Source organism: Brachyhypopomus gauderio, chromosome 5 (genome assembly GCF_052324685.1).
Source record: "Brachyhypopomus gauderio isolate BG-103 chromosome 5, BGAUD_0.2, whole genome shotgun sequence".
Lineage (NCBI taxonomy): Eukaryota > Metazoa > Chordata > Actinopteri > Gymnotiformes > Hypopomidae > Brachyhypopomus > Brachyhypopomus gauderio.
The window spans coordinates 18,551,776-18,623,864 of NC_135215.1; the positions used below are offsets into that span (position 1 = coordinate 18,551,776).

A 72,089-nucleotide genomic window follows, 5' to 3' on the forward strand; every position below is an offset into this window, starting at 1 on the left:
TCGCTATTTAAATATTTGGTTTTAACTGTAAAAACTGGGGGGACCAAAACCGGCTTTTGAAAAAGTGGACATGTGTCCCCCCCCCAAATTACGTCCGTGCTACACCATGATGGACAATACTAGATCTTTTCCTTTTCTTTATTTCTTTATTTCTGTCTAAATTGTTGTTGTTGTCATGGTGACCGGTGTCGGCCAGAGGAGGATGGGTTCCCCCCCTGAGTCTTGGTTCCTCTCAAGGTTTCTTCCTTGTGCAAAAAAACTAGGGAGTTTTTCCTTGCCACTGTCGCCCATGGCTTGCTCACTGGGGGCTAGGACTCGGCACTTGTAAAGCTGCTTTGTGACAACAACTGTTGTAAAAAGCGCTATATAAATAAAATTTGATTGATTGATGTTGTTTTGAGAATGTCATCAACAGAACCTGAGGAGCAACTAGGAACTATGACAGAGACTCAGACACAGAGATGAAAGTGTAGTGTTCACACACTACATGATATCCAGGGGTCATCAGTACCTACATGAGCTCAGATATGTCATGACTCATTTAGTGTTGAAACACCATGACTGAGTGTGAAAGTGACTGTAACACATTAGTGGGGGTTACTGAGAGCTCTAAGAGGAGAGATCTGATCATTTATCTGATAAAGACACACAGTAGTTTTCTGTGGTAAATGACAGTTGTGGTGTTTGCATATGTGAGCTGCTTCAGTGCTCCACATACTTTAAGAGCTGTAGTGCTGATCAGAGAGTGTTCAGTCCTTACACACACTGACAGCACAATGATGAGGTCACTGGTTCTACTGCTGGGAACACTGGTACTCCTCATTCAGGGTGAGACAAACCGGAATAAGTTTAATTTAATGTTTACTATGTTTTGGGTTTGTTTATTATTTTCCTACAAAATCATTTGCACTGTTTTTTTTCAATGTTCAGTGTTTTTCATCCAAATATTATTTTATTTATGTACATTTTTCCTTACATAAAAGTTGTTTTGTGATTGTTTATTTTTTAGACTCCTATGGAGACATAATCATGACTCAGACTCCAGGATCTCTGTCTGTTACACCAGGACAGTCTGTTACTCTTAGCTGCAGGTCCAGTCAGGGCATTAGTTCCAGTTACCTCCACTGGTACCTGCAGAAACCTGGGGAAGCTCCTAAACTCTTGATCTATAGTGCATCAACCCGTCAGTCTGGGGTTCCAGATCGTTTCAGTGGTAGTGGATCTGGTACAGAATTTACTCTAAAAATCACTGGAGTCCTGACTGGAGATGCAGGAGATTATTACTGTCAGCAGAGTGCAAGCTGGCCGCTCACACAGTGTTAGAGCACCGTACAAAAACCTCCCTCAGCTGTAGAGGAACTGCTCTGTTTCTGCCTCATCAGCACAGACTGATCTGAGATCAGAGTTCCATTTACAATACCTAAATATTATAAATATAATTATGTATAATTATATTAAAATTGTATAATTAGTTCTACATTTATTTAAAATGCTGATTGATTTTGAGCATTTTTTTTGTCTTTGAGATTTTCTGAGTCAGAACTGATTCTGAATTGAAAACGTTTTGATTTGATTTCTAAATGACACCCATGTGCCAGTAGATGCTTTGCTGTTGTAATTTGTGTGATGCGTTTTTGTTTTACACTCCGCTCAAATTAATTCTTTATTAGTAATTAGCAATTCATTCATAAATAATGTATAAACCCTTTACAATAATGTTCCCTTTTGACACATTGTAACACCGGGGTGTCAGGGAGCGAATATAAACAAATATATAAACACGTGGCTACATAAACAATCACTCATGACAGGTGGGGGCGGGGCTAATCATGACACACAAGTATTTGTGACTCATTAATAAATGGTGAAGCATTTCACATTTTACTATACGGCTCCGTTTGGAAGTCATAATTGTTAGTAAGTCACTACAAAATGATACAGCTCAGCTTTAAAGCATTGATTGAATATTTCACTTGACATGTTGTCCTACAGAAGATGTTCCTCATCCTCAAAGATCACAGTAGTTCACCTTCAGGTCCAGGGCTCATTCATCCTGTCACACCCTCTTCTACTTCCTCATCTGGGGAGGAGCTGCACAACTACATCCCCCGGAATGCCTGACCAAGCTCTAGGACCAATCACAGAACATTCCACCGTTCTCCATCACTATTGACCACAGCTGTGTTCCATTACTAGACACCTATATACTGTCTCTCCTGTACTTCACTTCTTTGCCTCTCTCAGTTTGTGCATCAAGTATTTTCTTCTCCTGATCATTCTGTTAACTGTTTTGTGTATCATTACTCTTTTGTCTGTATTTATGGATTTGTTTGCCTGGCCATTTCTTTACCTGGTTTTGACTTATACTTCCATTTTACTGTCATATTATTCCTGTTAAAATATAGTTTAATGCTGGTTTTCTCCTTCGCCTGTTTATTGTCTGACTACAGATTGGATTTGTCTAATAAATCTGCAAGTGTCTAACTTGTTGAAATCTGTTACAGATCTCTGGCAGGAATATATCAACACCTGTGAGAGTCATGAGGAAAATGTCAGAGAGCCTGCTGGAAATGTCCAGGAGAGAATGCTGAGAATGTGAATGTGGTCACATTCATTAAGGTGCACTGTGTTGTGTGGTGGGGTGGGAATGGGGTGCTGTACCGTGACAGACCGACCGCCAGTGGCGTGCACACATAGACATCAGGTGGTGCTAAAGCACCACCAACTCTGCCCTTTATCAACGAAAGTGCCCTTTTGAAACTTCGTTTTTTTTTTTTTTATTATTATCATTTTACTGAGGTCGGTTTGAAATGATCTTTTGAAAACCTGAGGGATTAAAAACAATGCCCTGAAATGAGCCACCACCTCACACACACCCGACCTCTCTCTTCCTTTAACACCAGATGCGCTGCAGCAGCAGTTCAGTTCAGCGAGTGGAAGGAAGCGTCTTCAGCACAGCACACACGCTCACAGATAGACTTCTTCTCCCGTCCCCACCAGCCAGGTCACATACACATCAAGTCAAATCGTACCGTTTGCCCTCTAAGCCCAACGTGAAATCATTTTCTTGTGTTGTAAAATGTCTTATACAGCACTAAACTACTAAGCATTTTTAGCCGACTGGTCACCTGATAAACTAGTCGCACTAGCCCAAATCAATGATAGATAACGTGAGGACGACCACATACAAATAATTACGGTAGAGTTTGCAAATCTATGTGTTAAGCTGAACGTCTTCAGTTGTATAGGTTTTGGTAGGCAACATAAATTACATTCATTTGTGAAAGAAGAAACAGGAAGTTCCCCATTACCTGTGAAAAATGTCCATCTGCATTCATGTAATGACAACACTCAGTAGCCTATAACTCCTTCTCCTACTTTACGGTCTTTTACTGTCTTAATTGTAGGCCTATATTGATTTACTAATTGCAAAATATATGCAACAAGGCCTGCAGACAGTGGAGGGTAAACAGAAGTTACCTGACATGACTGTATATTGGATATGAATTATATCAGTTGGATGCGTGACTTTTTCTCCATTGAAAACTCACATTTAGAGAATGTGACAAATAAAAGTCAAATTTCATTCAACATGTGCTTGTGAATGAATGAATGAATTTTTTTTATAATGAAGTGTTCCACGTGCGCTAAAAAGTGCCCTTCACTCCCCCCCCCCCCCCCCCCCCCCCCTCCCGAGCACTTGCCCCCAAAATGTCTGTGCACGCCACTCCCGACCGCTATAAGGGGAGGCAGAGAGTATCACTGCTCTCCTGTCCTGGACTCCAACCTCAGGGTCCAGATGGAGGATCCCAGGATGCCCAGCCTTCCAGACCCAGGAAGATCCCCCTGGAATTTTGGGGGGTCCCAAGCAGGGACCTTCCACATAGCCAAAGCCATCAGTGGAGTGAACCTGCTGGGAGTGCAGACGTGTTCCTCCGCCATTCTCGGGCTGGGGTTAGGAGGAGGCTGCTGACTGGTTTGATTGGTCACCGTAGCACTAGCACAGGAGAGCTTTTGTGTTAAATGTTGGGACCTGACCTTCTGCCGCTGGTCACAGCTGCACCTGAAGCTGCCCCAGATCTGCTGTAGCGGATTATCATAGATCATCTGGACTTGACTGCTAAGTGTCCCAAGGGTCAGGGGTCAAGGCTCTCTTTAGGCACCCTGCTGGACCATGAGCCTGGGGTGAACTGGTCCTTCAAGGGGCGTCAGGAGCCCCTTTACTGTAACGGTATGGCACTGGAAGTGCACTGAGGAGTTTGAAAATCCTTTTAGCTGAATTTCTGGATCATGGCAGGTGATGGGACAGACTGGGTGTAGAATTGCTAGGAATTTCCCCCATGGACACATTCAGGTTCAGTACTGAGAGACATAATAATCATATTCCAGAACCACAACAACCACACAGCAATCAAGCTGATCTACATGCATCACACACTCCAATACAACAGCAGACAGGAAGTCCCTCCTCCTTAAGCATCCCCACATCAGGAAGTCCCTCCTCCTAAAGCGTCCCCACATCAGGAAGTCCCTCCTCCTAAAGTGTCCCCGTACTCATGTGCTTCCACACAGCCAGTGATAGAAATTCCCATTACAGAACAGAGAGAGGAGGACTGATTCTGAACTGTACTGACTACACCTGCACCTCCACACTGAGGTACTCAAGATTACCAGCATTTACAATTAAACTTCGTTTTAAGGTATAAAATTGGGAACTTTAACTGACATTAATGCAGTTGACCTGGAGGTGAAAAGCATGATGAACTGATGTGTGTGAAATCCAATAATGTTCCACAAACTCTCACTGAAATGGAGAAGTAATTAATATGAATCTGATTATATGGATTTTCATTCATCCATTTGATTAAAACATTTTAAATTTATCTAATCTAATAATATTTGGTTAGCAACTTAATTTTGACACAATCTCCTAAATGTTTTATTGGTAATTCGTCACTTGCTTGTGCAAATACTGATCATATTAAAATGAAGAAGTGAAACCACCAGTATGCAAATAAGTCTAATTAAATACAGCTACTTCAGGAAGAACAACAGAGAGAAGAGAGAGAGAGAGAGAGAGAGAGAGAACGCAGTGGGGTGTAACAGATTTGCATTTCCAGCCCTGAGTAACCTGCTTCTTCCCAGATGTTCAACTTTCAGCAGATGTTGAACATTTATTAACAAAACTCTCTCAATCACAACTCACTCCAGTTCAACTGGAACAGCTCACTCCAGTACAACTCACTATAGTGTCCAGATGTTCAGTGTCTCCAGGAGGACAGAGTGACTTACAGCAGGTCACTTTAGTTTCAGTAACACATCAAATCAAATATATTTGTATAGCGCTTTTCACAACATATGTTGTCACAAAGCGCTTTACAGGATTTACAAGGTTAACAATACTATGGGTCCAAATCCCTAATGAGCAAGCCAAAGGCAACAGTGGCAAGGAAAAACTACCTAGATGGTGGGGAATAGGAAGAAACCTTGGGAGGACCAAGACTCAAAAGGGAACCCATCCTCCATTGGGCGGCCCGTTAACACACAAATTACACAAAAACAAATGATACAGACGAATGCACAAGTTACAAACAAATCACACAATCAGGCTAAGTATAAGGTAACTAGAATGAAAGTTCTGGGTGTTGATATTGTCAATGTAAATGTCTTATGATGAACGCCAAGTTTTCATTACATGTCGGAGCGATCATACTGCTATTGTAGGCTCCAACTGCAGTGAACCTCGGAGAAGAAAGATATGTGATGTGGTAAATATGTAACAGACTATTCAAAGGCCAAACTAAACAGATAAGTCTTTAGTTGAGTTTTAAACATTGAGACTGTGTCTGAGTCCCGAATAAAGGCAGGAAGATTATTCCACAGTTGTGGAGCTTTAAAAGGAAAGGCTCTTCCACCTGCTGTGATCTTTTTGATCTTTTTAATAAGCCTGCGTCCTGTGAACGAAGTGAACGTGCTGGGTTGTAATGATCAATAAGTTCACTAAGATACTCTGGAGCTAAGCCATGCAGTGTTTTATATGTTAATGAAAGTATTTTATAGTCAATACGGAATCTAACTGGCAGCCAATGTAATGACGATAGTACAGGACTAATGTGATAAATGTTTTTAGTTTTTGTTAAAACTCGTGCTGCTGCGTTCTGAACCAGCTGGAGTTTGTTTATCGATTTACCAGAACATCCAGCTAGAAGACTATTGCAATAATCTAGGCGAGAGGATATGAATGCATGGATTAGTTTTTCCGCATCACTAGTATTTAATATATTTCTAATTTTAGCAATGTTGCGTAAGTGAAAGAACGCTACCCTAGTTATATTATTAATGTGTGAATCGAACAAGAGATCTGGGTCTATTGTAACACCTAAGTTCTTTACCTCTGCGCTGGGGGTTATAGTAAAGGAATGTAGATTCAATGCTACATTACGTATCTTGTCTCTAGCTGCCCTAGACCCAACTATTATTAGCTTTGTTTTATCTGGATTTAGTGCTAGAAAGTTACACGCCATCCAATGTTTTATCTCTTCTACACACTTCTCGATTTTACTGTTTACACCTAAATCATCGAGTTTAGCCGATAAATATAGTTGGGTGTCGTCTGCGTAGGAGTGGAAACTGATGTCGTGCTTATGCATAATCTCGCCTATGGGTAACATGTAAAGTGTAAATAGAAGTGGTCCTAGGACTGTCCCTTGTGGGACACCATATTTAACCTGAACAGATTTAGATGTTTTATTATTAACACTTACACATTGGAAGCGGTCGGTCAGATATGATCTAAACCAGGAGAGTGCAACTCCTTTAATACCAACCGTGTTTTCTAGTCGATCCAGCAAAATGTTGTGGTCTACAGTATCAAAAACTGCGCTAAGATCTAACAGTATAAGGAACGAGATGAGCCCATTATCTGACGATATTAGTAAATCATTCACTACCCTGAGTAAAGCTGTTTCAGTGCTGTGGTTCAGTCTAAATCCTGATTGGAACTTTTCATGGATACTATTTGATTGGAGATAATGGTTTAACTGACTGTAAACTGCTTTTTCTAGAATTTTAGAGATAAATGAGTGATTAGAAATTGGTCTATAGTTTTTTTTTTTTATAGGCGCATTTTAATTGTTTGGGCACATATCCTAGGGGCCCTGCAATAGCTGGGAGTAGGTCTTTGTATAGACGGGTTGGAACTGGGTCGAATATACATGATGTAGGCTTAGACGAATGAATTAGTGTTGTGAGCTCTTTTTCCGATATAGGATCGAAGCCATTTAGCTCAGTAATATTTTTCGGATGCGTAGTTACTAATACCTATACTATTGGGGTTGGATTGGAGGTTAGGCTGTGATGTATTATGACTCTGTAGTCGGATAATATCTATTTTCTTACTAAAAAAGTTTAAAAATTCATCACTAGTGTGTGTAAGTGCCGTATTAGAACTAGTGTCATTGATATTTCTTGTTAGTTTTGATACAGTCGCGAAGAGAAATCTAGGGTTAACTGGAGCTACACTGTCTAAGGCAGTGGTTCCCAAAGTGGGGGGCGCGCCACCTAGGTGGGCCGCGGAGCTATTGCAGGGGGGGCGTGGAGCTTGAAAGTAAAACGTGCACATGTGTCAATATTAGGGATGCACCGATCCAATATTAATATCTGAAAAAAATCTAGATCGGGTATCGGAGACAATGTGACCGATCCATAAAAACAGATCTATTCAGTCTAATTCTATGCTTGTATTGCTTGCTTTTCGGAGTTAGTTCAACCTTAATACCCGCGCTGGTGGTATTCCACTTAGTCGTTTATTTGCTGGTTGACCAAAATAAACCTGGGCTCCAGTAATACTTCACTGTTCATACCAAGGTTATAATCGTTAACGAAAACGAACGAAAAAATGAAAACTAATATTGAAAAAACATTTTCGTTAACTGAAATAAATAATAACGGTAATTAAAAGAAAAAAACGATAACTAACTATAACTATACCTCTCCTTCCTACACCACACTGCAATATTGTTATAATTGAATGTGAACTAGAGTAAAGACCACATTCAATTTTAGGAATATTTCCTTTAAAATGACAGTGTTGCATGTTAAGTGTTATAATCACCGTTTTTTTACAGTTTATGTATGTTTTTTAATTTACAGTACTTATCTGTTTTTTTACATAAACTGTAAAAAAACGGTAATTTTCTGGAAACGGGGGCGCCAGAAAATTGCCGTTTTTTTACAGTTTATGTATGTTTTTAAATTTACAGTACTTATCTGTTTTTTTACAGTAATTTTCTGGCGCCCCCATTTCCAGAAAATTACCGTTTTTTTACACTTTTTTTTTTTACAGTGTATATTACTTGTTTAGAAAACTAACTAAAACGTACTGAAATTATTAGAGGTGTATTCAACTAAGGATTTTCATAGTCGAATCTGATTCGTCTGCTTTTCCCTTTAGTCGACTAATAGTCGAATCGGGTTTATTTATTTATTTATTTTTAGAGCACCTTAAACGGGATCCCGTTCTCATTCAGGACTTTTTTCCTCTTCAAAGTAAAAACCTAAAACACTCAGATAAATGAATAAACACGGTAGGTATGCTTTATTCAGCTTTTATTTATTTACTTATTTATTTTTTTATGAAACGTTAGAGAACATTAACCGTCAGTGCGCATTGCGCATATCGAACTGTCAGACAGGCACTGTGCAAAATGTCAAAAATATTTTAAATAAAATATGCCTGCCTGAAAATATAAAAAATTGCCACACAACAGCAAAAAAATACAAGGAAAGGTTCAAGTAACGGGGTTTAAAAGCAAACAACAACAAAAAATTTAGACGAGACGACACGACTGAAACGACAAACGTTTTTTTCGCCTTACGCGTTTTACTTTGGACTTTTTGAATCCTGCACCTGACAAATAACCCAAAGTATAAAAAAAACTAAAACTAATACTAGAACTAATGAAAACTAAACTAAAACTAAGATTTAAAAAAATTATTAAAACTAATAAAAACTAGCAAACATGCTCTAAAAACTAATTAAAACTAACTGAATTAGAAAAAAGTCACAATGACATAAAAACTAAACTATAATGAAAAATCCAAAACTATTATAACCTTGGTTCATACATGAACTGGTGAGTTGTCCAAAGCTCATTTAATGCGTTACTTACAGAAATAAATTAAAGAGCAGTGGTCTGACTCGGTCTACGGCAGAAAGCTAAAAAAACAATATTCCATACGCGCACTCAACTCGCTCCCTTAAAGAGACAGTACACTTATTTCTGGCCGTTACATGCTTTGTGCTCTGCGTGATGTCTGCGCTTGCAAACTAGCCGCATATGTATTGCTGTTTCTCTTATTTCATCTCCTTCATCTCCGACGATGCCCGCCCACCTGCCTCTGCCCCCAGCGACAACTCCTCTGCATCCTCGGGCCCCAGACTTCCGGGGGCCTCCTCGATGCCTCTGCCCCCTGTGTCCGCAGCCCGGAGGAAGTCGCTGCCTGTTCCCGTTGCCTGCCAGCGGGCCCCGCCTGTTCCCGCTGCCCGCCAGCGGGCCCCGCCTGCTCCCGCTACCCGCCAGCGGACCCTGCCTGCTCCCGCTGCCCGCCAGCGGGCCCCGCCTGCTCCCGCTACCCGCCAGCGGACCTCGCCTGCTCTCGCTACCCGCCAGCGAACCCCGCCTGCTCCCGCTACCCGCCAGTGGACCCCGCCTGTTCCCGCTGCCGGCCAGGGGGCCCCGCCTGCTCCCGCTGCCCGCCAGCGGGCCCCGCCTGTTCCCGCTGCCCGTCGACCGGTCCCTGCGGCCCGTCGCCTGGCCTCTCGGGTCCCTGCAACCCCTCCTCCAGACTCCCCGGTCTCCGCTGTCCCTCAGTCTGACTTACCCGTTCACCTGGACCCTCCTTCGGCTTCGTCGGCGCCCCTGGACGATCCTCTGTCCATGAGTGCCCCCGCAGAGACTGCCTTACCCGCCTTCGGGTCTGGGGGTGACCCCTTGCCGAACTGTTTGGACGTTGACCCTCGTACTGTTCCTGTTTTACATCTACCTATGTTCCCTTTGTTGCCCTGTCCCCTTCCTGGCTTCCTTTTGGTCCCCGTTCCTGTGTGCGTCTCTGTCCGCGTGCCTGTCCCTGTTTCCGTCCGTGGTGGTGTCCCCCATATCCCTGTGCCTGTTTCTGTTCCGCAGATCGTCGCCCACTTTGTTCCCGTCCCTGTCTCTGTCGTCCTCCGCCTGTTTGCCTCTGTGTCTCAGTCCTCCCTGGTGTCCGGTCCTGTGCCCTTGACCCCGTCTTGTCCAGCCCCCTTGGTCCCGCCTCCTGTGTCGACCCCCTGTCCTATGCCGTCTGGCCCCGTTCCCACGTCACCGCCCATTCCTTGTCCCGGTCCTCCCATACGTCCGGAGTCCGGGCCGTTGTATCCGTCCTGCCCCGTGTCTGTTGTCCCTGCCCCGGCCTCACCCGCTCGTCTCCCTCTGTGTCGTGGTGTCTCTGTCCCCAGCGTCTGTCCGGCCCTCCCTGGTTGGCGTGCCCCGGAGTTGCACGCCTTGAGGGGGGGTTATGTCATGTCCAGCCCCTCCCTCCTCCCTGGTCCCGCCTAGCTCCCCGCTCCCATTCATTCCTCCCTCTGTCTGTCACGCCCTCATCATCAGTCTCGTACACCTGAGTCTTGTTCCACCATCGTGTTTCCGTGTATAAAAACCCCCTCGTATTTTTCATTAAACATTTGTACATGCGGTGGTCTTTTTTGGGTAGTAACTCCTACCTGACCCCATAATTCCTTGGGTATTCTGAAAGGTCCTATATAAACCAAAATTATTATTATTATTATTGTCTCAGGCCAGTATTTTATGGAAATGGCCCAGCTTGTACTAAGATTGACGTACAGTATGATGAGTTGAATTATAACATGATGGGACACAGATTTCCTAAAAATAATAATGTTATGGTTTATGGAGAGAATGATAAATGGTTAATCCTCCAGTCCATGATGTTCTAAACACACACTGACTTCCTCTTGCTGCTGTTTCTACTGACTGAAATGTGCTGAACCATCATATTTCCTGGCTGCTAAACTCTCTTTACCATGAGTAATAAAATGACATTATCAAAGTTTATTCATACAGCTCATTACATATTTAATGTGATAAAGTGTCAACATTTAGGGCTTTAAATTCTTTTACTGTGATGTGTAATGTTGGAAAAAAAACCTTTAAGAGTCTATACTGTTGTTTATTCAATGTTTTATTTCATTTTGATCAATTAACAGAGCAATATTTGAGTAACAATCAGACAGCACAGCACATTCTAGAGTGAGAGTTCACTCCAGTACACATGTGTGAGTTCACTCCTCAGGACACTCCTCTCTGCTCAGTGTCTGTGTGACAGGAGACTGGGAGTCCTTGGTGGCCTCACAGGTCACTGTCTTCTTTAGCCACTCCTCCTTCTGGAGGGTCAGGGTGCTGCTCCAGCTGTAGAAGCCGTCCTTCTGCAGAAGAACGGGGCTCTGGCTCACCCCCGAGCTCCAGCTGTTACCACCCACCTTCCAGTTCAGCTTCCAGTCTGAGGGGAAGCCCCTGTTGGCCAGACACACCAGTGTAACCTTCTCCTGCTGCAGCTGCGCACTGGAGGGGGGCAGGACCGTCAGGGTGGGCGGGGCGTCACCTAGGAGACACAACACAGTCTACTGCTCAGATACAGGAACCGTTAGCAGTAAAATCAGTTGTGTATTTCACTTCCTCATTTTGGTTCTTTGGTTAGAGTGGAACTGAAGTCAGAAATGTTTCATCCAAACAACCTATTTGGCCTGGACAATCAAACCATAGATATTTATGAAATATGAAATGCATGAAATATTCAAATCAATATAATTAAGAGCTGCACATCATATATCACATCATATTAAAACTTAAAATGTAAATATTTATAACAATCGGTGATCCTTCAGTATTACGGCTCAAGTGCATAGATGATCTCCAGTTAAGGAGACACTTATGAGAATAAACACACTAGGCAGAATAAAGGCTTGTAGAGGGATATTGATGAAACATTTATGCTTCTACTAAAAACCGATAAAACGATTTACACTATGCTCTCGAAAGAACACTGCTCAAAACCTTCGCCTTTATCTAAAACGATTACATTCTATAAAATATGTATTGAAACCATTTAAATTTTAATTACATACATTATTTTAAAATCCGTCATGTATACTGGTGCGATGTTATTAAAATTGTGATTTACTCCGAATACAAAGTTCCATTCTCCAGTGTCATCTAATAAGTTTGACTGAAGTTATAAACCTGCTGTAAACACACTGCCGTACAAACTCTTTACATCGCACTAGTTCAGCTTCATTAGTGCACGAGAGAACACAAACGTCTTTTATTTATGATCCTGTACTTACATGTTATTAAATGTTCTATTAGAAATAAGATAAATAAAGACAGAAAAGTCAAGACAGAAACAAATCTACTTTGAATAAGGAGTGAATGTTACGCTCAATTTGTTTTATGCCGCAAGAAGTGTGTGTGTGTGTGTGTGTGTGTGGGGGGGGGGGGGTGCCTGTGTTTCAGAGAACTGAATTCTGTGCTCCGTTTAAACTATACGGTAATCGTTATGCGTTAGATAGAGTCTATAGAATCACATTTTGGTTACACAAATGTTTTAGAGACAACCTTCACATTTCTGGACACTAAAAATGACAACATTAATGCGCCAACAAGCAATTCATATCTTGGTTGTTGTTTTTTCTAAAGACCTACAGAAATTTAAATGTGGCTTAGATAGCCTATATAAAATATGAATTCGAGGATTTTTAACATACTATACGAGAATTACGGTGAGTGAGTTGCACCGATAAACTACAGTCATATAGCGATATTACTGCTTTTAAAATTAACCCAGCAGACAGATGAAGACTTGTTGAGAGACTGATCAAACCTGTATATTTTTACTAATGAGCGACATTTGACAAACACTAAATGAAACACATCAGACATGATGTAGGAAGATAAAAGTCACAAAAACTATAAACGAATACGTTTATAAAAGTTTACAAAACCATCGTGCATTGACGCGATGCTACCTAATGTGTAAATGTGAAGGAAATTTGAAAGTCTACTTACGTCCAACTGATAGTTTAGTGCCGCCACCGAAAGTCCACCACAGTGATACAATCTCGTTTACCGTCCGTACAAAAACCTATTGCTCGAAATATGCCGCCCTCTCCACTATTTACCGCGACGTGTAGCTTCGAAATTAACGTTTTAACACCGACACAGAAGCTTTTTTTTTTAGATTTTTCTATAATAAAATATAAAACCCATATATATATATATTCCATTATTAGAGAAATTACATTGCAATAGCTGTCGCTCCGTCTACAACCCTGCATAATTATCAGACATTAAACACATCGATTGTGATTTCAGAAAATACATTTGGAATGCAACTTTTGGATAAATAGTGAAAGTTACTTACGTCCAACTGAGAGTTTCGTTCCGCCACCAAAAGTGAACCACAGTGATACAAACTCGTTCAGTGGTCGTACAAAAACCTGCTCTGAAGAAGTTGATCTCTCTGCGCTTTAGAAAGCGTCCATTTCAGAACAGCGACAAGTTGCTACTGTATTTTTTAAACAGACAGGAAAATATGAACTATATCAAAAATAAATGAACTCATATTTTTAATGCCGTCTTTGTTTAATTTTCACAATTTTCGAATGTTGTTTATTTACTTATATAAACATGTTAATTAAAATGTCAAAAATATTTAAATGAAAAATACGTTTTTTTCAGTTTATGGACGTGTCAATATCAGTAACAAAATAAGTTAACATTATTGAAAAAGTGCGCATACTAAGTTATAACCTCGTTTGAATTATCCTATTAGTTTTACTGTGAAATCCTGATATAACAAATGAATGTTTGTTATTTATTTATTTTTCTTTGTCTAGCTCATTAATACAAACATTTTTTAACGAATCATGAGCTGTCTAGTGTGTCACACTTAAAAATATTAAATAAATAAAAATAAGCCTTGAACAATGTGAGGCAACCTTGAGACAAGACTACACTACATTCCTGTCTCTCCACTGCACACTGCTGGTATCTACATTCTTGTCTCTCCTCTCCACACTGCTGGTATCTAAATTCCTCTCTCTCCACTCCACACTGCTGGTATCTACATTCCTGTCTCTCCTCTCCACACTGCTAGTATGCTGCTTCTATGAACATCCTGGGTTGTATATGTGAATGGGTAAACATATTGTCCATGTCCACAAACTGATTCAGGATCAGGCTGTCTGCTTTCTGTCCACTGAGACCGTCCAGCAACCACTGAGCTTTGAATCTCCTCATACAGCTTCATTTCCTCTGTTTCATCAACAAGGAACTCAAGGTGCTTCAGGACCCTAGACAGCACCCAGAACAGAGCCAATGAGGCCCAGGTGACACTCATCATAAACACACTCCTGAACTCAGCCAAACCACTGATCTCCAATCAGCCACATGAAGATCCACAAGAGAGTCAACACACAAGAAGCATGTAGGCGCTGTACTGAAAGTCAAAGGTGCTTGCAAAATATTTTTTTACTAACATTACACACATTATCAATATACATCTTACTTAATAAAAAGCTTATTTCTGCAGCCAGACAGTGTTAACAACAGTCCCAGAGATGAGACTGAAAACCACCACAACTTTCTGTACTAGGACGCCTGATCACTAGTCCCAACATAGGAGACATCTCGGGGACGCACACTGACATCACCAAGAGAATTTCAAATAGATAATAATAAATTTTATGCATAATCTGACAATTAGGATTTAAATGTCTAATATCTTTTCCATATCTCTGTAAACTAGAACAACTTTGTTTTGTATTATCATGTCAGTTAAAAATGAAAATATTCAGCAGAGACCTTTCCTCATAGAGAGAGCAGTTCCAGCTGTAGTGTTCAGTAGTGTAGTGTTCAGTAGTGTAGTGCTGGGTGGAAGGGGAGAGGACACTTTGCATGGGCAGCACATGCTTCAGTGCTCTGGGAGTGTTTATAGTCCTGTGAGTTTAACACTTCATGACTGAGAGCTGCCTGCACCAGCAACTTCACCCACAGCAACCATGACTCTGATCCCCATCTTCATCTGCACACTGGTCCTCTGGACTCAAGGTAACACACTGATGTACCTCTGTGGTGTCCTGTCCATGTCACACAGGTCTAATACTCTTATTAAAATGCTCTATTCACAGCAGAGCCGGAGTGGCTAATCGGGAGATTCGGGAGGATTCCCGATGGGCCGGCTCATGTCAGTCTCTAGTTTGGGCCGATTGGGAGGGAAAAATAATTTTGGGCCGGATTTGGACATGAAACTCCCGGGCTGAAAATGTGTCCCACTCCGGCCCTGATTCACAGTGTTAGTGTTACTAAATAAAAGTATCTGTACAGGTAAATGTTAAATATTCTGTGTTTTGTACTCATATCTTCCCCAGGATCCAGAGGTCAGGTAACAGTGACTCAGGATTCAGTGAAATCTGCTCTTTCAGGAAACACAGTCACCATCAACTGTAGAACCAACCCTGCAGTGTATGGTAATGACCGACTAGCCTGGTACCTGCAGAAACCTGGAGAAGCTCCTAAACTCCTGATCTACTATGCTACTAGCTTACAGTCAGGAACTCCAACTCGTTTCAGTGGTAGTGGATCTGGATCTGACTTCACTCTTACCATCAGTGGAGTCCAGACTGAAGATGCAGGAGATTATTACTGTCAGAGTTACCATTATATCAGTAGTACAGATCTGTTCACACAGTGTTGGAGAGCCGTACAAAAACTTCTCTCAGTCAGACTGCACTGCTGCAGCTGGGACCTACTACAGGTGCTGAGGGGGAGGATGTGATACAGCACAATGACACACTCTGCAGGAGAGGAAACAACACACTCACTCACAAATAAACAAACATAATAGTAACACAAACGTAATGCACATCTGTGAAGTACAATAAAGACACAATACAGACAACATTACTCCATGTGTGTGGGGGGAGTGGACTTGTAAATCCACACATCATTGTAGTCCAGTTGTTTGTAGAATAGCTTGAACATCAGTGTGGTTAATCCATAACAGGTGGATGTTCAGACTTTATACATGTGTATATGCATAATTATGCATACCTGACAACAGAAATAATCCAACCTTTAGTGCTGGTTAGCACTCCCCTGCAACACATTTATTCTGAGGTCTGGGCTACAGGAGAAGCTGCAACACAACGTGATGAATAATGTACCAAAGTGAAGCGAAAAAGAAAACGAATGTACACACGAGTACACACGAGCAGCACCAGACAGAGCCAATCATCGCTTTAATGATGCTTTTAAGGCACATCTGTGAAGTACCATAAAGACACAATACAGATGTAAATGTGCCATATTTTGTCAATTGTGATTTTTCACCACAATCGAAGTTTGTCCTCTGCTGTTTACCCATCAGTGCAGTTAGAACACACACACACACACACTAGTGATCACTAGGGGGCTGTGGTGCACACATGCACAGAGCGGTGGGCAGCCCTTTCCCGGTGCCCCAGGGAGCAGTTGGGGTTAGGAGCCTTGCTCAAGGGCACCTCAGTCATGGCCTCAGGTCTGGGAATCGAACCCACGTCCCTCCGGTCACAAGACCAGCTCCCTACCACCAGGCCATGACTGCCATGACTGTCTATTCTGCCGCTAATATCCCAGAGTCCCAGAGGACTGTGCAGCGATGATGTCAAGTAGTGCCAAAACTCCCTTTTAGCAGGAATTTCATATAAACCATGTTCTTTTAACCCGTTACACTTGAAGCATCAGATCCCCTGACCGTTTAAACCAATATTAACCAACCCAAAAGCTAGATGATTAAAGTAAATGAAAATAGAGGAAAATGCCTTATGGTTGAAACTATTAACTGGAAGATACTGGCGTGTTCTACATCTATGCTGAAATTAGATGAAAGCTAGGTCTGATATGCAAGCAAAGAACTTGCTAAAATGTAAGTATCACGCTGCTTTGGCCGGAATAGACAATCCTATTGGAATGCACTGTATTTGAATTTGAATTTTATTTTTGCACAATATAAAACACACAAAATGTAAATAACATAACATACAGTGCAGGTAGAAACACAAACCTTATATAAAGCCTCTACCATAAATCGAAATCATATTATAACAAACATAACTGCAACATGAGAATATCCAATTCCATCAATATAACATAAAGGCAAACCAATGAATGTGTATGCATACCAAAAAAAGCAATTACAATAAACATCTTTTGTAATGTTTTATAGAAGAGCATTTTTTTGCCAAATGGTTAAAATAATTCCACAATTTTGTCCCTCTAAATCTCATTGATAACTGACCTCTGCAAGAGAGAAATTTAGGAAAATGAAAATGTAGTCCTTCGTAGCATAGATTCAAGGTACTGGATTGTGCATGAAAATCCGAGTAGATCAGCAGTTTCTGAAATATTCAGACCAGCCTGTCTGGCACCAACAACCATGCTCAATGTCACTTAAATCACCTTTCTTCCCCATTCTGATGCTCGGTTTGAACTGCACTATATCGTCTTGGCCATGTCTACATGCCTAAATGCATTGAGTTGCTGCCATGTGATTGACTGATTCGACATGAGCAGGTGGACAGGAACGTCTCAATGTGCAAGAATGATTACAGTACTGTATATGTTCCAGTTCTGTTCTAATATGTACTGCAATATTGTTTACAGTTGTGCACAGCTCTACCCAAAGGTTGTTTATTATGTTTGTTGTAAATATGTCTGTACTTTGAATTTGAGCAATGCTGTGAACAAATTAGAATTGCGAAGAGCATATGCAGTAAAAATATGAAACATGCATATTGCATGGTAGTCGTGTATCTCATTAATAAATACATAATCAATAAAATACAATAAATACTCATAAATACAGTAGGCCTAATGTGTAACTAAACTGCCTTTGTCATTGGAAATCAGAGTGAACCAGGGTTGCCAACTTTTGAAGATGGCTTGGAGTGAGATTTGAACCTGGAGGAGGTGGCGAGCACGGACGTAATTTTGGGGGGGACGGGGGGGACATGTCCCCCCCACTTTTTCAAAAGCCAGTTTTGGTCCTCCCCAGTTTTTACGGTTAAAACCAAATATTTAAATAGCGACGAATCCATGTCCCCCCCCACTTTTTATTACAAAATTACGTCCATGGTGGCGAGTGTAAATTGTTGACGGGGGGGGGGGGTGGCGAACGTAAGTTGTCGGACACAAATTAAGTATTATATCGCGATCGATCGATCGCCAGTGGTTGGCGCCAGAGCGAACTAGTAACTCATAGATGTAGATCAGAGGTAAATAAACTAGATTTTTTTTCTTCGGCGTGAGAGCGTGTGAAAACGGTCAAATCAATTGGCAACCCTGTTGAACTGATATGATATGTCCTTACACACACTGCTGAATAAGGACGTGCATACATTTCATTTAAAATCTGTGCAATATGGATCAAAACTACAAAGACTAGCACTGTAAGCTTTAAGGGCTGCAGTGTTTCAGGGCAGTTCTCATGCATTTGGGTTCCACTGTCAGTTAATGGCCACTAGGTGGCAGGATCTGCATATCAATCAATCTTCCTGCTGCATCAGAGGAATCAAACTCCTAAAACAATTTACATTTACGGCATTTAGCAGACGCTCTTATCCAGAGTGACTTACAAAAGTGATACGTGTTTAGTCAGAATATGCACCTCTATCTAGTATAAACAGTTTTAAGTCCAAACTACTCGAGTTCTAGCACTGCCATAAACAGTTGCCAGTGCTGATACCTAGAAAGAAGACAACAAAATATAAGATTAGACACAGAGCAATACCTAGCAAGACTGAAATACCTACAAGACTACATGCAGTATGAGTGCAATAATTAGCAAGTGTTCCCAGAGATAAAGTGCAATTACGATTTATACCAATGCTTCAGTAGATTCCCACTGAGCAAAGACACGTCCAAAAGACGTCAATTAAACGTCTTCGTCAGACGTTTAAAAGACGTCCACTGAAAAGCCAGAATGAAAGTTTTTGCGACGTCTTATTTTAGGGCGTACTCACACTAGGCTCTGTGATCCGGGCCCGGGCACGGTTGCCTGCCGAAGCACGGTTCGTTTGGCTAGTGTGAGCGCTCCAACCGTGCCCGGACCCGGATCAGTTAACCGTGCTCGGGCCCGCTTGAAGAGGTGGGCCAGGGCACGATTCATGTGGACTCGGTTCGCTTCTAGTGTGAGCGCTATCCGTGCCCGGGCCCGCTTGGTGCCTCGTCTGATTGGTTCATTTCGCTGGAACTCAAACATGACGTCAGTGATTCGACGCTCACGTTAAACAGTCATAGCGGCAAAGCGATTAGCAGACAATCGTTGTGTTAAATTATCGATAAATCTGTGCTTGCACCGTGTTTCTGCACTCCCAAAACGACTCCAAAAATACAATAAAAAGAGAATCGTGAACTCCATAGTGTTGTGCGAGCGCGCTTTTTTTCCAAATAAAGCGGCGTTGTGATGACGTAAGCTTGCTCGGGCCGGGTTGATAAAGCCAGTGTGAGTGCAGGCCGGAGAGGGAGTGGGGAGGGGGGATAACCGGGCAGTGGCGGTTCTGAGGGGGGGCCAGCAGGGGCCAGTGCCCCCGTAAAAGTGAGTCAGGACCCCCCCGTGGCCCCCCCTCCAAACGAAGATTATACAGTAATTATTAAAATTGTGATATCGCGCCGACGCGAAAGGTGGAACTAATGCGCGTGGCTCAACATTTTAGTCGGATCATTTAGTGCGTTGCACCACTGAATCCGGAACTGGCTTGTAGATTTACCGCGAATAAACGAGCGCGAGTTTTCCATCCACCCAACGAGAAGCAGACGGAAGCAAGAAACGATTACCAGGACAAACTTTGAATTGTTACAAGGTAAGATTTCTGTTCAAGAAATGTTGTTGGCCAGGCGTTAATGTCAGCTTGTGTTGATTGCATGCTTCTAGCTAACGTTAGTTAACATTACCACAACACAAAACCAAGCAAGCCCGCAACAGTAGCCTATTATTATAGTTAAATGTTACTTATATTCTGGGTTGCCGAAGTTTTGTGTGTTCATTACGAAGTGTTGTGTGTTCATTACATTACTCTTCATTACTTTGCTTTTTGTCCATAGTTCAAAATGAAGAGAAAAAAGGGACATTACGTCCTATTTCTGTACCAAAAAGATGAATTACAATGAGGCAGACATTGAGACAGAGCCAGATGGTGTTAGAGCTGAAGAGAAGCAAGTCGAGAGCACCACAGAGAGCGAGCAGGTCTTTGGAGACACCGGTGTTCAGAGAGAGGGCACAGAGCAGGAAAGAGAGACAGATGAAAATCCTGAGAGTGAGGAAGCTGAGAGTGAGATACAAGCAGAGTGTGAGACACAGACAGAGAATATATGTGCATCCACAAGCACTGGACCATCAGGTTTGTGATGCTGAAGAAAACGCTTGCTTAGTGTGATGCATACAAAACGTCTATCTTAAGCTAATTTGCAGTCTTAGTCCCTGGTCAGGCTTTAGAATACAATGAAAGAATGTACTGAGAATGAAAGAATGTACTGTATTGAGTCTAAGAGGGCAAAGGCATTGAGTCTTGACTTGTTTGTTGATCGGTTTGCCAGAAATCACCAAAACCGCAGAATACAGTTGCTATAATAGTAGGGCAGCTAATGTGTATAATTTTGGACTGAGAAACTGAACCGAGGTTGCACCTAACAGTTATTTTCATTGTCATTTCATCTGCTGATTATTTTCTCCAGTCAATACAGTCTGTAAAGTGTTTTTTTGATTTTTTTTTTTTGTCTCAAATGTGATATTTTGAGCCATTCACTTTGGCTACAATTGTTACTGGTTAGTTTTATAAAAATAAACCAAATAAGATTTCGAATCCTTGTCTTTTTTGCCCTGGGTTGAATGTGCCCCTCTGACCAAAGCCCTGGCCCCAGCCAGGCCCCCTCAGTAAAACTGGTCTAGAACCGCCCCTGTAACCGGGCCCCAGCACGGAACCAGCAAACCGTGCCTAGTGTGAGTACGCCCTTAAACGTCTTTTTAAAACGTACCCTAACCCTACGGGCGTACTCACACTAGGCTCTGTTATCCGGGCCCGGGCACGGTTCCCTGCTGAAGCACGGTTTGTTTGGCTAGTGTGAGCGCTCCAACCGTGCTCGGGCCCGCTTGAAGAGGTGGGCCAGGGCACGATTCATGTGGACTCGGGCACGGTTCGCTTCTAGTGTGAGCGCTATCCGTGCCCGGGCCCGCTTGGTGCCTCGTCTGATTGGTTCATTTCGCTGGAACTCAAACATGACATCAGTGATGCGACGCTCACGTTAAACAGTCATAGCGGCAAAGCGATTAGCAGACAATCGTTGTGTTAGGGCGTACTCACACTAGGCACGGTTTGCTCGTTCCGTGCTGGGGCCCGGTTATCCCCCCTCCCCCTCTGGCCTGCACTCACACTGGCTTCAGCAACCCGGCCCGAGCACGCTTACGTCATCACAACGCCGCTTTATTTGGAAAAAAAGCGCGCTCGCACAACACTATGGAGTTCACGATTCTCTTTTTATTGTATTTTTGGAGTCGTTTTGGGAGTGCAGAAACACGGTGCAAGCACAGATTTATCGATAATTTAACACAACGATTGTCTGCTAATCGCTTTGCCGCTATGACTGTTTAACGTGAGCGTCGCATCACTGACGTCATGTTTGAGTTCCAGCGAAATGAACCAATCACACGAGGCACCAAGCGGGCCCGAGCACGGATAGCGCTCACACTAGAAGCGAACCGTGCCCGAGTTCACATGAATCGTGCCCTGGCCCACCTCTTCAAGCGGGCACGAGCACGGTTAACTGATCCGGGCCCGGGCACGGTTGGAGCGCTCACACTAGCCAAACGAACCGTGCTTCGGCAGGCAACCGTGCCCGGGCCCGGATCACAGAGCCTAGTGTGAGTACGCCCTTAAATTATCGATAAATCTGTGCTTGCACCGTGTTTCTGCACTCCCAAAACGACTCCAAAAATACAATAAAAAGAGAATCGTGAACTCCATAGTGTTGTGCGAGCGCGCTTTTTTCCCAAATAAAGTCACGTTGTGGTGACGTAAGCGTGCTCGGGCCGGGTTGATGAAGCCAGTGTGAGTGCAGGCCAGAGGGGGAGTGGGGAGGGGGGATAACCGGGCCCCAGCACGGAACCAGCAAACCGTGCCTAGTGTGAGTACCCCCGTAGTCAGGACAGTCCAGAGTCACGCTGGTGAGACAGAGGCCAGGAGGTGCAGTGAGTGCATGATTACTGAGTGAGAGCTGAAACTAGCCAGTACGAGAATAAAAAAGTGTGTGTGTGTAGGGGGGCATAGAATCGTAAATGATTGAACATTAAATATGCAGTAGTTAGTATATTTATTATATAACAAATAGCTAAATATAATGTGAAAATATTAATCTGGATAGTGAACCCGTTTTGCATGTCCACTGACATTCAATAGAGACCCTACAGGGTACCCGCGGGTCCTTAAAATGTCTTAAATTTAGTTTTCCATATTCAAGGCCTAAAAATGTCTTAAAATGTCTGGAATTTTATGAGGGGAGGCATTAAATTATTATAAGTGTGTGTTGTTCAGTTGCTCTGGCGCGATGTGAACTTTGCCGAATCTAGCGCTAATGCAGAAAATAACCGCTCCAGGGTCCTAGTGCTAGATTCCTAGCGTTGGAGTATACGGCCTCAACAACGTCAACAATTTTCGTTCGCCAAACACCCCCCCCCCCCCCATCAACAATTCTCGTTCGCCACCCCCCCCCACCCCCCCCCCCCCCCCGTCAACGATGTGGAACACACCTGCATCCCCAGTAATAGTATGAGAGGTATTAAAAAGGTCTTAAAAGTCATTGAATTTGAGATTTAAAAATGTGCAGATACCCTGCCCTAGTCAGACATGTGAATAGTGAACCCATTTTGCATGTCCACTGACGTTCAATAGAGACCCTAGTCAGATGAGTGAATAGTGAACCCGTTTTGCATGTCCACTGACATTCAATAGAGACCCTAGTCAGACGTGTGAATAGTGAACCCGTTTTGCATGTCCACTGCCGTTCAATAGAGACCCTAGTCAGACGTGTGAATAGTGAACCCGTTTTGCATGTCCACTGACATTCAATAGAGACCCTAGTCAGATGTGTGAATAGTGAACCCGTTTGCACGTCCACTGATGTTCAAGACCCTAGTCAGACGTGTGAATACTGAACCCTTTTGCACGTCAACTGACATCCAATAAAGGTCCTAGTCAGACGTTCAGATAGAAAACTCGTCATGCACGTCCATAGACGTCTAGCTGAGGTCCTAGTCGGCCTGTCAGATTTTGAAACAGTTTTGAACGTCCACCAGACGTGCAAAAGTGGGTCTGGACTGACCGACGTGATACAGACATGATTTTAACGTCTTTCTGATGTCGCATGTTTGCTGGGTTAGTGCTTATAAGTGCTTTACAATGACATGGGTCTTCAGTCTTCGTTTGAAAACCGCGAGAGAGTTCGCTGTTCGGATAGCCAGTGGAAGTTCATTCCACCATCTGGGAGCCAGGACAGAGAAGCATCTTGTCGTGTGTCTTCCATGAATCTTGAGGGATGGCGGGTCAAGCCGAGCCGTACTTGAAGCGCGAAGGGCTCGAGGTGCGGATCGACTCTTGACCATTGCCATAAGGTATGAAGGAGCTGGTCCATTTTTGGCTTTGTAGGCAAGCATCAGAATTTTAAACTGTATGCGAGCAGCCACGGGATGCCAGTGAAGAGGTGGAATGACATGAGTGACATGAATTTCTTTCCCACTCAGTGCATGTTATTACTACTTATAGACCTTGTTTGCCTAATGCTGTAGTACACTAGTACAGACTGTTTGTATGTTTGGGCGGGTTCCGTCTGGACTCTTGGTCCTCCCAAGGTATCTTTAATAACCCATGCAGGCTTTCCTTGACCCCAACACCCCTTGCTCTTCAGAGTTATGGACCCAAACGTTAATGCTTTGTGACAACACACATTTTCTAAAAGTTAGCTTCACCCCAGGAAGACTCATACAGGCCTCCTTCATTCTCACAGACAGGAGGAGTAAGACAAAGGAGTAAGAAAATGGTGCTACATACATACCTAATTTTTCCATAAAAAGATAAATTGTTTTTATTTGAATTCCTGTTGTTGGTCAAGCAGGTAGACACAGAGCTGTAATTGTGATTGTTGCAGATAAATCGCAGATTTCTTACATGGATCTCAATTAGTTTTCATGCATTTTAAATGTTCGGATGCTCAAAATGTACACGTTCATCAAGATTTTCAAGAGTCATATGAAGGGAACATTATTTGTTATAAAAACAAACTCACAACCAGAGTTAACTGCAACATTTATAGAACAGTGTTTGAGTATAAAATATATTTCATAAGTTTATGTTAAGTTGTGTAGTTACAATGTAGATGTAAAAAAATCTATTTACCAGAATTTACCTAACAATATAACAGTTGTGACGCTGGGCGGCGGCAGACGGACGAGACACAGAGTCCTTGTTCTCACAGACGTCACTTTTATTTTAAGAGAGATTTGCGCAATATAGTACACGAAGAACATATACTGAACACAGCAACGTGTAACATAGACAATGACGAGCACAGGACACTGCGCGAGCACACATTAAATAGACAAACCACACGACATAGGCGCCAGGCTGCGCGCCAGGAGAAGGGCGAGTAGGGGAGAGAGACCGGGAGCTACTGGTGCTACAGGCGCTGCAGTGGGCGGTGTTCCGCTTGCCCCTGCTGCATACCCTCCACCGGGCGCAGCGCGGCTGGCGGACGTGCCCGGTGCAGCGCGGCTGGCGAACTCTGCCCCCAGCTGGTCGTATGGGACGTCCATCTCGCCTCGCGACCGCCCTCCGGAGTCGACTGTGGGCGCGTCCACTTCCATCTCCTCCGCCTCGCTGCCCCGGCTCCAACTCATGGGCTGCTCCGGGCTGCCACCCCGGGAGCAGTCCATGCTCTCTCCTCCGGAGCGACCGGAGGATGAACTCCTCCTCCCCTTTACCGTCCCAACAGAACACTCAGAGGGGGGCGGACTGCCCTCTTCCTCTGAGTACATGTCGCTGTCCGTGCACTCGGAAACGCCCGAGCGCACGGACAGAGGACGATCGTCCTCCTCATACCCCTCCTCCTCCTCCCCGTAATCAGCGGGGTGTGCGGAGCGCTCCGACGGCGGGTAGTCCTCGTCGTCATCCTCCTTCCCCTCCTCTACGACGGAAGAGGGACCTACGGGCAGAGGGAGGTAGTCCTCTGCCTCGGACTCCTCCTCCTCCTCCCCATAGTCAATGGTGGACGCGTCGTCCAGCGAGGGGGGGTAGTCCTCCTCCTCTTCCCCACCGTAGTTTACGGTGGAGGCATCGTACAGCGAAGGAGGGTATGCCTCCTCCTCTTCGTCCTGCTCCTCCTCCTCGGAGTCCCCCTCCCCAAACTCTGCCTCCGGGGTTGAGTCCGCAACGCAGATCTCACCGGGACTTCTCTCCGTCGGCACGAGGGTGCGGGATGGAGGGGAGTGTCGCTCCCTCCAAATCCTGACCGCGCCCTGGCGGAAGAGCTCCGCCAACTCGGGGTTTCTTTCCTCGAGCTTCTGGGCTGAGGTCAGCTGGAGGGCGCATACCGGGTCCGACATTAGCTGTTCCCGAGTCGGCGGGGTTATGCGGCGCGGGGGAGAGGAGGAAGAGCGGTGGTGCCTCTTGCTGGTGCGTAACGCCTTCTTAGGCCGGGTGGTGTACCCTTGCATCTTCGGGTGTCTCAGGTCGGCTCGTCGTTCTGTGACGCTAGGAGGCGGCAGACGGACGAGACACAGAGTCCTTGTTCTCACAGACGTCACTTTTATTTTAACAGAGATTTGCGCAATATAGCGCACGAAGAACATATACTGAACACAGCAACGTGTAACATAGACAAAGACGAGCACAGGACACTGCGCGAGCGCACATTAAATAGACAAACCACATTAGCCCCACGTGATTACGAGACGATTCACAGGTGAGACTTATTAATCACACGACATAACCCTAACCACGGATATCCACTGACGCAGACAAAGCACGTGGACAACGTTGACACACGCCCAAAAGGGAGGGGCAGGGGTTCTCAAAGTGACAACAGTTATCTCCTCAAAACCTTTAATGAATAATGTGTATTTGTGTTTGAGGTAACATGAAAAAATCCATAGATCCTCTGTCTGTGTAAAATCTAATCCTGAGATTAAAACGGAACATAAGGACATGTCTGTCAAACCTAAAAGCCTATAATTACCATTCATTTGATTTTCAGAATTAGATTGGATAAAGAATTGGATTGGCATAGTGGATAAAAATGTATTTCTTGAATACACACATCATAAAACACTGAACAGTTTAACTATGCTATATGGGTTCTGATATGTTGGTTTGATTATTCTTCAGCTTTGCTTCCTGTGTGTTTGTTATTTATGTCAATCACAAAGGACCAGAAGACGCAAGATGGACAAAATGGAGTCTATCACAAACCCCTGCAAGGTTTCTCTTTAATCAAATTTAATCTGTAATTCTAGTACCAAACGTTCAGAATTTCTTGATATATTGGATTAGGTGTTATCTGTCTGGATATAACTGCAGAACTTTAGTATGATGAAAGCCTGAACTTTAAGTGCAGTATTAAAATGACAGATCCAAGCAAAGAAAAAGGAAATTAACATTTTACAGCAAAAAACATGCTCTTCAAAACTGGAAGGTCCATCCTCAACTTCTGGATCAGCATGAAAGACGAGAGCATTAACGTCGACATGACTCATCTGAAAAAGAGTGATAAAAAGATGCAGTTAGCACAGCACTCTGGGCACATGAGAGGTGACTTCAATTACACCGCCTTGTGTTAGTGAGGGTCTGAAAACATTATGACCATCCAGTTCTACCTGAGCTACTGTAGGCAGAATCTGTGAGGACCCTGAGGGGTGTATGACGACAGACTGGTAGTGACCTGTGGTGAACACCTTAGAGGCAGATAAACCTAATAATCTATCTGAGAGGGAGGTGAAAGGTTCTTAATCCATTGGTCTGAGTTGCATAACTGCTTCTAATAGACTAACGTTACAGGCTCTCTCAACCACAGCAGTGTCTTCAACAACAGCTCAATCAACTCAGCTTGTCACGTGTGTACATAATCGTGGTTATTGTGGCCTGGCGTAGCTTCTGAAGAATATAGCCAAGTTTCTGCAGTAATCCAACTCTAATTCCAAAATAGGAGTCCAAACATTAATCCAAGAAGGAGATTTCTAGTTTCTGACTACTTTCATGCATCCTTCTTTGGGATTTATTTTAGCATTGGGCTACACAGTGTTGTCCCTGACTCAGCCTTGAGACTTATAGGGATTTTAATTTCCCGTGCTGAATACTTCTGCATATTAAAAACTAAAACAGGTTTTATTGTATATGTGGCACATACTGTTTAGTGTATTTAAATTCCATAACATGAATAATGTATTTTTCTCATGAAAATTAATAGGAGGAGTTTAATAAGTGCTCTGCCTGTATAGTGTATTATATTGATGGTATCATGAACTGATACATGCTACACTGCTACACACTTTATAATCTCACACCTTCACTATCAGCATCACTGACATGTCAAAGCCACACCAGAGAGCTGCAGCAGATTAAACCATGCGGAGGAGCAGTGTTGAATTTACAGCGCTTGGTAAAACCAGCTCTGAGACTCTGGTAAATCCAGATCTAAGACTCTGGTAAATCCACCTCTGAGTCTCTGGAAAATCCACCTCTGAGACTCTGTTAAATCCACCTCTGAGACTCTGTTAAATCCACCTCTAAAACTCTGTTAAATCCACCTCTGAGACTCTGTTAAATCCACCTCTGGGACTCTGGTAAATCCACCTCTGAGACTCTGGTACAGGCCTGTGCTGTTGTACAAACGCTCACATCAACTGCATGGTGTATCTCAGTTTGCTTGGTTGTTTTATGTGTTTTGGTTTACTGATCTGTTTCTTTGTTTATATATATACATAGAAGAGTGCACTGACCAACTCGGAGTACGCGAGCCGTTCCTGTCCCTGCCCCCAAACTCTTGGAACCATGCACCAGAAACACTCTGCCCTCCTCCTCCTCCTCCTCTTCGTCCTGTCGGTCAGTCTGAGGCTCCGCCCTCACTACCTCATCGCTTCCATGCTCCTCCTCCGCTCCGGGAAGGGAGGCGAGGATGGACGCCTCCGATGGGTACTCACACACACGCTCCAGCTGAGAGTCATCAAAACACACCCTCACCTGGCAGAGAGAGAGAGAGAAAGATAGAGAGGGAGAGAGAGAGAGGGAGAGAGAGAGGGGGAGGGGGGAGAGAGAGAGGGGGAGGGGGGAGAGAGAGAGGGAGGGAGGGGGAGAGAGAGAGAGAGGGAGGGGAGAGAGATAGAGAGAGGGAGAGAGGGAGGGGGAGAGAGGGAGGGAGAGAGAGAGGGAGGGATTGAGGGAGGGGGAGTGAGAGAGGGAGAGAGAGAGGGATGGGGGAGAGAGAGAAAGGGAGGGATTGAGGGAGGGGAGTGAGAGAGGGAGAGAGAGAGGGATGGGGGAGAGAGAAAGGGAGGGAGTCAGTGAGGGAGAGAGAGAGGGAGGGAGGGAGTGAGGGAGAGGGAGGGGGGAGGGAGGGAGTGAGGGAGGGAAAGAGAGAGAGAGAGAGGGGGAGAGATTGAGGGAGGGAGAGTGACAGAGGGAGGGAGGGAAGGAGGCAGAGAGGGAGAGAGAGAGAGAGAGAGAGAGAGAGAGAGAGAGAGAGAGAGAGAGGGAGGGGGAGTGAGGGAGGGAGGGAGGGAAAGAGGGAGAGAGAGAGGGAGAGATTGAGGGAGGGAGAGTGACAGAGGGAGGGAGGGAGGGAGGGAGGGAAGGAGGAAGAGAGGGAGGGAGAGAGAGAGAGAGAGAGAGAGAGAGAGGGAGGGATGGAGAGAGATAGAGAGAGGGAGGAGGAGTGAGAGAGGGAGAAAGAAAAGAGAGAGAGAGAGTGAGGGAGAGAGAGGTAGGGAGAGAGGGAGGGGGAGAGAGAGATGGAGAGAGAGGGAGGGAGGGAGAGAGAAACAAACAAATACATTCATCATTTATTAATATTAAACTGCTTTTGTACTAATTTATCAGCTATTGTCTCCTGTGTTGTAGATATAGCTGATAGATCTCCTGCTGTTATATGCGTGGAACACCATTTCCAACGCATTGGTGATGTGGTGTGAGAATAGAGCTGGTGCAGGTTTTACAGGCACTGAAGTGTGAAATGTCTATTTATACATGTGACAGTCTCACTGCTGGGTTGATAGTGATCTGACTCACTTAAAGATTCAGTGGTATGGTCACTAGAGAAGGACCAACATTGTGGATGGCAGCAAATTGGTGGTAGATATCGTTTGTGGCTGTTCCAGCAATCATCCCAATACAACTTAAGACAAACTACTAGTGCTCTGTGAAATTATCAGCCTTTAAGTACTATTAAAAATCAATAAATTAGTGTTTTAGTTGCACCTCTAATGTGCTCAGATTAAAGGTACAGGATGCATGTAAGACGTGTAAGAGTTGTGTTCATAAACATATATAGTAGTATTATAAAGACACTATTAGCACAAATATGAGGAATTTCTACGAAACTGGATGATGCTGGATGGTGTCTTACGCTACATACATAGAAATCTAAGTCAGAAATGTCTCTTTTGTTTATTTCTGGCCCTAATACCATATCATATATGGATTTGGTACTGTGAACCAGCTTGTGTGATAGTGTAAACCTCTCCACAGCACTGGGGGCAGTAGTGACGCTCTATCCAAGCCAAGGCGAACACAAATAGCACCACGAAAATGGCTGAGGACCCCTCTGCACCAGTTTGTTTTGCAATGTTTTTTTCACTTAGTTGGATTTATCTTAGTTACCTGATAAAATGCAAAATATTTAATAAAAGCGATTTACTGTAAAATAATTGAGTTTGGAGTATTACATAAGCTTGTTGGCATATTAACCTTGCTAGCTACCAGATCAAATCCTCACTAAGCTAGCATATATTTTATTTAAAGGTAGCTTATTTTGAAACCCCACAATCTAGACATCTTGTTCTCTCAAGTTTCGCACTGTAATTACAGGAGGCGTTACCTCTCTTGTGACGTCACCACACAGCCTGTTCTATGAAGGAGTCTTCCCAGGACAGTCTTACTGAGGACTCGCCCCTACCAAGGACCCGGCCTATTGAGCACCCGTCCTATCGAGCACCTGGCCTACCGAGGGCCCAGCCTACTGAGGGCTCAGCCTACTGAGGGCCTGGCCTACCAAGGACCCGTCCTACTGAGCACCTGGCCTACCGAGGGCCCAGCCTACTGAGGGCCTGGCCTACCAAGGACCCGGCCTACCGAGGACCCGGCCTACCGAGGACCCGGCCTACCAAGCACCTGGCCTACCGAGCACCCGTCCTACTGAGGGCCCAGCTTACTGAGGGCCCGGCCTACCCAGCCTAGACTTTGGAACGCAGCATATAGAGTGCAAAGGGCAGGTTATTTCATAAGGCGAAGATCAACCTTAGAAGAAAATCGCTTATATAAAAATTTTAACAGATTTATGGGTAGAATACCTATTGGGGGTGCTGTAGCGTGGCTCTTGGTTGAAAAAGAAAAGAAGAAATAATGAAAGTTTTGGGGCTAGTTTACGCTTATGCTATTATTAACTTTCATGTTGCGATACATCCCTTACAAAATATACAGTAAATTACAAAACAAAATATCTTTTTCCTTTTCATTTTCCACTTTTTATATCATAAAAAATAACCTTTTGTGGTCTCACTAATTTCTTGATTGCTGTTTGTGTGTGTATGCTCGTGTGTGTGTTTGTGTGTGTATGCACACGCATTTGTGTGGAAGTGTATGCACGTGTGTGTTTGTGTATGTGTGTATGCTTGTGTCCTTGTGTTTCTTTATGCGCGCGTTTGTGTATGCACGCGTGTGTTTGTGTGTAAAGGAGGCATTTGTGAGGGATGATGTCATTTGCATCCTCTGATTAAAAGTCTGTTAGTGTCAACAGTAAAAATGCTGAACATTACCAGTGCTCATCATGTGACACATCCCTGTGTTTAGTTAATTAACCCTTGTTGTGATGTCAGATTTGCATGTTTCTGTCAAGACAAATGACCCCACTGTTGGCTGTTAGGATTAAGTCTGCTTTGCTTTTCTTTGTCAGTGCTTGGAACAGGATATGAGCCGTCCCTAAAGAGGAAGTACCTTTAGTCCTGTCAGTGAGGGGGTCACGTGAACTGAAGTACAAGCCATTGCAGCTATAGGTCATCAGCTTCTCTCTGTCCTCTCTGTTCACTTGTCTTTGTTTACTTGTTTATCGTTTTCTTACAGTTCTAATTTGCAGCCATCAGCTGACCTGATTTATAGAGAAGTGCAGACAGAAGGGGAGGAGCTAGTGTCAGCAGTGTGTGTGGTACAGGACTGGGTGGACACACAGCTAAGGAATAACAGCTTCACCATTTGGCTGTGGTGAACTAGCATGTATTAGTAAATCACTGCATTTGAAGTCACAGTCACTTTTCATGCCTTTCAACTCATTTATGTTTAAGACACGTTTTGCTGAAGTTGATACTTCCTGACAGGGATATCCTTGACTGAAAGAACGGTCTGTCTGAGGAGCTCCAGGGTCGGTTCAGACTGTAGGACAGACCCCACTGTAGGTCAGACCACACTGTAGGTCAGACCACACTGTAGGACAGACCACACTGTAGGACAGTCCACACTGTAGGTCAGTCCACACTGTAGGACAAACCCCACTGTAGGTCAGTCCACACTGTAAGACAGAGCCCACTGTAGGACAAACCTCCACTGTAGGACAGAGCCCACTGTAGGTCAGACTGCATTGTAGGACAAACCTCCACTGTAGGACAGACCCCACTGTAGGACAAACCCCACTGTAGGACAGTCCACACTGTAGGACAGAGCCCACTGTAGGACAGAGCCCACTGTAGGACAAAGCCCACTGTAGGACAGACCTCCAGTGTAGGACAGACCCCACTGTAGGACAGACCTCCACTTTAGGACAGACCACACTGTAGGACAGTCCACACTGTAGGACAGACCCCACTGTAGGACAAATCCCACTGTAGGTCAGTCCACACTGTAGGACAGAGCCCACTGTAGCACAAACCCCACTGTAGGACAAACCCCACTTTAGGACAGAGCCCACTGTAGGTCAGACCCCACTGTAGGACAAACCTCACTGTAGGACAGACCCCACTGTAGGACAAACCCCACTGTAGGACAGAGCCCACTGTAGGTCAGACCCCACTGTAGGTCAGACCCCACTGTAGGACAAACACACTGGGACCACTGCTGTAATGGTGAGACCATACTGAGACCACTGAACTGCACTGAGGCAACCACGAGAACACTAGTCAGCCGTGACAAGCTGTAGTACGTGTGCAGGAGTGAGTTCCCAGGGCAGGTTGACGTATGGGGGTGATAAAGGGCAGAGGGGGAGTGTAGGGGGAGTGTGGAGGGAGTGTGTAGGGAGTGTGGAGGGCCAGTGTTTTTGTGGTTTCCAGCTATGCTACAGGAGTCTGCAGTGCCTCAGTGCTGTAGCCACATCTGTATTGTTCTGGGCTCTGAAGATGCTTCTTGGGCCTTGACTGAAGCAGCTGGCAGAATCAGCAAAAGACTACAGCTCTGATTCAACAGCCCCGGATTTCCTAAATCTCTTCACACACACACACACACACACACACACACACACACACACACACACACACACACACACACACACACACACCCCTCTGGGTGGTTCAGCTGCAGTGTGTATGTGTGCAGGAGGCTTTAGTTAGCAAGAGCACTGCACTGTATTTGCCTGCATCGTGTCTTGGTGGTCATATAATGCACTGTAAGAGTTTCCTCTGCTCTCCACACAACTGATATGGCTGGTCAGGTTGTAAGGTTGTAATGTGAATGTGGTTGTGTTGTAATGTCTGTGTTGGCGATTTGTAGGTTTGACTAACGACTGGTCAGCCAGGTAGATACTGATCTCCTAACTTTCTGTTTACCATTTCATAATGTCGGTGCAGCAAATGCAAAGTTGAGGTTCATGTGAATGCAGTGCTAACTTAATGAAGACAGCGCTTGTCTCACTTAAAACGAAACTGAAACCAACACGTTACAACACATAACAAGCCTGGACAAATCCTCACCGCTTTGGGGGATCCTCTGTGTTTCACCAAGCAGGAGTTCTCCAACTTCAGGTACCCACCAATCACCTCAATCTCCTCCACTGTAGGGAACCTCTTCTTATGCCCCTCCCCTGTAGCTTTGGGGGCAGGAGCTGGTGTTTGAGGAGTGACCCCTGGAGCTTGGGTTCCTACCGCCGGCCTTCTGGGGGCAATAGTTATGGTGGTGCCCCTCTTGCCTGGGCCACCAGAGGCACTCCGGATAGAGAAGAGGGGAGAGGGAGAGAGAGAGGGAGAGAGAGAGGGGGAGGGAGAGAGAGAGGGAGAAGAAGAGGGGGAGGGAGAGAGAGAGACAGAGGAAAGAGCAGTGGGTGGTGATTTGATGTCTCCTTCCAGGGGTTTTGGATGGTTTTTGCGGGGTCCTGCACCCTGGGCATTAATGGAGAAAGATCTGGCGTGGTGAGGTTTCGATTGTAGCCTTGGACCTGAATGCTGTAATATGGAGGGTGTCTGGGCTTTGTGTATCTCTGTCTGTGTGTCTGCCAGCTTCTGATGCTCAGTCATCTTCAGCCTGTCCTCTCTCTGTGGACCATGCCGTGGGTTCCCGTCACCGTGGGGACAGCCGCCCACTTCCTGCACTCTGAGCTGTAGCTGTTCGACCTGCCGCTGCACTGACCGAAGCCCAGCTGTCTCCACAGTGACTGCCGGTTGGCTGTCCCTCATCGTCCTGTCTATCTGCTGAACAGTCTGTTCCTGGAGAGGTGGCTGAGTTTGTGATCCAGGGCTGAAACGGCCCTCTGGACGGAGCCTCCTGCCGTGTGCGGAGACATCGGAGCTCCTGTCAGTGACACACACCCCAGTCCTCGGAACCACAGGCTTCAGGTTATAGATCCGACTCATGGCGCATGCGTAGAGGGGGAGAGGGGCTGAGGGAGAGGATGGGTGAGATGGTCCAGATGATCCTCCTCCTTCTTCTCCTGGTTCTGCTATCACACTGTTGGTATTCTGCTTACATCCAGTCTCCTACACATGTTGCTCTGTGCAGCACTGCCTGTCGCCGTGGGTTACCTCTCTGGAGAGTCGGGGCTTCTTCTCCAGCGGAGACACACTGCGCCAGTGCGAGAGGAACTGAAGCAGGAAGTTGCAGCTTGTGACACATTCACTTCCTTTGTGACGTCAAGCAGGCTGACAGTCTGCGGTGAGGCTGCTTCCTGTTTCTTCTCCAACACTTTGCTTACCGCACCCTGTACATCTGATCTCTGTCTTGCCACCACCACTCCTCCCTCCATTTGTCCATCTCCCTTATAGAGGTTTGGGGGGCCTGCACACAACCAGTTCATCGGCCCTGTAGAGTTCCGTTGTGAAGATACAGGTCTTGCCAGGCAGCATGGTGTTTCTGGGCCTTCAGAACTGCAGGTGTGGTCCTGCCTGCTTCCTGCCCCGGTCCTGTGTGGCAACTGTGTGCGTTTGGTGCAGATTCCTGTTCAGCCCCCTCCCTCTCTCCGACCTGCCTGAAGCGTCTCCCAGTCCAGGCAGGAGTGTCTGCTCTCCGATCACCTGTGCCTTGTTGAGCTCAGTTATGCCACAATGTGATAAGATCATGAGATAAGATCATGTGTTATGTGTAGGTACAATGTGGGCCACCCAGTTCTCATGCCAACAGCAGCCTGTGGTGGTATAATCTCCCGCTGGGAGGAGCTTCATGGCAGAGCTGCCTGCTGTGGACGGCTGGTCTGCCTGACCTGATCTGCCTGGTCTGGTCTGCCTGGTTTGGTCTGTTCAGCCTGGTCTGGTCTGTGTGGTCTGGTCTGCCTGGTCTGGTCTGTGTGGTCTGGTCTGCCTGACGTGCCTTTTGCACTGAATGTTGTAGAGTTGGTCATTTCCTCAATCTCCACTGATCTCACATCTCATGATCCCTTTACAGATCATGTCCTCTCATCCTTCAGGTGGCCTGATTGGTCAAACTATATCAGGTCTAATTTTGCCAAAGCAAACTGGACATGATTATGACAATATAAATAGAAATAAACACATTGTAACAATAAATAAAACAATCTATAATAAAGGTAAATATTTGAACTGGGTAAAGTTCACATCATTGAGAGGTGTGATGAATGTCTCTCTCTCTTGTGAAATGTTGCCACGTATTTTACACAGATGTGCTGTTTTTCCTTCTCTAAGGATAATTTCTATTTTTAGATAGGAGAGAAATTAAGCATTTTTAGTTTACTCTCTGTAGTTCTCTTGTTCTCATCTCTGTCCCCAGTCTGCAGGACAGGTCTAATTTCTGTATTCCACGGGACGTGTCTCCACCGTCTAAGCAGAGCACCCCCTGGTTTTCTGGGCGCCCCCTCCTGGTCACCCTCTGCATGTGCATGCTTGTTCCCTTGCCATTCCTCTCCCTCTCTTCCGTTCCTTCAGTCTGTCCAGTTCTCTGGCACCTCGTCTCCTCTGAACCACCACCTGTCACTGTCTGCCTCTCCTCCCCTCCCCTCCTCCGCCTCTCCAACATGCAGAATCGGTTATGGGACAGTGACATCACAACCAGCCTAACAGTGTCCAGTGTATCACCCCCACAGTGAGGTGTGAAAAGCTCAGCAAACATTTTGTATCTGATCGACCCAACGGTGATGTATGAAAAGCTCAACAATGCTTGTGTCTGATCATGCCAGCTCAGATCTCATGTCCGTTTAGTGTAGTCAGTGTAGCTATCAGCACATTACAGCACTCTGAAACCTTTAGTTTTATAAATATGCTCACTTTGCAATTGTACTGCACCTCGAGGTACAAATCACTATTCACCCACAAGTATGTTACAGAATAATAACATTTAATTATCTTCAATTTCAAAATTTTTAAAATCATGTAACAGATTGCCGTACATGATTCATACATTTATGCTGCCACATTGTGTAACAGGAGATTCCAGAATCAGAATCACAGGAACCACATGGTATCAAGAATCTAATGCTTTTATAAGAGCACTTATACATATATACAGTGCAGTATATATACACATATACACAGTGTGCCCCCCTAGAAGTAATATGTCTAGCAATCCTCACTCTGAATGTTCACAGCCATGAGAATATCTTGCCTTTTTCTTTTTTTTTTTTTTGGGGGGGGGGGGGGGGGGGGAGCTGGTCTTTCTCTCAGTGTTTAAGAAATGGAATAGGTGGTGCTTGTTTGCCATATAAACATGACACAAATAACCCGATCAGGCACCCCCCCCCCCGTGCATTCTATGAGTGGAGTTCCTATGAGCGGAGTTCTTATGAGCCGACTCATGTCTGAGCAGCACTTCTAAACAAAAGCAGGGAATACTGTAATAAAAACACATGAAAGTGTGACATCATCACGTGAAGTTCTGACACCTTGTACAATGTCAAAATGCTTTTTATGAGCCATGGTCATTTAAAGTAAGAACACATGCATTGACATGACACATCAACTGTGTGCGTTCTCTGACACTCTCTCGTAGCAATGAAGCAGATGTTTGGTGTTTTTTTTTATTATAATTTGTCGTCAACAAGTAAGGTCAAAACAATGTTGTAATCTCACAACTTTTCATGTGTTATTGACCTTTGTCCTGTATTAAAGAGCCAAAAGACCTCTTCAGCATTTGTGAATTTATAAAAACGTTGTCCACATAAAAAAAAGTAATGATAAAAGAATTCAATACAATTTTTTTTAAACATTATCGCAATCAGAATCAACGAATTCTCTTTGAATAAAAAACGATGGCATATTAGTTCAATCTTGCTTGTGATCATTGTTGTCACTAGGCTGGATGCTGCCCCCTTGTGGATTAGAGAAGAGCTGCAGCTTGCTGTGGAGCTGCGCGCTGAGGTAGGCGCAGTCCTGGGCGTCCAGTGTGTGTGCGAGAGCCAAGTACAGTGACAGGTACATGGCCAGCACACACCTGTCCAGCGACAGCGTGGGCACCAGCCAGAGCACCAGCAGCAGCTCTGCACAGACGGGGTGACGAAGGTGGGCGTAGAGTCGCTGGGCACGTGGCGACTTCATAGAGAGTGGGTCACCTAGTCCTAGACACTCATAGTACACCTGAGAGACAGGTGAGATGGAGATGAGCACGGGATGAGAGAGAATGGAGTCAAAGAGAAAGGCAGGTGATCATTATTCTATTCTTCCCCCCTGGAGAATAATCCCTTTTCCTGTGTTGAAACAGGAATGTTCGCCTGGGGTCAATAAAGTGTCTGTCTGTGTGTCTATCTATCTATCTATCTACATTTATTTGTATTCAGACTCCATGTATTTTGCCTGATTTTAAGATGTTAAGGCTAGACAGATAAATCTACATTGTTGTGTGTGTGTACTCACCTGTTTGAGGCCAAGTAGCTCTGGGTAATCAAATATGAGCAGGATGCTGCAGATAACGGCCCAGCACAGGAAATGCACTGTAAAGCAAATGAGGGGGAACCAGATATCCCAAGGTGCAGTGCGCACTGACCACAGACAGGGGGCGCTGGTAATAGGCCGCCAGCAATGCATTAACACCTGCAGCAGTATACAAACAAGAGCCAGAAATTAGTATTGCGCTTAGAAACAAATTTCAGTAAATAAAAACTTAACACGTTCAATATGAGCATATTATAAGGTATAAACCTTTCTAGATGATTTGTAGCTATGTGTAGGTATGCTGACGAACCAACGTTCGATGCGGAAAATTCTGGCTCAGTAATGTGTTCCAAACTACGTTGTACTTTTGTAAGGGTGTCATATAACATCACTCCTCACCGCCTAGCAGGTGTATGATTTTTCCTGAATAATACTGTGACTTCGTTAAGCACAACCCAGCCAATCATCAGGCACTATTTATAGTCAACTCTGAGGCGATTTCAGGTAATATAGTTAACATCACTTCGAATTAGATTATGATTATGATTAATTAGAATTAGATTATGTGAATTTCAGTCACACGACTTCTATTGTAATTAATGTATTATATTTTAATGTGATACATGATATTATAAATATCATAACTTTATCAATTCTAAACCAATTTTAAAAATCCAGGTATCATTCTAAAGGTCTATTTCAGCTCTGTCTAGATGTGTGATTCTTTTTAAGCTTGGGGCTGTTTGAAAATTTTGTCATCATACCTACTATGTGTGTGTGCGTGCTTTACTTACCTGCAGTGCGAGTGCTGTAGTAAAACAGTACATGGCCCGGTTTAGGACCCCCAGAACAGACTGGCTGACTCTCTTCACCGGTGTCCAAGCAAGTAGGCTGTGTTGCGCACTGAATAGGGCCAAAAGTGCTAAATCTACACCCAGAGCTTTCAGGACCACATTGTCCCGTAGAGCAACGGACCATGGAACTGCATCTGAGGGACATAATCTCACTTTACTACAAATATGCTTAAGTAATTGTAAACTAGCATTGGAACATAAAGGCAGAACTGTTTGGTGATGAATAAGAAAAACGATGCGCCCAACGTGGGGCTCGAACCCACGACCCTGAGATTAAGAGTCTCATGCTCTACCGACTGAGCTAGCCGGGCTCGGATATGGTGTCTTAATAAGGAGCATCAGATTATCGACATCCACAATAACTACCCCATATAAAATTGAATAAGTAAATTAAACGCAAAAAAGTAAAACTGCACATTAAAGGAAACGTTATGCAAACTGTAATAGGAGCTCCGTTAGGAATAACACTACCAGTTAACGTTAGCAAACTAGCCAAGTATGCTAGCTAAACCATGGGATGGGCTGGTTTAGCTAAGATAGCTATGCTAGCTGCTTAGCCAAGCGCACTCTTCGTAGCTATCTGAAAAGCAAAGTTAGATTAATGCTTCGCTAAACAAAACGGATTTTGCTTTGCAGACTGAAGTGCGTATAATTAAAAGTTCATTTCTGTTACAAATAGTTTAGCAAGTGACCCTGTTAACTTCGCTAAGATAACCAATTTAACCTAACAGTCTGCAGACTTGTGAGGACACAACGTTACCTTCGCACAGCGCTGCACCACCCGTGATGTTGTGGTAAATAGCTCGAAAGGAAATGAAACGAACGAAATCTGCACCGGTACCAAAGACGAAAACAAAGTTCATCAAAGCTATAACACATATGGTTACATCGCGAACTGTCAGCGACGCCATGTTAATATTTCGTTAGCAATATTTTTCAAATAATATGCTACTTCCGGAAAATGTATCCGTAATAAGCAAACTGACCACAGGGTGGCGACATAGAACTATTTTCATAGTAGCATGTTTTATACGCTTGTGGCAGTTGTGTACACTATAAAAAAACTTCCACTAGCAAAAAAACGAAGAGCGATGTATAAAAATCTGGAGAGAATTGAGGTCTGATCCACGATGTGTAATATTTGATATGTGACGCTTAATAATGTTATGGATGTAAGTAATGGATTGTGCTGAAAAACGTTCATTAAAACGTTTATGAGAAACGTTCATTAAAAATAATCCGAAAATGATAGCTATTCGGGGTTTTATAAGGCGTTCCCGACGAAGAGCTCGGCGAATAAACTGAGCTTTAATGTCCACATGATCTTCGAGGAAAGGACACGTCATGATGACGTGTTTGTAACTCTGATTTAGGTTCAAGTTAACCTGCCAGTGAGCAGGTTAGCTTCAGAGCAGAAGCTATAGTAACTGACTCAGGTTCTCTCTTTCTGGAACGGAAAACCTCGAGTTTCCGTGAATTCTGAGTTAACTTACCCGGTTTCTCGCTTAACCCGCTTCTTGGAATATACCCCCCAGGATGGGAAAATGCCAAAATAACAAACAAAACAATCTAGACAACCAAAACAATCTGGAGTCCTCCAAAATTAATCAATAAACAATCGAAAGCTGTGCCAACTTTGTTTTGTTCAAAATTCTATTTGAAGGGCATCAAATTACGTGAACATGGCTAAGGAGTGCAATTAGTCACGGAGTGATACATATGTTTTGTTTATCATTTACTGGGTGTTTTTGGGAAAATCTAAAGTTTCAGCACTGAAGCGCTGCTTCTTGTGAATAGTGTTTGTAATGGCAGGTGTGAGGACTCACACACCAGTGTTCTGCACTCCTGGGGGGTGTTCCACAAAGCGGGTTAAGCGAGAAAACCCGGGTAAGTTAACTCAGAGTTCACGGAAACTCGAGGTTTTCCGTTCCAGAAACCGAGCTTAAAGAGAACCGGAGTCAGTTACTGTAGCAACTTATGCTCTGAAGCTAACCTGCTCGCTGGCAGGTTAACTTGGACCTGACCCAGAGTTACAAACACGTCATCATGACGTGTCCTTTCCTCTAGGATCATGTGGATATTGAAACTCAGTTTATTCGCTGAGTTCTTCGTCGGGAACGCCTTATAAAACCCCGAATAGACATAGGCCTATCATTTTCGGATTATTTTTTTAATGAACGTTATCGTTTTTCAGCACAATCCAATACTTACGTCAATAAAATTATTAAGCGTCACATTTCAAATATTACACATCGCGGATCAGCCCTAAATTCTCTCCAGATTGTTATACGTCGCTCTTCGTTTTTTGCTAGTGGAATTTTTTTTTTATAGTGTAGGAGATGCGGGATCTGTCCAGTGGCGGTTCTGAGGGGGGGCCAGCAGGGGCCAGTGCCCCCGTAAAAGTGAGTCAGGACCCCCCCGTGGCCCCCCCTCCAAACGAAGATTATACAGTAATTATTAAAATTGTGATATCGCGCCGACGCGAAAGGTGGAACTAATGCGCGTGGCTCAACATTTTAGTCGGATCATTTAGTGCGTTGCACCACTGAATCCGGAACTGGCTTGTAGATTTACCGCGAATAAACGAGCGCGAGTTTTCCATCCACCCAACGAGAAGCAGACGGAAGCAAGAAACGATTACCAGGACAAACTTTGAATTGTTACAAGGTAAGATTTCTGTTCAAGAAATGTTGTTGGCCAGGCGTTAATGTCAGCTTGTGTTGATTGCATGCTTCTAGCTAACGTTAGTTAACATTACCACAACACAAAACCAAGCAAGCCCGCAACAGTAGCCTATTATTATAGTTAAATGTTACTTATATTCTGGGTTGCCGAAGTTTTGTGTGTTCATTACGAAGTGTTGTGTGTTCATTACATTACTCTTCATTACTTTGCTTTTTGTCCATAGTTCAAAATGAAGAGAAAAAAGGGACATTACGTCCTATTTCTGTACCAAAAAGATGAATTACAATGAGGCAGACATTGAGACAGAGCCAGATGGTGTTAGAGCTGAAGAGAAGCAAGTCGAGAGCACCACAGAGAGCGAGCAGGTCTTTGGAGACACCGGTGTTCAGAGAGAGGGCACAGAGCAGGAAAGAGAGACAGATGAAAATCCTGAGAGTGAGGAAGCTGAGAGTGAGATACAAGCAGAGTGTGAGACACAGACAGAGAATATATGTGCATCCACAAGCACTGGACCATCAGGTTTGTGATGCTGAAGAAAACGCTTGCTTAGTGTGATGCATACAAAACGTCTATCTTAAGCTAATTTGCAGTCTTAGTCCCTGGTCAGGCTTTAGAATACAATGAAAGAATGTACTGAGAATGAAAGAATGTACTGTATTGAGTCTAAGAGGGCAAAGGCATTGAGTCTTGACTTGTTTGTTGATCGGTTTGCCAGAAATCACCAAAACCGCAGAATACAGTTGCTATAATAGTAGGGCAGCTAATGTGTATAATTTTGGACTGAGAAACTGAACCGAGGTTGCACCTAACAGTTATTTTCATTGTCATTTCATCTGCTGATTATTTTCTCCAGTCAATACAGTCTGTAAAGTGTTTTTTTGATTTTTTTTTTTTGTCTCAAATGTGATATTTTGAGCCATTCACTTTGGCTACAATTGTTACTGGTTAGTTTTATAAAAATAAACCAAATAAGATTTCGAATCCTTGTCTTTTTTGCCCTGGGTTGAATGTGCCCCTCTGACCAAAGCCCTGGCCCCAGCCAGGCCCCCTCAGTAAAACTGGTCTAGAACCGCCCCTGGATCTGTCAGCAAAGCTACTGTATGTCGGTCTGTCCAAAAACTATGTCTGGCATCAAAATGACTAGTGCCCAGTTTTGTGGTGTTTCCTGGGCTTAAGCCAGTTATGGACATCAAAGAGGAATTCCACAGCATCGTAGGTTTGTCTTTAATTCACACGGACAATAAAGAAATTAAGCAAAGGAGAAGCAGTAGGCTATATAACAAACTTCATTCCATTTACATTTTAAGGATTTCCTAGAGTGATTGGCTGCATTGATGGAACCTACATATGCTACCTATTCCAGCACCATTAGAACATAAAGGCGATTACATAAACAGAAAATCCATCCATAGCATTAATGTACAGGTACTAACCTTTATAATCCTTAATGAATAATGTACTTATCTTTAATGGTAACAAAACTAACGTAGCTATTGCCACCAGCCACTTTCCCTCAAACTGGACATATATAGACTTACCTCCCCCTGACTATATCTCAGATTTGCCACCAGTCCAGAGACCAGTCCACCAGCCCTTTGGCACCATGTACCATGCACTTTATCCCTGTCCCATTTACCTACCTCACACCCACTCACACACACTGTACATACTGTACTTATATTTTTATATTTCATACCTTATACTGTTATCTATTTTACATTTTTTAACCTTGCTTATTTAATGTCTATTGCCTGGCTTGCACCATGACCGTCTTGCACTATGTTGTCCTGCACTATGTTGTATGTAATTGCTGCTGTGATATTTTGTAGTATGTAATTGCACTGAGGCCTAGCCTAAAAGTGTTTCATTGTGCTGTACAACCCTGTTTCAGCATAATGATAATAAAGTTGAATTGAATTGAACTGACCGTTCTCCCCATCAAGATCATATGTGATGCTTCTCACCTCATCACAAATGTTGAAGCCAGATGGCCAGGATCCGTGTATGATTCCACACTGTACAACAAATCTGAATAGAGTAGGCCTGAGGTAGTGCAGTGTAATAGTTAAATCAGTGTAATGCAGTGTAATAGTTAAATCATTGCAAACCCTAGTGTGATTATAGGACACTATGACGGCCTCCTTCATGGAGACAGAGGGTATCCCTGCCTGTCCTATAGGCCTACCTTATGACTCCCTATTCAGATCCTGCACCTGGACCACAGTCCCGCTACAATCAGGCCCACAGCAAAACCAGGGCAAGAATTTAAATGATCCTAGGAATCCTCAAGGCCAGGTTCCAGTGCCTGAAGGGGCTCAGAGTTACCCCTGATAGGGTGTGCCACATAATAATGGCATATGTGGTATTACACAACATTGCAACTATCCAGGAAGAGCGACAGCCTACCATCTTTGACATGCCCACAGATGAGGAACCTTACATGCATGTGGGTGACAACAGAGATGGTGGAGTTGTCAGAGACTCCATTTGCAATCACTGCTTTCCACATTAAATCATGCACCACCACCCACCCCACCCCACCATCCACCCTGTAACCTTTTAATATACATTACAGTCAAATTCACTGTTATGTTTCATTATTTCATTTTTCTTGTAAATAAATATATTTTAGAATATATTTTAAGAATAAGATATAGTTATGTACTGCCATACCACTTTGTACTATATTCTTATACTTCATTTTTATCTGATGCCATGTGTGTTTCACACCACTCAGATTAGACCTGGAATCAGTAAGTGTTCAATTAAAAAATATTTAAAAACTCAATACAGTATTATAAAGGTGGAGAAAATAATAATATAATCGCACCCTTCTGCTAAATATAAAAATATCATTTTCACTCACGCATTAACTCTGTTGGCAATTTTTTGACATGCTGACTGCCTTTCTCTAGCAGCTACCGCAGTATTACATTTACGTTTAATAATATCTAAATATTCTGCATACGCAGTCATTAATACTTCAAGCTACAGTGGTGTGAAATACGATGCTCGGCTGATTTTCGCGTTTAAGTCCATGATAAATCCTATTTATCTGCGTTCCATTAAGAATGCCTTTTATAGTTACGCGTGAACGCGCTTCTGTCTGGGTCAACCTACTCAGAGTTGAGCGACCCTGATTACTTTAACTCCGATCCGCCGTTTTGGAACCGAAAACTCTGAGTATGTCAGATCGGGGTAAGACAACTCAGAGTTCAGGGTTAAGTTTAGAGTTTGTTAACCCCGCTTTCTGGAATACCCCCCTGGATGTTCCCTGTTATCAGTGATACAGTAATTGGAATGGCTGACTGTTTAATCAAAACATCTTATTCTCAATCATGAGTGGTACAGTCATGGCCAAAAGTTTTCAGAATGACACAAATATTATATTTTCACATGATCTGCTGCCCTCTGGTTTTTATGTGTGTTTGTCAGATGTTTTTATCACATACAGAAATATAATTGCAATCATATTATGAGTAACAAAAGCTTTTATTGACAGTTAGAATGAGTTAATGCAGCAAGTGACTATTTGCAGTGTTGACCCTTCTTCTTCAGGACCTCTGCAATTCTTCGTGGCATGCTCTCAATCAACTTCTGGACCAAATCCTGACTGATAGCAGTCCATTCTTGCACAATCAATGCTTGCATTTTGTCAAAATGTGTAGGTTTTTGTTTGTCCACCTGTCTCTTGATGATTGACCACAAGTTCTCATTGGAATTTAGATCTGGGGAGTTTCCAGGCCATGGACCCAAAATCTCTATGTTTTGTTCCCTGAGCGATTTAGTTATCACCTTTGCTTTATGGCAAGGTGCCCCATCATGCTGGAAAAGGCATTGCTGATCACCAAACTGCTCTTGGATGGTTGGGAGAAGTTGCTCTCGGAGGACATTCTGGTACCATTCTTTATTCATGGCTGTGTGTCTTTATTTAGGCAAGACTGTGAGAGAGCCAATTACCTTGGCTGAGAAGCAACCCCACACATGAATGGTTTCAGGATGTTTTACAGTTGGCATGAGACAAGACTGGTGGTAGAGCTCACCTCATTTTCTCAGAACAAGCTGTTTTCCAGATGTCCCAAACAATCGGAAAGGGGATTCATCAGAGAAAATGACTTTACCCCAGTCCTCAGCAGTCCACTCCCTGTACCTTTTGCAGAATATCAGTCTGTCCGTGATGTTTTTTCTGGAGAGAAGTGGCTTCTTTGCTGCCCTCCTTGAGACCAGGCCTTGCTAGCTGCGATCCCTGTTAGGCCATTTTTGTGCAGTGCAATGATGACTGCACGTGTTTCTTTAGCGATAACCATACAGAAGAGAAACAATGATGCCAAGCACCAGATTCTTTTTAAAGTGTCTAGTGGTGTCATTCTTACTTAATCATGACAGATTGATTTCCAGCCCTGTCCTCATCAACACCCACACCTGTGTTAATGGAGCAATCACTGAAACTATGTTAGCTGGTCCTTTTAAGGCAGGGCTGCAATGAAGTTGAAATGTGTTTTGGGGGATAAAGTTCATTTTTTAGGCAAATATTGACTTTGCAATTAATTGCTGTTAAGCTGATCAATCTTTATAACATTCTGGAGTATATGCAAATTGCCATTATAAAAACTGAAGCAGTAGACTTTGTAAAAATTAATATTTGTATCATTCTCAAAACTTTTGGCCATGACTGTAGACTGAGTGCACTGAAGAAGACCAGCTGAGGTGTGTTTCTTTGTTTCTTCATAGATGTGTATTTTCAGTACTGAGTCAATCAGCATGTTCAGTAGTAAGTCAGCGTGTTCAGTACAGAGTGAGTGTGTTGTGTTTCCTCTCCTGCAGACTGTGTCATTGTGCTGTATCACATCCTCCCCCTCAACACCCCCCAGCTGCAGCAGTGCAGACTCTGTGCAGTCTGACTGAGGGAGGTTTTTGTACGGCTCTCCAACACTGTGTCAACACCCAGCTACCACTGATCTTATGTAAACTCTGACAGTAATAATCTCCTGCATCTTCAGTCTGGACTCCACTGATGGTCAGAATGAAGTCAGATCCAGATCCACTACCACTGAAACGAGCTGTAGTTCCTGACTGTGATCTAGTAGCCAAATAGATCAGGAGTTTAGGAGCTTCTCCAGGTTTCTGCAGGTACCAGGCTAAATAATGACCATTGCTATCAGAATACACTGCAGGGTTGGTTCTACAGTTGATGGTGACTGTGTTTCCTGAAGCAGCAGATTTCACTGAATCCTGAGTCACTGTTACCTGACCTCTGGATCCTGGGGAAGATATGAGTACAAAACACAGAATATTTAACATTTACCTGTACAGATACTTTAATTTAGTAACACTAACACTGTGAATAGAGCATTTTAATAAGAGTATTAGACCTGTGTGACATGGACAGGACACCACAGAGGTACAGCAGTGTGTTACCTTGAGTCCAGAGGACCAGTGTGCAGATGAAGATGGGGATCAGAGTCATGGTTGCTGTGGGTGAAGTTGCTGGTGCAGGCAGCTCTCAGTCATGAAGTGTTAAACTCACAGGACTATAAACACTCCCAGAGCACTGAAGCATGTGCTGCCCATGCAAAGTGTCCTCTCCCCTCCCACCCAGCACTACACTACTGAACACTACACTACTGAACACTACAGCTGGACGTGCTCTCTATGAGGAAAGATCTCTGCTGAATATTTTCATTCTTAACTGACATGATAATACAAGACAAACTACATCATGAGTAGTTATGTTTTAGTTTGCAGAGAGATGGAAAAGATATTATACATTTAAATCCTAATTGTCATTTATACATTAACTTTATTATTATCTCTTTGAAATTCATTTCAAAATTATTTTGAATATATGGAACTTCAGTGGAAATTCCTCAAGACAAGTTAAAATGGGGCTCAGTGGTGTGTGTGGCCACATGAGGCCTAGCATTGTCATGCATCAGAAGGAACCCAGGGCCCAATGCACCAGCAAATGGTCTCATAATGGGTGTGAGGATCTCATCCCAGTACCTAATGTGGAAGTCAGTGTACCTGTGGCCAGCACATGGAGGTCTGTGCAGCCCTCCAAAGAATCACATGTTGGTCCCTTCACATGTTGGTTTGCTTATGTTGCATCCTTTTATGTTAGACATTTGAGCCATCTAAAACTAAGGATCGTAACACCTGTCATGGTAGGTCAGTCCTCACTGGGGGCTAGGACTCGGCACTTGTAAAGCTGCTTTGTGACAACAACTGTTGTAAAAAGCGCTATATAAATAAAATTTGATTGATTGATTGATTGAGTCCCAGCCATGAGGGAGCTGGTGTTCATCTCACCCTCATCTGTGTTCCCTTCTTAAGTCCACAGGTCTTAATCTCCAGTGCTTTGCTCAGTCATCTGAGATTATAGGAGGAAGGACACCTCACTGCACCTTTATCTGTGCCCTCATCATTAAGTGTCATTATTGCTTTCTGCAACTTTGACTTTCAGTACAGTGCCTACGTGCTTCTTGTGTGTTGTCTCTCTTTGCTTGTGCTATGGACATTAAAGAGTTTGAAACACCGTCTACCTCTCCTGCTCCCTTAGTCCCTCCATCACACACACACAAACACACACACACACACACACGCACACACACACACGCACACACACACTTTATATTGGCTTTATGTCTCTGAGAAGAAGAGGAGCAATGGATGAGACAACAGCAGTTTCTGCTTCAGCACTTGTGGATCTTCATGTGGCTGATTGTAGATTAGTGGTTTGGCTCAGTTCAGAAGTGTGTTTATGATGAGTGTCACCTGGGCCTCATTGACTCTGTTCTGGGTGCTGTCCAGGGTCCTGAAGCACCTTGAGTTCCTTGTTGCTGAAACAGAGGAGATGCAGCTGTCTGAGGAGATTAAAAGCTCAGTGGATGCTGGAAGGTCTCAGTGTAGTGAAACCAGACAGGGGTGGATTTCCAGAAACGTTCATAGCGCTAAGTACTTCGTAACCTTGTATGAAACGTACGAGGTTAAGAAGTACTTAGCGCTACGAAGGTTTCGGGAAACCCACCCCAGACTGATACTGAATCAGCTTGTGGAAATGAACAATATGTTTAACCATTCACATACTTTGAACATAAATTGAGTGTTTTCAGTTCATGACCATTTTACTGACACAGTTCTTAACACATTCTTAGTTTTTTACATCAGCGTAGTTTTGTCTCTTTAAAGATCTTAGTCTTAAGACTACACTGATTTCAAAGAGACAAGACTACACAGATCATGTAGTCTTGTCTCTTTGAAATCAGTGTAGTCTTGTCTCGTTAAGATAACTGAACCCAGCAAAACTGATGGACATAGACACACAACCCAAGATGTTCATAGAACCATCACTGACCAGCAGTGTGGAGTGGAGAGACAGGAATGTAGATACCAGTAGTGAGGAGTGGAGAGACAGGAATGAAGATACCAGCAGTATGGGGTGGAAAGACAGGAATGTAGATACCAGCAATGTGGAGTGAGTGGAGAGACAGCAATATAAAGTAGTCTTGTCTCAAGTTTGTCTCACATTGTTCAAGGCTTACTCATTTATTTAATGTTTTTAAATGTCATGATTGGTTTCAAATATGTTTGTATTGAAGAGCTAGACAAAGAAAAATAAATAAATAATCATTTTGCCACATTCATTTGTTATATCAGGATTTCACAGTCAATCGTTTAGGATTCAAACGAGGGATAACTTAGTATGCGTACTGTTTACTTATTTTGCTACTGATATTTACACGTTCAAAAACTGAAAAAAGCTTATTTTTCATTTAAATATTTTTGACATATTAATGAATATGTTTATATAAATGACATAAGTATATAAAGAACATTCGAAAATGTAACAAAAGGTAAATAAGACTGCATCAATCAATCAATCAATCAAATTTTATTTATATAGCGCTTTTTACAACAGTTGTTGTCACAAAGCAGCTTTACAAGTGCCGAGTCCTAGCCCCCAGTGAGCAAGCCAAAGGCGACAGTGGCAAGGAAAAACTCCCTAGTTTTTGCATGAGGAAGAAACCTTGAGAGGAACCAAGACTCAGGGGGGGAACCCATCCTCCTGTGGCCGACACCGGTCACCATGACAACAACAACAATTTATACAGAAAGAAGAGAAAGAAAAGGAAAAAGATGTAATAATGTCCATCATGGTGTAGGCATCCGGTTAGGCAGGAGGTGGCTGGCCCAGGATGGATCGCTGGTCTCCTCATCTCATTATTCCTCAAGCAGGCGGGCAGCAATGTGGAGAAATGAAACAGGGAAAATTAGCGCTGCATGGGGACATATACAGGACAGGTGAAATTATAAACATTTCTGGAGTGTGGCAGCAACTCCAGCATTGTCACGTAGGGCTACGCCCCCCTCTCCCCGCTGTCACTCCAATGTCTGTTACTCGTGTTTTCTGTTATTCCTTGCCTGTTAGTCCCGCCCCGTCATCCTTGTTAGCACCTGTCCCTAGTTTAGTTCCGTGTTCATATAGTCACTGTATTTCCCTTGTCTGGTTGTCGGTTGTTTTGTCTACCAGTCGGCTTATGCTTTGTTCATCCCTGTTCGCTGTTTTCCGTGAGTCTGCTCTGTTTTTCAGTTATCCGTTCCGTGTTTCCCCGTTGTGTTTATTCTATTCTTGAAATGCCCGTTTACCTTACCTGTTCTGGCTGCCCTCCTGGTTTGACCCACGCCTGTCCTTTCGATCATGATTTTGGTATTCCCTTGAATAAATCTCGCTCTCCTCAGCGTTTGTGTCCATCTCCTCGCTCCGCAGCGCGAGCTGCGTTACATAACAACCGACCATACCAGGACACAGCGAGGGAGCGAGACTCCGGTGAGTTTAGTCGCTGTAACGAGTTGTTGGCTGCTTCCGTGCAGTTTAACTCTCGTGTGTTACAGCGCGAACGAGCCGGAGACAGGAATATCCCTGGCGCTGTGGGAACACGGGAGTCTCGTCGCTCTCAAAAGCGCAGTCAGTTTCGGTTTTGGCTGGCTTTCGCGACGAGACTCCTATTGAGTGCTAAGTGTCTGCCCGGCTTGGCGAACACTATAGAGAGGAGCAACCTGTAGTGCAAGTCACGGGCAGACGGAATGAGCGCACAGACGAGCGTTGGCTTAACCCTCGGTTTGCTCTCGGTGGCCACTGCGAGCTCCCGACGCCTCGGAGGAGGCAGAGCCGTCGCAGAGAGAGCAACCAAGAGGCTTCTGTGTCTGTGTGTTCTTCCAGGCTCGCCCAGGACCCCAGTGACGAAGACCTCCCTCCGATGATCCCGGAAGCCGCTCCCCGAAGGCTCCCAAAGAATTTTTTGGGGGGGAGTACTAGCCACTCACCCCAGGAGTGGCCGGCTCGGACCCGGGATGACATCAGCATGGCGGACACGCCCCCCGAGGACATCAGTATGGCGGACACGCCCCCCGAGGACGTCAGTATTGCGGTCACGCCCCCCGAGGACGTCAGTATGGCGGACCTGCCTCCCGAGGACGTCTCGTACACGCTGGTTCCTGTCCCCGCGACCCGGAGGAGGTCCACGCCGATTCCTGTCCCCGCGACCCAGGAGGGGTTGTCCACGTCGGTTCCTGTCCCCACAGCCTGTCGGCAGTCCACGCCGGTTCCTGTCCCCGCGACCCGGAGGAGGTCGTCCACACCGGTTCCTGTCTTCGCGACCCAGGAGAGGTCGTCCACGCCGGTTCCTGTCCCCGCTTCCCGTCGGCAGTCCACGCCGGTTCCTGTCCCCGCGACCCAGGAGGGGTCGTCCACGCAGGCTCCCGTTCCCGCTGCCCGCCAGCGGACACTGCCTGTTCCCGCTGCCTGTTTGCCGGCTCCTGTTCCCGCTGCCTGTCTGCCGGCTCCTGTTCCCGCTGCCTGTCTGCCGGCTCCTGTTCCCGCTGCCCGCCTGCCGGCTCCTGTCCCCCAAGAGACTGTGCTGCCCCCTGCTGGGCATGGATTTTGTGTGCCCCCTGCTCTGCCCTGTACTCCTGTCCCGTTGCCCATGCTCCCCTTGCTCCCTTGTTCCGTCCCTGGATTTGTGTTGGTCCCGGTTCCTGTGTGTCTCTGTTGTCAATGCTGTCTTTGCCTCCGTGTTCTCCTCTGCCATGTCCCCTAGCCCGACTCCCGTGTCTGTTCCCAGTCCTGCTCCCGTGCCTCGCCCTGTCCCTGCCTGTGACACCATACCCCAGCCCAGCTCCTGGCCGGTCTCTGGTTCCCCTGTCTCTGTCCTGCCTCTGTCTCCTTGTCCTGCTTTGTCCTGTCCTAGTCCGTTTCCCTGTCCTGTCTGCCCTTGCGTGCCCCGGAGTGGCACGTTTTGAGGGGGGGGTACTGTCACGTAGGGCTACGCCCCCCTCTCCCCGCTGTCACTCCAATGTCTGTTCCTCATGTTTTCTGTTATTCCTTGCCTGTTAGTCCCGCCCCGTCATCATTGTTAGCACCTGTCCCTAGTTTAGTTCCGTGTTCATATAGTCCCTGTATTTCCCTTGTCTGGTTGTCGGTTGTTTTGTCTACCAGTCGGCCTATGCTTTGTTCATCCCTGTTCGCTGTTTTACGTGAGTCTGCTCTGTGTTTCAGTTATCCGTTCTGTGTTTCCCCGTTGTGTTTAGTCTATTCTTGAAATGCCCGTTTACCTTACCTGTTCTGGCTGCCCTCCTGGTTTGACCCATGCCTGTCCTTTCGATCATGATTTTGGTATTCCCTTGAATAAATCTCGCTCTCCTCAGTGTTTGTGTCCAACTCCTCGCTCCGCAGCGCGAGCTGCGTTACAAGCATTAAGTTAAACTAGTGTAGTGAGCTGTGGAGGGGCGTGTTTAAGAACGAGAGCAACTGGGTGCACCTGTGATTAATTGGGGACTGATGAGGGTGAGTTAGATAAGGGGATGGGTGATGTGAGGAAGTTAAGTTTGGTTTGGGCGAACTTCGGCAAGACGGCATCTGTGCGTAGAGTGGTGCGGGAGGGTGTCGTTCGCTGCGGTTAGAGCAGCCGGCGACGAAGATAGCGAGCAGCCGGCTTAGATGCTCCTGCGCTAGGAGGGAAGGAGTAGATACCTCCTGTAGCAAGATAGCGGGGGGAGTTAGGTAGGACTTGCCTATGCCGCTGTGAGCCTAGCCTGTGACCTAACTGAACGACGCCGTAAGCTCAGACCCCGGGGGAGGGTCTTATTTGCCGGCAAGATAAGTGATTTTAGAAACAATTATATTGTTGCTTGTTTTTAGTGTTAGTGTTCTAAATTAAAGGATAGGGAAGGCGTGTGGTTGTGGGGTGGATTAGGGGGTCCGGTAGTGTGTGGTGGTGCTTGCCCCTCTTATTGTGTGTAATTTAAGTGGTTTGTGGGGTGGGCCGTTTTGCGGTGACAGTGACGGTGAGGGTTGCGGTGGTTTGGTGTGATATCTTAATGAGAGCGTGGCCTCTGATTCCGCGTACGTGGCGATCGCCTGACCTGACCTATATGTTTTTGTGATAAACAATAAAGTGATGTAAAAACTATCTCGGTGGTGTATGTGGTTATATTCAGCCTCGGGAACCGGACCGTCCCGGTTAAATAAAGGTGGTGGCAGCAGTCTCGCTATCCCGTGAACTGGGAATCATAACACTATTAAGGCCTACCTAAAAAAGTCAGAACCAGAAGGTAACATAGGCTCATGCATCAAAAATATATATTTTTTAAAGTTAATATTTTCCTGTATATTTGAAAGATACAGTAGCAGCTTGTCGCTGTTCTGAAATGGACGCTTTCTAAAGTGCAGAGAGATCAACTTCTTCAGAGCAGGAGGTTTTTGTATGACCACTGAACGAGTTTGTATCACTGTGGTTCACTTTTGGTGGCGGAACGAAACACTCAGTTGGGCGTAAGTAACATTCACTATTTATCCAAAAGTTGCATTTCAAATGTATTTTCTGAAATCACAATCAATGTGTTTAATGTCTGATAATTATGCAGGGTTATCGACGGTCGTTGCTGTTCATTTTTTTTGCGGTTTTCGGGGCGACAGCTATTGCAACGTAATTTCTCTAATAATGTAATATATGTGGTTTTTACATTGTATTATACAAAAATCTGAAAAAGCTTCTGTGTTGGTGCTAAAACGGTAATTTCGAAGCTACATATCGCGCTAAATAGTGGAGAGGGCGGCATATTTAGAGCAATAGGTTTTTGTACGGACAGTAAACGAGATTGTATCACTGTGGTGGACTTTCGGTGGCGGCACTAAACTATCAGTTGGACGTAAGTAGACCTTCAAATTTCCTTCACATTTACACATTAGGTAGCATCGCATCAATGCACGATGGTTTTATAAACTTTTATAAACGTAATCTGTAATAGTGTTTTTGACCTTATCTTGCTACATACATCATGACTGTTGCTGTCGTGTTACATTTAGTGTTTTTCAAGTGTTGCTCATTAGTAAAAAATATACATGTTTCATCAGTGTCTCTTAACAAGTTTTCATTTGTCTGCTGGGCTAATTTTTAAAGCTGTAATGTCTCTATATGACTGTAGTTTATCGGTGCAACTCACTCTCATCGTTATTCTTGTAGCCTATAGTATGTTAAAATACACAAATTCATATTTTATATATCCAAGCCAAATTTAAATTTCTGTATGTCTTTAGAAAAACAACCACGATATGAATTGGTTATTGGCGCATTAATGTTGTCCTTTTTAGTGTCCAGAAATGTGGAGGTTATCTCTAAATCACAATTTGTGTACCCAAATTCTGTGATTTAGACTCGAGTCTATAGATATACATAGGCTATATAGATCTACATATATCTAATTACTGTTAAGTCTGAAATAGTTTAAACGGAGCACAGAATTCAGTTCTCTGAAACGCAGGGGCACACACACACACACACACACACACACACACACACACACACACACACACACACACACACACACACACACACACACAGACACTTCTCGCGGCACAAAACTGGCTTAACATTAGCTTAAGATTTGTTTCTGTCTTGGCTTTTCTGTCTTTATTTATCTTATTTCTAATAGAACATTTAATAACTTGTAAGTACAGGATCATAAATAAAAACAAGCCCCGTTTGGGTTCTCTCGTGCACTAATGAAGCTGAACTAGTGCGCTGTAAAGAGTTTGTACGGGAGTGTGTTTACAGCAGGTTTATGTGCGGAGCTCAGTCGAAGTTATTAGATGACACTGGAGAATTGAACTTTGTATTCGGAGTAAATCACAATTTTAATAACATCGCGCTAGTATACATGACGGATTTTAAAATAATGTATGTAATTAAAATTTTAATGTTTTCAATACATATTTTATAGAATGTAATCATTTTAGATAAAGGCGAAGGTTTTGAGCAGTGTTCTTTCGAGAGCTTATAGTGTAAATCGTTTATCGCTTTTTAGTAGAAGCATAAATGTTTCATCAATATCCTTCTACAAGCCTTTATTCTGCCTAGTGTGTTTATTCTCATAAGTGTCTCCTTAACTGAAGGTCATCGATGCACTTGAGCCGTAATACTCACATACTGAAGGATCAACGATTGTTATAAATATTTACATTTTAATTAAAGTTATAACTGTGCAGCTCTAAATTATATTGATTTGAATATTTCATGCATCAAATATCCATGGTTTGAATGTCCAGGCCAAATAAGTTGTTGGAATGAATCAAAATGAGGAAGTGAAACACAACTGATTTTACTGCTAACGGTTCCTGTATCTGAGCAGTAGACTGTGTTGTGTCTCCTAGGTGACGCCCCGCCCACCCTGACGGTCCTGCCCCCCTCCAGTGCGCAGCTGCAGCAGGAGAAGGTCACACTGGTGTGTCTGGCCAACAGGGGCTTCCCCTCAGACTGGAAGCTGAACTGGAAGGTGGGTGGTAACAGCTGGAGCTCGGGGGTGAGCCAGAGCCCCGTTCTTCTGCAGAAGGACGGCTTCTACAGCTGGAGCAGCACCCTGACCCTCCAGAAGGAGGAGTGGCTAAAGAAGACAGTGACCTGTGAGGCCACCAAGGACTCCCAGTCTCCTGTCACACAAACACTGAGCAGAGAGGAGTGTCCTGAGGAGTGAACTCACACATGTGTGCTGAAGTGAACTCTCACTCTGGAATGTGCTGTGCTGTCTGATTGTTACTCAAATATTGCTCTGTTAATTGATCAAAATGAAATAAAAATGTTGAATAAACAACAATATAGACTCTTAAAGGTTTTTCTCCAACATTACACATCACAGTAAAAGCCTTTAAAGTCCTAAATGTTGACCCTTTATCAGACTAAATGTGTAATGAGCTGTATGAATAAACTTTGATAATGTCATTTTATTACTCATGTTAAAGAGAGTTTAGCAGACAGGAAATACGATGGTTCAGCACATTTCAGTCAGTAGAAACAGCAGCAAGAGGAAGTCAGTGTGTGTTTGGAACATCATGGACTGGAGGATTAACCATTTATCATTCTCTCCATAAACCATAAAATTATTATTTTTAGTAAATCTGTGTCCCATCATGTGATAATTCAACCCATCATATCAATCTTTGAACCCATCAATCTTTTAGCACAAGCTGGGCCATTTCAATAAAATTCTGTCCTGAGTCAATAATAATAATAATAATAATAATAATAATAATAATAATAATAATAATAATAATAATAATAATATTATTATTTGCGACTTATATAGCACCTTTCAGAATACCCAAGGAATTATGGGGTCAGGTAGGAACTACCCAAAAAAGACCACAGCATGTACAAATGTTTAATGAAAAACATGAAAAGCCAGTCAGCATTCCAGGTACCAGAAGCATAATAGAATCCCTTGTGAATAACACAAAAATATCCGTGTTTAAAATATAGTTTTAAGCAAAGTATAATAAATATACTACAACAGAACTGCTTCAAGTTTGGTTTGTGTTTGTATTATTAGAGTCACACAGTGTTTTTATGACAGACAGGTTCTTCATGTGTACTGAAACTAAAATGACCTGCTGTAAGTCACTCTGTCCTCCTGGAGACACTGAACATCTGGACACTGTACTGGAGTGAGTTGTACTGGAATGAGTTGTATTGGAGTGAGTTGCACTGGAGTGAGTTGTTCCAGTTGAACTGGAGTGAGTTGTGATTGAGAGCTTTGCTAATAAATGTTCAACATCTGTTGAAAAGGAAGAAGCAGGTTACTCAGGGCTGGAAATGCAAAACTGTTACACCCCACTGCGTGCTCTCTCTCTCTCTCTCTCTCTCTCTCTATCTCTCTTCTCTCTGTTGTTCTTCCTGATGCAGCTGTATGTTAATTAGACTTATTTGCATAGTGGTGGTTTCATTTCTTCATTTTTATATGATCAGTATTTGCACAAGCAAGTCACAAATCACCAAAAAACATTTAGGAGATTGAGTCAAAATGAAGTTGATAACCAAATATTTTTAGATAATGAATTTAAAATGTATTAATCAAATGGATGAACGAAAATTCATATAAACAGATTCATATTTGTTATTTCTTCATTTCTGTGAAAGTTTGTGGAACATTATTGGATTTCACTCAGTTCATCATGCTTTTCACCTCCAGGTCAACTGCATTAATGTCAGTTAAAGTTCCCACTTTTACACCTTAAAATGAAGTTTAATTGTAAATGCTGGTAATCTTAAGTACCTCAGTGTGGAGGTGCAGGTGTAGTCAGTACAGTTCAGAATCAGTCCTCCTCTCTCTGTTCTGTAATGGGGATTTCTATCACTGGCTATGTGGAAGCACATGAGTGACAGCACTACAGTTGTGTGGTGAATACGGGGACACTTTAGGAGGAGGGACTTCCTGATGTGGGGACGCTTTAGGAGGAGGTACTTCCTGATATGGGGACGCTTTAGGAGGAGGGACTTCCTGATGTGGGGACGCTTTAGGAGGAGGGACTTCCTGATGTGGGGACGCTCAAGGATGAAGGACTTCATGTCTTCTGTTGAACTGGAGTGTGTGCTACTTGTAGATCAGCTTGATTGCTGTGTATGTGGTTGTTGTGTTCCTGGAATATGATTCTGCCTCTCAGTACTGAACCCGAATGTGTCCATGGGGGAAATTTCTAGCAATTCTACATTTACACCCAGTCTGTCCCATCACCTGCCATGTTCCAGAAATTCAGCTAAAAGGATTTTAAAACTCCTCAGTGCACTTCCAGTGCCATACCGTTACAGTAAAGGGGCTCCTGACACCCCTTGAAGGAACAGCTCACCCCAGGCTGATGGTCCAGCAGAGCCCGGGTGCCTAAAGAGAGCCTTGACCCCTGACCCTTGGGACACTTAGCAGTCAAGTCCAGATGATCTATGATAATCTGCTACAGCAGATCTGGGGCAGCTTCAGATGCAGCAGTGACCAGCGGCAGAAGGTCGGGTCCCAACATTTAACACAAAATCTCTTCTGTGCTGGTGCTACGGAGACCAATCAAACCAGTCAGCAGCCTCCTCCTAACCGCAGCCCAAGAATGGTGGTGTGACGCTGGGTGCGAGGCGACTGAATCCTTTCTCTTTGCCAAGCGTCATGTTTATTCACAGCAAAAATAGCGCAGTATGCGCACGTATAAACACATAGATGAAACACAAACGTGTATGACTCAAACAACGACGAGCACAGGACACTGCGCGAACGCACAAACCACATAAACCCCTTGTGATGACGAGACGAGCCACAGGTGAGACGAATTAACACAAGACATAACTGCACCCACGGAGATCCACAGACGCAGACGAGTAGACGCAAACAACGTAAACACATGCCCAACAGGGAGGGGTCAGGGACCGCAACGTGACAGACACCCCCACCAAGGGCACTACCCGTCCCAGAGTGCCAACAGGACCAAGTGCCCCGAAACCCACGTCGATGGGCGGATCCGAAGCGCTCAGTCCTGCGTCTGGGAGATGACCGCCCTAGGTGAAGAGTCCACCACGAACAGCTTAGAACACCCTCCCTGGGATGACAGGGGAAAACACGTTAGACAAACACATCGGGACGTTCACAAACACACAAACAGGAACATTTACACACAGAGGCACGAAAGGGAAAAGGGGATTAGGCAGACATATGGGAATAAACACAAAAACAGGGACAGACAAACATGTAAACGGCGCCAGGAGGAGAGCGGTCAGCGGGAGAACCCGGGAGCTGCAGGCGCTGTGGTGGGCGCTCCTCTCCCCGCCTTCGCCACAAACCCTCCACCAGGTGCGGCGCGGCTGGCGGAGGCTTTTGCAGCCTTCCCGGTGGGCATGCTACTGGCTTCTGTGGAAGCCCTCGGGGGGCGTGCTGCGGGATAGGTCTGCCGACCCGCTCTCTCTCTCTCTGGGGGACCACACCGAGGGAATCCTCCTCCTCCTAGAGCCTCCTCTCTGGACCGGACAGCGGGAATGTTGTTCTCTACCTCCATCTCCTCCTCCTCACTGCCCAGGCTCCAGACCATGGGCTCCTCCGGGCTCTCACCCCTAGAGTAGTCCATGGCGCTGCCCACAGAGCGTTCGGAAGACACGCCCTTTTCTGGAGTCCTCCTCCCCTTCACGGTTCCAGCGGAGGACTCCGACTGGAGTGAACTCCCCTCCTCCTCTTCCTCCGTGCACTGCTCGCTGTCCGTGTACTCGGTATAACCCGAGCACACGGAAGGGGGATGGTCTTCTTCCTCCTCGCCCTCACCATAGTATTCGGTGGGGGTGGAGCCCACAGAGGGAGGATAGTCTTCCTCCTCTTCACCCTCACCGTAATACTTGGTGGGGGCGGAGCACACGGAGAGGGGATAGTCCATCTCCTCCTCTTCCTCTACTCCCTCGCTGTAATCTACGGTGGGGGTGGAACACACCGAAAGAGGATAGTCTTCCTCCTTCTCACCCTCACTGTAATGCTCGGAGGGGGCGGAGCACACGGAGGGCAGATGGTCCTCTTCCTCCTCTTCATCCTCGCCCGGAGAGCCCTCCCCTCGAACTCGCTCTCAGGGATCTTTTCCGTCGAGCAGAGTTCGAGGGAGCCCACCCACAGTGGAGAGTTCCCTGGTGGGAGAGGGGTGTCGCTCCCTCCAAATCTGCACCGCGGACTCGCTGTAGTAGTTGGCCCTCTCCGCGCAGGATGCCTCCTGAGCCTGACGGAGCATGAGCGCACATACAGGGTCCTGCTCCATCATCTTGGGAGTCACTGTGACTTTGCGGTGCTGGGCAGGGGAAGAGGCATGGTGTCGCTTGCTGGGTCTCCGGCCCTTCTTTGCCCGGGTGGCGTAGCCTGGCATTCTGTCTCTGGTTGGCTCGTCGTTCTGTGACACTGGGTGCGAGGCGACGGATGAGACAGGAATCCTTTCTCTTTGCCAAGCGTCACGTTTATTCACAGCACAAATAGCGCAGTATGCACACGTATAAACACATAGACGAAACACAAACGTGTATGACTCAAACAACGACGAGCATAGGACACTGCGCGAACGCACATTAAATAAACGTAAACAAATGCCCAACAGGGAAGGGTCGGGGACCGCAACGTGACAGGTGGAGGAACACGCCTACACTCCCAGCAGGTTCACTCCACTGATGGCTCCGGCTATGTGCAAGGTCCCTGCCTGGGACCCCCCAAAAAATTCCAGGGGGTTCTTCCTGAGTCTGGAAGGCTGGGCATCCTGGGATCTTCCGTCTGGACCTTGAGGTTGGAGTCCAGGACAGGAGAGCAATGATACTCTCTGCCTCCCCTTATAGCGGTCGGTCTATCTGTCACGGTACAGCACCCCATTCCCACCCCACCACACAACACGGTGCACCTTAATGAATGTGACCACATTCACATTCTCAGCAGGATTCTGTACCTGGACATTTCCAGCAGGCTCTGTGACATTTTCCTCATGACTCTCACAGGTGTTGATATAATCCTGCTAGAGATCTGTAACAGATTTCAACAAGTTAGACACTTGCAGATTTATTAGACAAATTGAATCTGTAGTCAGACAATAAACAGGCGAAGGCGAAAACCAGCATCAAACTATATTTTAACAGGAATAATATGACAGTAATATGGAAGTATAAGTCAAAACCAGGTAGAGAAATGGCCAGGCAAACAAATCCAAAGATACAGACAAAAGAGTACCGATCCACAAAACAGTTGATCAGGAGAAGAAAGTGTTTGTTGCACAAACTGAGAGGCAAAGAAGTGAAGTACAGGAGAGACAGTATATAGGTGTGTAGTAATGGAACACAGCTGTTGTCAATAGTTCAGGGATGGAGAATGGGGGAATGTTCTGTGATTGGTCCTAGAGCTTGGTCAATCATTTTGGGAGATGTTGTTGTGCAGCTCCTCCCCAGATGAGGAAGTAGCAGAGGGCGTGACAGGATGAATGCTGGGGGGGTGGGTCGGTTGGCCTTGTGTCGGGGCGTCGGGTCTGGGCCTTGGGGCTCTGAGGTGCCTGGCTGGTGGGGGTGGAGAGGTGGCTGTCGGGGGTATCTGGGGCGGGCCGGGGGCGCAGGGTTCCGGGCTCAGACCAGCTTGTCTTCATTCCTGTGGATGTCTGCTGTCGTTTGATGTGCGATTGGTATGGCTGTGGGTGCTTACATAGGTGTGTTGTATATATGGGACAAGGTGTGTGGGTGTATATGTGTGTGAGATATATATAAGAGATGAATGTGTGTGGGTGTATACGTATGCAAAAGAGAATATGTGTTTAGGTGTATGTGGATGTCCAGACCGGCTGTTCTCTGTGGTGGGGGCGGTGGGGATCTGGGCTTGGATGCGGTGACGGAGGGAGCTGCCCGCCCGGTCTCCCCGGGTCGACCGCTCCCTGCCTCGAGTCGGTGGGGCAGTGAAGCTCGGTGCTCAATGAGCCAGCTAGCTGGCTCTCCTCTTCCAGAGGACCATTTCCTTTGGACCTACGCATTACCACCCACCCACCCCCGACACATATACACACACACACACACGCACACACACACGCACGCACGCACACAGTCCTTGTACATTTAGGATCCTGGGGGGCAGGCGTGTAACCAGAGGTTGACGAGGTGGGCCTGCTGCTATGGTTCACCCGTCTGTGATGAGGTCAGAGGAGCCTGTCTCATCCCCATTACTGCAAAGACTGTGATTAATTAATGTCATTATATGTTTTATGAATTATGTTTTGCACTGGAGAATGTATACTTACCTGTGTTGGAAACACAAGGGAGTGCAGGCGCCTCTCAGGGCTTCTTTTATGCAGGCCAGAAGAGCCCATGGCCAGTATAGCATAGAGGGGGGGGCAGCTGAAACATCCTGGGGAAAAGTGCACAAAGGTAAATAACACATAATGGATATCCATGTAAATACTGTCAGAAGGTACCTGTGCTGTGTGTGTGTGTGTGTGTGTGTGTGTGTGTGTGTTGTGTAGGTTATTATTTGTCATATGTATGTGGTTGTTAAAACCATTTCATTGCATGCCCCTATACGTGCACCCCATTCTGTAATTGGTAGGGTCCAATTAGGCAGGGGGTGGGGTTATGGGTATATAGGGACAAGGGATTGTTTGTTGAGAAGGTTGGTTGGGTTTTTGCTGGTGAAACTTGTACGTATTGACTGCTGTGAGTCAGTAATTGTGAGATTGCTATAACTTACTAATGTACAGTTTGAATCTCTGCTGGTAACGCTATGATTTTTAACCTTCGTTTGTTTTCTTTGTTACAAGTTTTTTTTTTCCTTTCGTCTACACGTGTGTAGTGAATAAATTCACCCTACGGGCTTTAAAATATACCCTTCGAGTTGGTCTAAATCTCTCTGCGACACGGACTCAGCACTCCGCTTAGGAATTCTTCCAACCCAAGTCTGGTATCTGAGTACAAGGGACCTGCGGGCGATTGATGTACCCCCTCGCCTGATGACAAATGGTGGCAGCGAAAGTGTCGTGAAGAGAGTATGGCACCAAAGAAAAACACACAGCCGGCAGAACAAACCGCCAGTGGAGCAGAGGAAAGAGAGAGCCGAGCAGAAGAGCCGACTCAAAGTGTGTCGACAAGCGGCTTGGAACAAGTATGCAGTCTGTTGCAGAGCTTCATATCAGAACAAAGAACAAAAGACGAACATTGGCAACAAGAATCCAAGAGACAAGAACAAAGATGGCGCTCAATGGTCCATCAATTCAACCAGTTACAGGAGGAAGTGCGCGGACGCCAACCAGAACCGGATCGAGCCGAAGCCGGGCACGAACTGACTCAGACACGAATCATTCGGAATATACAATCACCTAGGGCGTCACATCAAATAGCTGAATGCTTCCAGCAGCAACATCACAACGGGAATAGTCCACCACCAACTCCACGAATGCCAAATCTTAAAGACTCCGATGACATAGAACACTATCTTACCACATTCGAGCGGATGGCTAAAGCGGCTCAGTGGCCGGAAGAGAACTGGGCGTTACATTTAGTACCATTGCTAGACGGGAAAGCGAGAGCAGCGTATGTCGCTATGGACAGTTCACTCACCGGAGATTATGACGCAATTAAGACGGCAATTCTGAGGAAGTACGAGATCAATAGAGAAACGTACAGACAACGATTCAGAGATCATAAAGTACTGGAAGACGAAACACCACGCGAGCTCTTTGTCAGGCTCAAATCGCTGTACGAGAAGTGGATGACTCCTAATGAGAAAAGCAAAGAGGAGATCGGACTAACCATCGTACTGGAGCAATATCTGAGTCTGGTGAATCCGGAGCTGAGGCGCTGGATTGTGGAACGCAGCCCTGCATCAGCCGAACAAGCAGTAGAGATGGCCGAAGCGTTCGTGACAGCGAGGCAGGCGGAACAAGGCTTCAGACTGGGACAAACCAACAAGTTCCACCGTAATGAGCCAGGTAGGTCTGAGGGTGGTAACTTCAGGGGTGGTTTTAAACCCAGTAATGCCAGAATAACGCCGCAATTTAGTAAACGCAATTTCAACACCACAGAACCGAGTCAACCACACATTAAAACACGTAGCGAGAAAATGATCAAATGTTTCAACTGTAATAGAGTGGGACACAAAATGTCTGCATGTCCAGATGCTAGTGGGGGTTCAGTGCAACTGTGTTATAACCCGAAGAGGGAGAGCAGTTTTCAGACTTCTGATAACGCCAAAGAGAGCATGGTCCCAGTTAAAATAGGGGGTAAAATATACAAAGCACTTATTGACACAGGAGCAAGTCAAACACTAGTGTCCACTGCATGTGTGAATACATTACAGTTAATTCAGAATAGGACTCTACGGGTAAAATGTATACATGGTGACGAGAGGGTTTACCCTACGGCTGAGGTGTGTGTTGAGGTGAACGGGCAGCAATACATGCTTAATGTGGGTATTGTAGAAAGAATGCCGTATTCTGTGATTCTGGGCAGAGACATGCCAGTGTTACTTGATCTTCTTTCATCTAGTAAGGTAACAGCTGAGGTGTTGGTCATGACTAGAGGTCAGGCTAGACGGACAGCAGCTGAAAATGTAACTATTTTGCAGGAGTTACCCTTTGGTGTAACAGGAAATAAGAAATCACGTAGACAGCGCAGACAGGATAAGTTGAGAGGTACAACTTTGGCTGAAGAGCTAACAGTCCCACAGAGCAGCACAGATGAAATTCCGACAAACATTGGGGAATTACAGAAACAGGATAATTCACTGAAATTTCTCTTTCAAAAATGTGAGCAGAATACAAACTCAGGGTCAGGTGACATACAGTTTGTAATGAAAAACCACATTTTATATAGAGTGAAAAATGGTGTAGAACAGCTAATAGTTCCCTCAGGTTTACGGAAGGGCATTTTGGAAATGGCTCATTCAGAACCTTGGGCAGGTCACTTAGGACAGGAGAAGACCTTGAGCAGAATAGCTGGTCGTTTTTTCTGGCCTAGAATACACCTAGACGTCTTAGACCATGTCAAAGCTTGCCCAGAGTGCCAATTAACGGCGCCACAAAAACGAGCAGATAAGGTCCCATTGATTAACATGCCCATCATAGAGGAACCATTTTCTAGAATTGCGATGGATATTGTAGGACCCCTTCCCAGAAGCCAGTCTGGTAATCGCTATATTCTGGTTTTGTGTGATTACGCTACTAGGTATCCAGAGGCTTTTGCTCTGAAAAAAATAAAAACAAGACAAATAGCGAACGCACTCATTCAACTGATATCCAGAGTAGGGATACCAAGGGAGATCCTCACAGATCAAGGAACAAACTTCACATCCACGCATTTACGTCAAGTCTTTGGGTTATTAGGGATAAAAGGCATTACAACCACTCCTTATCACCCTCAGACTGATGGTCTCGTAGAGCGCTTCAATAAAACCCTAAAACACATGTTGAAGAAATATGTTTCAGATACAGGTGCTGACTGGGATGTGTGGCTACCGTTTCTCCTCTTCGCATACAGAGAAGTGCCACAAGCATCAACAGGGTTCTCCCCGTTTCAACTGCTGTATGGTAGAGAGGTGAGAGGCCCTTTAGACGTGCTGAAGGAAGCATGGGAGGGGCAGGACAGCCCTAAGAAATTGAACATTCTGTCTCATGTCATGAAGATGCGTGATAAACTGCAAACATTGTCAGAGATGGTGCACACCAACATGGAGAAGGCACAGGACAATCAAAAGCGATGGTACGACAAGGTGGTGAAGAACAGAGAGCTAAACGTCGGAGACAGAGCTCTGGTATTACTTCCTACCTCTGATGTCGGACTGCTTGCAAAGTGGCAAGGCCCATATGAAGTGCAGCGCAGGGTGAACAGGACGACCTACGAGCTGAAACTCCCAGACCGAAGGAAACAGCTGCAGAGTTTCCATATCAACATGCTGAGGCTGTGGAAAGCAAGTAGGGAGGACCTGTCGAGCCAGTGCTGGGTAAGATCAGTGAGGGACGAGGAGGAGACTCCTGAGCAATATCTTCCAGGGTCCACCAAGGAGGAAACCACGCTGGATTTGGCACACCTGAGCCCACAGCAGCAGAAAGAGCTCCAGCGCATAACACCATCACAGCTGTTCAGCGAAAAACCTGGCCGGACTGGCGTCACACAGCATCACATCCGTTTGCTGACAAAGGATCCAATCAGACAAACAAGCTGTAGGGTGCCTGCACGCCTGGTTCCAGCGCTGAAGGAAGAGGTCAAAGTTATGCTGGAGATGGGCGTGATTGAGCCGTCCAAGAGCGAGTGGTGCAGTCCGGTGGTACTGGTCCCCAAAAAGAATGGAGGTCTCCGATTCTGCATTGACTTTTCCAAAATAAATGCAATATCTGCCTTCGACCCTTACCCGATGCCACGAGCGGACGAGCTGATTGAGCGACTTGGTAAGGCCACTTACCTTTCTACATTAGATCTGTGCAAAGGTTACTGGCAAGTGCCATTGACACCAGAGGCGCGTGAGCTAACTGCTTTCCGAGTTCCCTCAGGTCTGTTCCATTTCAGGACTATGCCCTTTGGCTTGCACGGAGCTGGGGCGACGTTCCAGAGGCTCATGGACAGTGTGCTGAGAGGGACGGAGGAGTTTGCGGCAGCATACGTCGATGACGTCGTCATCTATAGTGCTTCATGGGAGAAGCATGTGAGCCACTTGAAGGAGGTGCTGGACAGACTGAAGAAGGCAGGACTAACGGTGAACCCCGCAAAGTGCTGTCTTGCCAAGAACACAGTGGTCTACTTGGGCTACGTCTTGGGAGGAGGTGTGATCCGCCCACAAGTGGACAAGGTGGAGGCGGTTAGGAACACACCTACACCAACAACAAAAAGGAGGGTGAGGTCGTTCTTAGGGCTGGTGGGCTGGTACAGGAGGTTCATCCCGAACTTCTCCAGCAGGGCAGCGGCTCTAACGAACTTGACCAAAAAGGACATGCCCCAACGCATCAAATGGACGGAGGACTGCGAGAGAGCATTCACAGATCTAAAAGAGTGCTTGTGTTCAGATCCAGTCCTGAGGAGTCCTGATCCGGATGAGCAGTTTGTGGTGCAAACAGATGCATCAGGATGTGGATTAGGAGCAGTGTTGCTCCAGGGACAATCGGACATGTTGCAGCCTGTCCTGTACATCAGCAGGAAACTGTTCCCAAGAGAACAGAACTATTCAACGATAGAGAAAGAGGCTCTGGCGATTAAATGGGCCCTGGACTCGTTGAAATATTATCTGTTGGGTGCAGAGTTTGTGCTAGAGACTGACCACAGAGCGTTGCAATGGATGCACCGCATGAAGGACACTAATGCTCGCATCACAAGGTGGACATTGTCAATGCAACCCTTTAAATTTCAGGTCAGATACCGAAAGGGGGCTCAAAATGTTACAGCTGACTTTCTTTCGCGTAACTCTGAGGAGTGACCGACTTAAGGGGGGGGGTGTGTGATGAGGTCAGAGGAGCCTGTCTCATCCCCATTACTGCAAAGACTGTGATTAATTAATGTCATTATATGTTTTATGAATTATGTTTTGCACTGGAGAATGTATACTTACCTGTGTTGGAAACACAAGGGAGTGCAGGCGCCTCTCAGGGCTTCTTTTATGCAGGCCAGAAGAGCCCATGGCCAGTATAGCATAGAGGGGGGGGCAGCTGAAACATCCTGGGGAAAAGTACACAAAGGTAAATAACACATAATGGATATCCATGTAAATACTGTCAGAAGGTACCTGTGCTGTGTGTGTGTGTGTGTGTGTGTGTGTGTGTGTGTGTGTGTGTGTGTGTGTGTGTGGGTGTGTGTGTGTGTGTGTTGTGTAGGTTATTATTTGTCATATGTATGTGGTTGAAAACCATTTCATTGCATGCCCCTATACGTGCACCCCATTCTGTAATTGGTAGGGTCCAATTAGGCAGGGGGTGGGGTTATGGGTATATAGGGACAAGGGATTGTTTGTTGAGAAGGTTGGTTGGGTTTTTGCTGGTGAAACTTGTACGTATTGACTGCTGTGAGTCAGTAATTGTGAGATTGCTATAACTTACTAATGTACAGTTTGAATCTCTGCTGGTAACGCTATGATTTTTAACCTTCGTTTGTTTTCTTTGTTACAAGTTTTTTTTTTCCTTTCGTCTACACGTGTGTAGTGAATAAATTCACCCTACGGGCTTTAAAATATACCCTTCGAGTTGGTCTAAATCTCTCTGCGACACGGACTCAGCACTCCGCTTAGGAATTCTTCCAACCCAAGTCTGGTATCTGAGTACAAGGGACCTGCGGGCGATTGATGTACCCCCTCGCCTGATGACACCGTCTCCTCACCACTGTCTGTCCCTCAGTTTTTACTGCACCTTAGACATTGAGGGCCTTTGAGGGGACGGTGTGGACAAACGCTGGCCAGTGACCCGGGGCTTTGTCCATGTTGGTCCCAACACCTGTCCCCTCAATTTTAACAGCACCATAGTATCACACACTACCACACATACATATACACCAACACCTACACACAACAAAGCACTGGGGGTGGAGGGGTGGGAAGGCCTTCCTTCACCCGTTTCCTGCTCCCTGCCGGGGCGGGGGTGGGTCGCAGGCGCGGGGCCGGGCTGGTCGCGTCCTGGAAACTACTACCGATCCTTGCTGGTCCAGCCATTTGCCCCCGCCGCGGAGGGTGTGTTGGTTTGGAGGTATGTGTGTCTTTGTCCTATCTTTTTATACAGGTAGGTGAATGAGTACATGTTGGGGGGAATATATGGGTATGTGTGTAAATATTGGGGTGTGGGCACATTTGGGGGTAGGCCCATTTGCGCAAGAATGTATATGGGTGTGGTTGGATGTGTGGAGGAAGTCATGTTGGGATGAATGTGCATGTGTGTGTAGGTGTATATGTGTGAGGGTCTACATGTGAAGGTGAGTTTGGGGGTGCGTGTGTGTATGGGGATGGGTGTGGGTGTGTGCATGGTAGGGGTGTATATAAGGTGTATAAGGGCAAATGCATATATGAGTTGAGTGTATGAGTGAGGACGGCTGGCTCTGGGTCGGGGGCTAGGCGTGCCCGGTCCGCTTCCGGCTGCTCCCCTGTGGTTACTGTTCCGCTCCGGAGGGGGGCGCCTTGGGGTTCTGGGGCCCGGCCTGGTGCTCCGGCGTGGGGGCGGTTGTGGTCCGGGGTGGCTCGGGGCTCCTCGGCGGGAGGGGGGCCCTGCCGGGTGGTGGGTGGTTTTCCAGGGCGCGTGGCGCTGGGGCTTTGCTACCGGCCCACGGCGGGGGGGGGGGGTGTCTCTGTTCCCTCTGGTTCCCCTGGACCTGCGCTCCTTGACTGGTGGGGCGCTGTCCGGGGTCTCTCTCTCCTGCCTGCGTGGGCGGGCATGTGAGGGTTTCTGGGAAGTGCGGCTCTGGTACTCCACCGCTCCTTGGGGGGCCGTGGGCGGGTGGGATTCCCGGGTCTCTCTCTGCCCGCCTCTGGCCTCTGGGGGAATGTTGTCGCAGCTACCCACCCTTGCTGGTAAGTACATTCCATACATCTATCCTATGTTGCACTTTTAGGTTGCACATAAACACACACTCACACACACCCATACATTGCACTCATTTGTACTATATGTATTTGGTTTACTTTCTGTTCTTCTTTGCAGTGGTCATTTGAGCTGGTTGCGTGTTTTATTTTATTATTATTATTTATTTTATTTTTTTTTCTTCTTCTTTTCTTTTTCTTCTTCTTTCTTTTCCTGCCTCTTTGTCTTTTCCCTTTTTATTATTTCTCTCCCCCTCTTTTCTTGGTCCACCTAACCCCAATAATTATCACTTTGCATATTGTTATCACTATATATTATCACTATACTATATATTATACAGAATTGTTATAATTGCCATTTAAATCTGTACATAAAAACAAAGTTGTCCTCCAAAGATGGGGGGGGTGGAGGTGGGCCAAAAAAAAAAAAAAGGGAAGTGCTGACCTGGGGCTCCACAGTTCCTGGGGGGGCCGAGGGTGGGTGGGATTCCCGGGTCTTTCTCTGCCTACCTCTGGCCTCTGGGGGAATGTTGTCGCAGCTTTCTACCCTTGCTGGTAAGTATATTCCATATATTTATCCTATGTTGCACAACTAGGTTACACATAAACACACACTCACACATACATCACGTCATTTGTGCTAAATGTCTTTGGTACACTTTCTGCTTTACTTTGCTGTGGTCATTCTAGCTGGTTGGGTTTTTTTTCTTTTTCTTTATATATAATTATTATTATTATTTATTTATTTATTTTCCCCCTGCCCTTCTGTCTTTTCCCTTTTTATTCTTTCTCTCCCCCTCTTTTCTTGGTCCACCTAACCCCAATAATGATCACTTTGCATATTGTTATAATTATTATAATTGTCATTTGAACTGGACATAAAAACAAAGTTGTCCTCCAAAGATGGGGGGGTGGAGGTGGGCCATTAAATAAAAAAATAAAATAAAATAAAAAAAAAAGAATGTGCCCTGGACCTGAAGGTGAACTCATGTGATCTTTGAGGATGAGGAGCATCTTCTGTAGGACAACATGTGAAGTGTAACATTCAATCAATGCTTTAAAGCTGAGCTATAATCATTTTGTAGTGAGTTACTAACAATTTTGACTTCCAAAAGGAGCCTTATGGTAAAATGTGAAATGCTTCACCATTTATTAATGAGTCACATATACTTGTGTGTCATGGTTAGCCCCGCCCCCACCTGTCATGAGTGTTTATGTAGCCACATGTTTATATATTTGTTAATATTCGCTCCCTGACACCGCCGACGTTGCAATGTGTCAAAAGGGAACATTATTGTAAAGTGTTTACACATTATATATGAATGTATTGCTAATTACTAATAAACAATTCATTTAAGTGGAGTGTAAACAAACAGACATTGCACAAATTACAACAGCAAAGCATCTACTGGCACACGGGTGTCATTTATAATTCAAACCAGAAAATCTTTCAGAAAATCTCAAAGACCAAACAAAATACTCAAAATCAATCAGCATTTTATATAAATGTAGAACTAATTACATTATACAATTTAAATATAATTATACATAATTATATTTATAATAATTAGCTGATGTTATAGAACTCTGATCTCAGCTCAGTCTGTGCTGATGAGGCAGAAACAGAGCAGTTCCTCTACAGCTGAGGGAGGTTTTTGTATGGTGCTCTAACACTGTGTGAGTGGCCAGTCTTGATTCTGCTGACAGTAATAATCTCCTGCATCTTCAGCCTGGAATCCAGTGATTTCTAGAGTAAATTCTGTACCAGATCCACTACCACTGAAACGATCTGGAACCCCAGACTGACGGGTGGATGCACCATAGATCAGGAGTTTAGGAGCTTCTCCAGGTTTCTGCAGGTACCAGTTGAAGTGAGAGCTAATGCCCTGACTGGACCTGCAGCTGAGAGTAACAGACTGAGATCCTGGAGTCTGAGTCATGATTATGTCTCCATAGGAGTCTAAAAAATAAACAATCACAAAACAACATTTATATTATGAAAAATTTACATAAATAAAATCAAAATGAATAGTATTTTAAGAGCAGTCTCAAAACATTCCTGTTTAGATCCGCTTTTAGTTAAGAAACTCTATCTTAATAGTTTTATCTTATTTACTTTACTTTTTATTATCTTACTTACTTCACTTTTTACTTTTTATGTTATTTTAATATTTTTATCTTTAATTTATTTTAACATTTTCTTCTGTCTTTTTGTCTTTGTCTTATCTCCTTTTAATGTTTCTTTTATTTATACTGTAAAGCACTTTGAGTTACATGTATGTATGAAAGGTGCTATACAAATAAAGATTATTATTATTATTATTATTATCTGGATGAAAAATCCAGTACAAATAATGTTGTATGAAAATATTATTCAAACCCAAAACAAAGTGTAGCCCTATGAAAATATAATATCCTTTAATAATAAATAATTTACATAGAGTTCATGACTGAATAAAAAAAGGGTTTAGTTTAACAAGGTTAAAAACATTGACATTTGATAATGAACGTTCATTACATTAAGTGTGGTGACGTCATGAGAATGTAATGCAATATGCATACAGGGTTTTTTGAAATGTATATATTTGTTTGTTTAATTATTATTTTCTGAAGTTTGTAAATAGTAGAAAGATGTTTCTATTAATGTGAAGGAAATTTCTAAAGATACTTAATCTTTCGTTATGTCTTAATTTCGGTAACCAATCAGAAGCTTGAGAGGTGAGAGTTTGCCGGGAGATACTGATGCGTGCGTATGAAGTCAGAATCCGATATGAGAAGTAAAATTAGAAATATGTAACCCATGTATTTCTGACCAGTAATCATAGTAGTAACTGTAGTGACCAACGAGGGAACTTATAACGTTACTACAACCACTTTGGGCAGGGCTCTCAAGTCTCACGCATTGAGCGTGTGACACACGCATTTGACCGTCTTCACACGCTCACACGCCACACTTCCGATTTCACACGGTGAGAAAAAAAAATCTAGTTTATTTACCTCCGATCCATATCTATGTCGCCCTCCACTGGCGATCGATCGCGATATACAAACCCCCACCCCGCTCAACAACTTACGTTCGCCACCCCCCCGCTCAACAATTAACGTTCGCCACCCCCCCGTCAACAACTCTCACACTCTGACATGAATCCAAAACTTGAGAGCCCTGCTTTGGGACTGTTTATGAAAACCTACCGCTAATCGCGGTAAAAGTTCAGACCGTCGCCATTGTCGTTTCAGCGTGAGTTAGCTGTGTCGTGTGGTTGAGAAAACGGGACATTGTTCGCCAGTCAGGGGAGCAGGCTGTGTCGTTAAAGGAGCCAGAGGACATTGCCTAAGCTACGTGAGAAGTTTACACCGCGGCAAACATCGTTCGCAGCGAGGTGCTGTTCAACACGTGTTGCGCATGCCTGCAGCTCGTGGACGCCGTGCTAGCATACGCCATCTCGTCTCATTCGAGGCCTACTCGGATTTATTTCTACGCACTCAAGCATCTCTACTACATCAAAAGCGCTGACGTTGGGTATTTCCTTATAGTTGCCGGCTATAAGTTTCCTTTTCTATTTTCTATATTTTACGTTACAAGAGTGTATT

At 44.8% G+C, this 72,089-nt stretch overlaps 2 protein-coding genes, 1 non-coding gene and 2 gene segments (V, D, J or C); 1 reads left to right on the forward strand and 4 right to left on the reverse strand.

The window, feature by feature from the left end:
• Window positions 1-691: 691 nt before the first annotated feature.
• Window positions 692-55,319, forward strand: LOC143514705 (Ig kappa chain V-III region MOPC 63-like). The segment is given in 4 exon segments: window positions 692-828; window positions 1,010-1,307; window positions 53,341-53,378; window positions 54,880-55,319. Coding segments are annotated over 4 exon segments (708 nt in total).
• LOC143514707 (Ig kappa chain V-III region MOPC 321-like) lies at window positions 11,221-46,702 on the reverse strand. The segment is given in 4 exon segments: window positions 11,221-11,658; window positions 13,122-13,157; window positions 46,112-46,432; window positions 46,590-46,702. Coding segments are annotated over 4 exon segments (726 nt in total).
• On the reverse strand, window positions 24,234-34,929 carry LOC143514703 (uncharacterized). The gene is made up of 3 exons (XM_077006228.1): window positions 33,298-34,929; window positions 28,132-28,372; window positions 24,234-26,889 (listed from the first exon to the last, which is right to left on the reverse strand). The coding sequence occupies exon 3, from the start codon at window positions 25,984-25,986 to the stop codon at window positions 24,730-24,732; it is 1,257 nt and encodes a 418-aa protein (XP_076862343.1). The 5' UTR covers window positions 25,987-26,889; window positions 28,132-28,372; window positions 33,298-34,929; the 3' UTR covers window positions 24,234-24,729.
• On the reverse strand, window positions 36,098-39,457 carry nrm (nurim). Its single transcript, XM_077006229.1, has 4 exons — window positions 39,247-39,457; window positions 38,427-38,620; window positions 37,615-37,791; window positions 36,098-37,338 (listed from the first exon to the last, which is right to left on the reverse strand). The coding sequence occupies exons 1-4, from the start codon at window positions 39,395-39,397 to the stop codon at window positions 37,027-37,029; spliced, it is 834 nt and encodes a 277-aa protein (XP_076862344.1). The 5' UTR covers window positions 39,398-39,457; the 3' UTR covers window positions 36,098-37,026.
• trnak-cuu (transfer RNA lysine (anticodon CUU)) lies at window positions 38,725-38,797 on the reverse strand. The gene has a single exon. It is a non-coding gene; the product is annotated as a tRNA-Lys (tRNA).
• Window positions 55,320-72,089: the final 16,770 nt, after the last annotated feature.

Coding starts and splice junctions, on each gene's coding strand:
- LOC143514703 (XM_077006228.1), bottom strand. CDS start 25,986: ATGTTCTTCGTGCGCTATATTGCGCAAATCTCTGTTAAAATAAAAGTG.
- nrm (XM_077006229.1), bottom strand. CDS start 39,397: ATGGCGTCGCTGACAGTTCGCGATGTAACCATATGTGTTATAGCTTTG. Junction 37,792..38,426: donor CTACAGCACTCGCACTGCAG/GTAAGTAAAGCA, acceptor ATACTGCTGCAG/GTGTTAATGCATTGCTGGCG. Junction 37,339..37,614: donor AGCTACTTGGCCTCAAACAG/GTGAGTACACAC, acceptor CCTGTCTCTCAG/GTGTACTATGAGTGTCTAGG.